At 40.6% G+C, this 60,948-nt stretch overlaps 4 protein-coding genes across 4 annotated transcripts; 2 read left to right on the forward strand and 2 right to left on the reverse strand.

The window, feature by feature from the left end:
- The first annotated feature begins 578 nt into the window (after positions 1-578).
- Positions 579-1,723, forward strand: LOC135705415 (omega-amidase NIT2-like). The gene is made up of 2 exons (XM_065227148.1): positions 579-682; positions 740-1,723. The coding sequence occupies exons 1-2, from the start codon at positions 664-666 to the stop codon at positions 1,576-1,578; spliced, it is 858 nt and encodes a 285-aa protein (XP_065083220.1). The 5' UTR covers positions 579-663; the 3' UTR covers positions 1,579-1,723.
- A 10,870-nt stretch (positions 1,724-12,593) lies between these two features.
- LOC135705416 (omega-amidase NIT2-like) lies at positions 12,594-13,687 on the reverse strand. Its single transcript, XM_065227149.1, has one exon. The coding sequence runs from the start codon at positions 13,617-13,619 to the stop codon at positions 12,780-12,782; it is 840 nt and encodes a 279-aa protein (XP_065083221.1). The 5' UTR covers positions 13,620-13,687; the 3' UTR covers positions 12,594-12,779.
- Positions 13,688-13,961: 274 nt separating this feature from the next.
- LOC135705417 (omega-amidase NIT2-like) lies at positions 13,962-15,535 on the forward strand. Its single transcript, XM_065227150.1, has 2 exons — positions 13,962-14,552; positions 14,618-15,535. Exons 1-2 carry the CDS (start codon positions 14,214-14,216, stop codon positions 15,107-15,109), a joined length of 831 nt encoding a protein of 276 aa, XP_065083222.1. The 5' UTR covers positions 13,962-14,213; the 3' UTR covers positions 15,110-15,535.
- Positions 15,536-30,217: 14,682 nt separating this feature from the next.
- Positions 30,218-58,246, reverse strand: Phyhd1 (Phytanoyl-CoA dioxygenase domain containing 1). The gene is made up of 3 exons (XM_065227071.1): positions 58,005-58,246; positions 30,672-31,225; positions 30,218-30,615 (listed from the first exon to the last, which is right to left on the reverse strand). The coding sequence occupies exons 1-3, from the start codon at positions 58,026-58,028 to the stop codon at positions 30,333-30,335; spliced, it is 861 nt and encodes a 286-aa protein (XP_065083143.1). The 5' UTR covers positions 58,029-58,246; the 3' UTR covers positions 30,218-30,332.
- Positions 58,247-60,948: the final 2,702 nt, after the last annotated feature.

The following is a 60,948-nucleotide window of genomic DNA, read 5'->3' on the forward strand; positions in this document are numbered from 1 at the left end:
AACCTTGAATGCGTTTCGAAAGCATTGGTTTCGAAAAACTCAAACTTTTAGCTAAGATATAAACCTCTGAGCGCGCATCCTTCTAGCATTTTGCTGAACTAGTAAAACTGGTTTGTTCCAAGGCGACTACATATAGGTGTTCTAATGTGTCAAATTCATGATTCAGTCGACCGAGTTTGTTAACAATTTATTCTTATTTAACTTAAACCCCCCCCCCCCCAACCGTCCTGCTCGCCATGTAGTGACAAAACTGTATCACCATGTATAAACCCACCATGGTTTGTTCGTCTAGATAAGTAAAAGCTTCCGAAGTAAGCAGAGTATGTCGTCCATAAACTACGGAATAGTAAATTTCTCGATGCACAATGACTGTGGATTATAAAATTCTTAAATATATGCATTAATTACCAAATAAAATCAATCCATCTCAAATTTTGGAGTTACGTCACTTCAGGACGCTGTTTACCTCAGAATGAGCATACCTGACTGTTATTGTCGACCCAATTCGAATAAAGAAAGCGAAAAGTTCAAAACAATCACCACAACTGATAAAACGGCCGCAAACAACTTCTTTATGATCTTCAACGAGCATTCTTTTCCAAGAGAAAAAGATTAAATAACCCTGCCAGTTCCAACTGATAAGAGATCAGTCTCGCGCAAGGAATGCTCAAAATGGCTAGAGGTTAGTATTTCGTTTGCAACCGATCCAACTAATTGACGTAAGTTTTTACATTTTCAGCCGGTTTCCGAATCGCCCTGCTTCAGTTGAAGGTTGGCTCAAACAAGTCGGAAAACGTCGCCAATGCACTAACTCGCATCCGATCGGCGGTCAAAGACAACGGAGCGCGGGTCGTCGCCCTTCCGGAGTGCTTCAATTCCCCTTATGGAACGCAACATTTTGCCGAATATGCCGAAGAAGTTCCTAGTGGAGAAACCAGTCGCAGTCTTGCGGCCATCGCCAAAGAACTGGGAATCTACCTAATTGGAGGAACGATTCCGGAGAAGAATGTACAGGAGGATAAGATTTACAACACTTGCACAGTGTGGTCCCCGGAGGGAACACTTATGGCTACCTACCGGAAAATTCATTTATTTGACATTAACATTCCCGGAGGGATAACCTTCCGTGAGTCGGATGTCCTTACAGGGGGTAGCGATTTGGCAATTGTATCGATGGATGGGGCAAAGATAGGCATTGGAATCTGCTATGACATTCGATTCGATGAACTGGCACGGTTGTATCGCAATCAGGGTTGTGACATGCTGATCTATCCGGGTGCATTTAACATGAAGACGGGACCATTGCACTGGGAGCTGCTCGCCAGGGCTAGAGCTAATGATACCCAATCGTACATTGCTACGATTTCACCGGCGAGAGATGCCGGAGCGGGTTATGTGGCGTGGGGACACTCGATGGTGGTCGATCCATGGGCCCAGGTCGTGGCCTCGGCAAAAGAGGGTCAGGAAACGGTTGTGGCCGATGTGGAGCTCAAGAAGGTGGATGAAGTGCGGGCGCAGATTCCAATTTTCAGCCAAAGAAGGACGGACCTATACGATACCAAGCCACAGAAAAGTTGAGTATTTGGTGGATGTTAGAGATCTGATCGATACAAGGAGTTGAAAGATGGCCAACATTTACAGGTAAATGCTTTTAGAATTCACACACGAATTGTGGATGATTTCTGTTGTTTTGATTTGAAATACATTCGTTTTGCATAACAAATAGCAAGTTTCATTATTTCTGTTCCCAAGCAGCCGTCTGTGCTCCATTTGGAAAATTTTCATGATGAAATATTTTCAAATAAACCTGCTATTCTAGCAAACTTATTTCTGACCGACACTAAATCTGTTTTGACAGACACCTTCTTGAAAATTAATTTATTTTTGAAGGGTCAAATTTAAGTGAAAATTCTCTAAATGGAAGGGAAGACACAAATAATACTGCTATTCTGATACACATACACTTAGGCTGTGTTCCTTTTGGTGAATTTTTACTTAAATTTTACAATTCGAAAATAAATAATAATGTTCGAAAATCCCTCGGTTGTTCATATTCCGAATTCCTTCAGAAGCTTATCCAAGGAAATTGTCTTCCATCTGGAAAGTACATTTTCCGTTCTTAGTTCAATAGATTGAATTTTCTACTTAAGGGGAGGTTTACTTGGATTTTTTCAAAAAAATTTATTTTTTGCATAAAATTAAAGCTACAAGTGTGTAGAATATGTTTCCAAAAGGATTTTACGATCCGAAACATATTTAGCGAGTTATGGCGCTTTGAGTGAACCTTTGTCATGCGCGCTGAGGGACGCAACAAAAACTTTAAACGCGTTTTTCTCGAAACCATATTTTTATAACAACTTAGAGCATAGGGCTTGAACAAATGATCCGATTTACAATCGGAAAATTGCGCTTTGAAGGATACTATTTAGGCTTATACCTAAAATGAAAAAAAAATGTTAGTTACTATTTTTTAAGCAAGGTCAAAGTGAGAAAAAAAGGGGTAAAAAAAGCACTAAATTTTCAAATGTCCATAAATTGGTCAATTTTTGTCGGATTTTGTTCTAGTTAGGTATAAGCCATAGGGAATATTATCAACTTTAACCACAATAAAAAAAAATTTCATTTCAGTTCACCACCAGAGGGTGTGCACTCGAAGTTCTGCAGCAAAACCTGACTGACACTCCTCCACGTGAGCCGCCATTTTGTTTTTTTACCTTCAAAAAATTTCCAAGTATTCAGGAATAGTGGACAAACATAATTATCGAAACCGGAAGTTCGTATGTCTTTTCATTCTCCTGAAAAAAAAATCCAAAGTTCAACTGTTTTTCAGCCAAATCCAAGTAAACCTCCCCTTAAAAAATGGTAAACATATACAATTAAGGCCCAAGCGCAATGACAGCGGAAGCGAAACGGCAGCGGCAGCGGAAAAGCCCGATCTGAGTAAGCCTACTTGTCAGATTGAAAACAAGTTAGAATAGGTTAGAATCAAATCGACTTCGGCTAGGCATCTTGATGTCATTTGTGACAACTGTCAAACTTTCCGTTTCCGTTCCGCTTCCGCCCACATTGCATTTGGGCCTTTATTGAAATTAGGGAATACCGATAAATACTAAATCGGTTACATTTGGTTCCGATAAGCTTGAAAACAATCTGGCAACGCTGACTGCAACTGAGACTAATGCCTTGTTCAGACTGGAGAGTTATAACATGTTATAACAGTTTGTCAAATAATTGCAACACAGAAACCACCATCAAGATAGCGCTATAACATGTTATAACTCTGTAGTCTGAACGTACTATAATACCCCATTTACATTACAGCGTATATCACGTGATATACGCTATCTTGCAATGAGCACTCATACATCTAGTTTTCACTGGAAATCCTATGTTTGAGTGCTCATTGCAAGACAGCCTATATTACGTGATATAGGCTGTAATGTGAACGGGGTATAAGCCTCAGTACTCAAATTATGCCCGAATTTACATGGGTCTGGTGCAGTGGTGGCACTAGTACTGGACTTACAAAACATCCTTAACATTTCTAAACAGAGGTGGAATAAGGGCGTAACAGTTTTTGTAAACAATGACTTCTCTGGCAAATCGACATCACCATCGAGTAGAGGAAGACTTCTCCTACCCGATGGATATGTTGATTTGTGCAGGCGTGCCTTGAATTCCTAGAAATCAACGAGAGAAGTCATTGTTTACAAAGGCTGTTACGCCCTTATTCCAGCTCAATCTAGATTTGATCCTTTTCGCAATGACCATTGGCGTTGACGGCGGCTCTGTAGCTCTTTACTCCTATGATAAAATCCATAAGCAAACGTCAGACTGTGCGTGAAACATGGCGGACTTCGTACTATTCTTTCACTCCACCGAAAAATCCCGTATGAAACTGTCAATCTTTTCTAGAAGAGACGATTTTTCGACGGTGCCGTCAACGCCAATAGTGAAGACAAACAAAAACAAACTAGGAAGCGCAAAAAAATGTTGTCACATTTCTGAACTGTTTTGTGCCAGCGACCTGCACAAAGAAGCAGACAACACCAGCGGCGCTCCGACATAAATTTATGTCATGTAGAATGTTGGCTAATTACAGAAGACATATCAGAATTCTTCCTGAAGTCCCTTCCAACTTTCTTAGAAATTTTCATTTCAGCGGAAGCTTTTTCCAGTAGCACTTCTAACTTCCACGTCAGTTTCTTTTGACTTCCACTGGAAGGTCCATCCAATTTTCTTAAAATTTTCATTGGAAGTTTCTATTGAATTGTTTTAAACTACCCCAGAATTCGACATCCTGGAAGTTTCTTCTGACTCATTTGATTATTTAGTCTAATTGGCTGCGCATAGAAATGTTTTCTGATTTCCCCTGAAGTTGTTCCTGGCCTGGCCTGGCCCAGAAATTTCTTCTGGTTTCCCTAAGAGAATTAGTCTGACTTCTTTTAAAACATGCTGTCGATTTACCTTAGAAGATCTTCAGATTTCCCTGGAAGTTAATCCAAACATGCTATTTAGAAGTTTCTTTTGAAACAGATTCCCGGAAGTCGGGAAACGTGGTTTTTGGTAAATTTTCCGGGGCTTGTTTCCGGGATGTTCTGGGTAGGAAACACTGCTCCTGATAATTTTCTTAAACCATTCTCCTAATCAGGGAGTCATAATATCATATTGAATCGACTAAATCGATGCGATGACGAGACTGATAGCTTTCTTTTCCAGTTGAAGTCGATCAGCTTCGCAGCATTCTAGAACCTCAGTCGGCGTCTACAAATAAATGTTCAATGGCTGTCACTCTCCTCCTCGCTTCTTGGTCTTTGTTTCAAGATTCGGTGAAGCGGACGAGTGAAAGAGTGCTTAACTTTGATAGTTTCGTCACAGACAAACAGACGTAACACTTCATTGTGTATCTTCGTTCACGCATTTAACGGTTGATTTGAATATTATCAGTTCCGCGAACTACTCGTCGTAGCGCTGGCATCGGATCACTTTGACGCGAGGGGCACGCAATAACCTTTAACTCCTACGCAAGCCTTTTTAAGTACAATAATTACAGTTAACTACATGATTAATTACTTTAATTACGAGCGTCGGAAATTTTTTGATTTAATTACTTTTAACTACAAATTTTAGCTTTAATTACAAGTCGCATAAATTAAGTACATTAACTCCATTAATGTACAGCGAGAAATGTACTTAAATTACCCCCAGCGTACCGTTAGACCCTTTCGTTATTGGCCCGTGAAACAAAGGCCCTTTTGCTACGTTAAGGATAATGTCAGCTCTGATAGATTGTATCGCTACCGCTATTATGACTTTAGCATAGACCCTATAAACATACATCTCCCGGGACATACGAGGAAATCTACGTTGATGATTGGTGCCGATTCACAAGCAACGATCGGTTCGTGATTGGAAATGTAGTCGGATTTCAATACTGCCGAGGTGTTGGCAGGGCAAAAACCTATACCCTGGATCACGCCCCTGTAAAAGCACCGGAGAATGCGACAGTGAAAGGAATGTTTGTTTGTGCTAACTGAGAACCTAAGAAATAACGAATTTGATTTGGTGGATTTGAACGAAAACAGAATTACAATAGAAAATTTTGTTAAGCACGTTTTGCCTCTTTGTATTTAACCCCAAAATGTATAGTTAAGGGGAAGTTTACCACCCCGAAAATATAGTTTTTTCGAAACGGTTTTCGTGGGAAAAATTATCAATAATTCGATTAGTTTTTTCTTAGATTGTTAACAAAATTTACATGTAAAAATATTATTTATTTCTCCACGCATACGAATTTTGTTCATTCAAATTAAAAATAAATCTGTTTATACTCTAAACATATGAATGATTCAACGTAAATTGAAAACATGTTTATTACTAAAATATGTATTTTGAATTAAATTCAAAAGCATGTTTTTTCAGCAAAATAGAAATCAATTGTATTTGAAAGCATCAGTCACCGATGTGTCTGTATTTGACTGGCGATGATCAATTTCTGTACTTGGTACCTGATCAAGCGGGAACGGTGGCAAAGGCGCAGAAGGCGGTAGTTCTTTCGCTGGCTATTTCGCAGGATCAAAAGTTTTTTTTTGAGGCCGATAGGGGGCTGTTTATAAACTACGTAGACATTTTTTTTTATTGACCCCCCCACCCCCTGCGTAGCCAATTGTCCATACAAATTTTTTTAAATTTGTATGGGCCGTGCATAATTGTCAACCCCCCCTCCTAACATGTTTACGTAGTTTATGAACAGCCCCTAAGAGAAAGAGCTGAACGGACACTGGAGCTGGTGAATACTTTGGACATTCACACGCTGCGTTACTTCCGGGAAAAAAATCGCAGCTAGTATGCAATTGCCTTCCCAGCACTTGAGTGTGTCAAGTTGATCGGTAACGATCATTTCGTGTCCTGTGCACATGGGACTCATCGTTTCCTATCGGTTTGGAGTTCTGCCCATAGTATTGTTTAGTTGACCCATGGAAAGACGAATAATGGGGAGGCGAATTTCATAAGTGCTGCTATCGTGTCAATTCTGAATACGGATGTGATCATATGATTGCGATAATACAAATAAAAGCACACAATTGGTTTGAATCATCTTAGTGTCTGCAACCAAAACCAGATTAATTAATTTTTTTGTTAATGAACTCTGCCTTAAATCTGTTCATTATTATTAGTATAATAACATTAAGTTTGAAAGAAATATTGAAATAATCGAAAAACTCACGCATAACATCAGAAAATTAATGCAAATGCAAATACATCTTCCATTGAACCTGTTAATTCAGGCACAAGCTTACATCATCATCTGTCGAACTATGCTGCGAGTATGGCTTAAAATTCGAACATTTTTTAATCGGGAGGAAATTTGCTCGAGGAATTGCTTGAATTTAAGGAAATGTAAAATTTGAAGACTTGTCGTCACAACTAAGTGATTCCCATTTCATTTGTACAGCAATCACGGCCCTCATTATGAGTATCACTTCCTTTTCACTGTATATTTTCGCTAGAGTTGTAAACCGATATAACCCACTCGTGACAATCGATTTTATTCTAGTTCTGCATTAAAGCGCATTATTCAACGAATACAGTGCACTAGATACGACATTATGTTGAACGTACAAAACGAAAGTGAAATCGATTGTCGCGAGTGGAATATTTCAGTTTCCAACTCTAGCATGGTGCTCCAAGAAATTTAGTATAAGTATTCGCAGAATTGGTCATGTTTGTAGTCTAGTAAAACATTAATGGGCGTATTTCGGGGTGTAAGAATAGTTTTTGAATAATTTGATTCATTCGAGTACGTGTTAAGGGTTTTTTTCATTTTTTTTAAATAGTTCAAGAATAAGGATTTGGGTACGTTTTTAATTACATTTGTGTAACTTTAATTACATTAATTACAGAAAATATTTTTTTAATTACAATAATTACGTAATCAAATTGAAGTACGTGTTTTAATTACAGTAATTACACTGGCACTACTTTGATTACGCGAAATTAAATTTAATTACATGAAATACTTAATTTTCATTTTTAATTACTTAATTACATAGTTGAACACCTTGTACTTTAAATCCAACGCAGTCATAAAGGCTATTGCGTGCCCCTCGCTTTGACGTTTCTATACATTCTATAGAACTTTTATGCAATATTGTTTGCGAGTTAGCGAGCAATCTTGTTTTCCGCGAGAAGTCAGAGAGATGTCGTTACTCAGGTCCTATGTTTTGAGATACTATGTTTTCAAGAAAAACTTTTTCAAAGTGTTACGTCCGTTTGTCTGTGGTTTCGTCTTTGATGAAACACATCAACAGAGGTTTCATGACGTATATGACGGTAAATGACAATATATTTAAAGCATTTCTCATGTGGAAACACTTAAAGATTACCCGTAATATGTTTAATTTATCTTCCATCCACATATTTATCTTATAGAAAGTAACGAAAAAGGGACATAACGCATATTTAACAACTGCGGTGAAATAGTGTGAAAGGGATTGAAAGCCATAATGAGGTTTCGTTTCAACTCGCTTATCGACACTACTTTCATTGACAATGAGCAGAGCAACGACGAGAAAATTCACAGCCAACCTTTTGTTCTAAGCGTGCTTCTTTTTCATTCTCGTTTCATGCTGATGGTCTAGCTAGGCATGGTAGGAATGGAACGATGCCAGGCGAGTAAGAGAGGTGCCACAGTCGGAAGAAGTGTTAGTTTGTTTACTAAAATGAATCGCCCATTTTGTTATGGCAAGTTTTGCTATAAGAAATGCTCCTCGTGTTTATTAGCGAAATTCACATCAAAGATTGATTATTTTGTAGGAAATCAGTTTGGCACGGCATTTGTAACCAGCATACACCTTCCGGTCGTATGAAACAGGTCAAAAACTGTCCAAATCCGCATTCAAAAATTTTTGTTTTGAATTTCTGTATAGACAAAATAGTGAACTTTTCGTACTTTCACCAACACTGGGAGACCGTGAGTTCCTGCCTACCTGTCATAAAACCGTCTTGGGAGCGATGAACATGTTGTATAACCGAAACGAAAACGAGAATATACACAGTTAGAAAAAAGTACCCAAAATTAAGTTCTTTTCACTCATCTCGGCACTATAGTGCAGGAACCCAAAAGTAGGTAAAGCGAGTCAAGTTAATTTTCATTTACTTGTGTGCAGTTCGTATGGAATTTTCCACTGGCTTTTTAACCAAAAGTAAGTTAGTTGTACCCAACAGTAGGTAAATATGATTATACTCAACGTTGGGTTCCCACACTTTACTACCCCTGTTGGGTGGTTTTGCTACTCCGTTTTTGACAACATTAGAAGGAGAAAATGAGACAAACTAGTCAAAAGTAGGTAAAAGTGAACTGGCCGTTGGGTACTTTTTTCTTACCGTGTAGAATCTCAAATATCACCTCACGAACACTATTATTAAAAATGTTAAAATTAACGAGCAATAGTTATATTTCTTACTTTGCTTTACTATACTTACTCATAATGGTTACCTTTTTATAGTAACAAATAAAAATTTGTAGTTAGTAAAATAATTGGCTTTTCATTTTGTTTGCCTGAGGCTACAGAGTTGAACATGAACTCGTCTAATTTTACATTCATTATCGTATGCTAAACTAGACAAGGGTCGCGGATACAACGAATATTCATAATGAGTCAGGTAACACAATAGAACAAAACATGTTTCATATAGTCTAAAATTGTATTTATTTTTAAAATGTTTTTTATGAAGTAATGAAATTGGGTTGTTAGCGAAATGCTTTAAATAAAACAGCAAAAAGGTTATCTTTTATTTAATTCCACTAAAAAAATTTTGGTATCCATGGCATATACGTATTTCGACTACAATGTTCAGTCTTCATCAGTGTTATTCTCACTAAAAAACTTATCACAAACCTAACTCATCCCCTAGGTATGTGAATATACAATGTGTAGAATCGGAACCTATCTAACTAAATTTTTTAGGTTCAGCAAAATTTATGTTTGTTAGCTGAGTTCTCGGCAAAATTCCCTTTTGTTAGCTGAATCTCGACAAGTTTTTCACTGAGATCCAGCAAAATACAATGCCGAGCTGCTCGGTGGTGCCCATCTCGGCAAAAAAAAACTAAGTGTGTAGATGCAATTTGTCCCATAGTGGGTGTGATCACGTCTGACATAATAGGGCCCTATGATTCCACCAGCCATCGGAAGTATATCAGCCTCCATCGGTTGCTCACTACGCTCTTGCCAAACCCGTAAAACTGTCGCGCTGTCTCCCGTGCTTACTTCAGATGTTGGATTGTGTATCAGACTGCACGACACAAATTTCGAACAGTCCAGATGCAGCCAATGACTTGGAATCCGGCAGCGGGATTTAACTATTGAACAAAGTTTTTTTCAATTGTGAAACTTTTCCTGGAAAGATATTGAAAGGTTATGGGGTGTAAGAACATGAAATCATAAACACTTCTCTTTTAAAATTATACAATTGCAGTATTAACACAGACAAACAGACATAACACATTGGATATTTCTCACTGTAAAACATCGTCGCTAAAAACATTACCGTCATCTGTTGAGTACACTGTGGTGGGAACTACGCTGAACAGATGGCGGTAGTGTGTAAACGTCAAACGCAAGGGAATTGACTGTGCGCGCCACAGGTGTTTCAACTACGATACTTTTTAATTGACCGTTAAATGCTTGTTCGATGAACAACTTGCGAGTGTTATGTCTGTTTGTCTGTGGTATTAAGGTTACGCTCCTCCAGGACCGAGATCTACTGCTTCAATCTTCCAATGCAGGTTTTTGTATTGGGATAGGTTTCGGAATCGATGCTGCCAGTTTCCAGATCCAATTCTGTTTTCATCACGAGCATCAAAGTGAAAATTAAAAATCAAATTAATAACAATACAATTTATATACAAAATTACAAAGTTACTTACGAATGCTGAAATAAAGTGACTCGATTCAACCGTCGCATGTTGTTATCGATTAGGTACTAAATCGGTGTACAAATGTATACATTATGAACAAATCTTTCTCCATGTCATCTCGCAATGGCCCCTTGCGCGGCTTTTCCAGCTTTTTCTGACTTAAACCTATGAAGTATTACCGCAATATCTTTAAAATTATCCACACATGAAATTATCACTTGAGCCGCAAAACTTATGGAAAAAACGGCGAAGCAAAATGTAAACAAACAACTTGGCTTGCTGCTTTTTTCGTTCGGTGATTGATTCGTTCACGAGAAGATGCAAGCGATGTGAAGAAAGATGAAAGTTGAGAGAGTCGATGGAAGTAGATATCACAGATGAAAACAGATAGCGCACAGTTATTAGATACATAAAGGCTGAGCGTGATTTATGATAAAAAGGCGATGATCTGGATGTGTCGCCCTCCTCGTCCGTGTCACCTCCCTCGGCGAGAGTCGATGGAAGTAGATATCACAGATGAAAACAGATAGCGCACAGTGATCTAAGAGGAAGAGGTGGCAATTGGCTTCTTCCTCTTTTATTTCTATCTCTATCTCTATCTTTATCTATCTCTATCTCTATCTTACGCACATGAAATTGGCCAATCGGGAGCTGGTTCGCGTTTGACAGAAAAGTGGTTCATTTTCACCCCCGTATTGTCACCTCTTCTCTTAGACAGTTATTAGATAGGGGAATTTACGTATTCTCGTCAATCTAAGCAGCTTCCGCACTTCTATTAGCATTTTCTCAGTGTCACGTACACATATGACGTATCTGTTTGTTTACATTCATCTGCTGCTAGCTATTCTATCCATTCCAATCAACAAAACTGTCCAAAACGGTTTGAAAACGTTTTTAAGACGCTCCAAACTTCTCAGGTGAGTGTGACTATTGTCGGCAGCCTCTTTTACTTCGGCAACCTTTCCGTTTAAACTGCGTGTTAACTAGCTGTTCTATTATCGGCAACTCGAAATCAGCCGTATTTTGATGTGCTTATGTTTCTTTTGAAGAAACACCTAGCATAACAGGTTTGCTCAGTCTTAAAAATGTATTAGGATTGAAGCTGAAAGACTAAGGAATCGTTTAAATACATTCAGCGAAGTGTTTTAGTGAGAAAATACATCGAAATTAACGTTTAAATTGTGGTTGCCGAAAACAGTCGATGGCTGCCGAAGCCATCATTTACCCTAAATAAAGGCTGAACGTGATTTATGGTAAAAAGACTAAAATCTGGATGTGTCGCCCCCTCGGTTTACTACCACTTGAACTTCTAAATAAAACAATATTTTGTGATTCTTTCTTCACGAGAAAATTTGCCAACATTTTTGCGTTGCATTTAAATAACTTAAATTTTATGGTGTAGCTTTGTGAAATCACTGGTAGAAATTCACGCCGAAACAGCTTCACAAAGAGGCCCATTGCATGGTTAATCTGTGGATCCCACGCTACTGTTTCTCACCGTTTCCGGATATCTTTGAAATTCCATGCTCACTGTCGAATTACTCAGCTGCAAAAACATTCGCTGCTGTATGCGACGTTTTGTGCACTAGATCATATTAGAGAGGGTCTAGTATAATAGAGGAGTGGACTGGATCATTATTAGCCAAACGAACTGTCAAGGCCAGAGACAATTGGTGTTGACGGCACCGTCGAAAAATTTGTTCTTCCAGCAAATATAGACAGTTTCTTATGGGAATTTTCGGTGGAGTGAAAGGATAGTACAAAGTCCGCCATGTTTCACGCACAGTCTGACGTTTGCTTATGGATTTTCTCATAGGAGTACAGAGCTACAGCGTCGCCGTCAACGCCAATCGACCAGTGCCTATCTTGATTGCATTGGCAGTGTTGCCAGAAATCATCTAGGCATAGGTTGCCAATGTAGTATGTTTTGAATCTGCTCCTCTCTTATACTAGACCTTCTCTAATATTATCCCAGTGGACCCAGTCGGACGGATCGTTCAGTATGTACAGAAATATCTATGGCGTATGAAATAGTTTTTTTTTATTGTCAAACATCATTTCCCTGAACTTGCAAAAGATCTCATAAATGAACTTCCCTTCTTCAAGATGATCAGTTCCAGAACTACCAAGTGTTCTAGTTGGTGCTTGTTTGAAGCGAAGACAACACCGTGTTGTCTTCGTTTAAAGTGAACCCTTCATCATACCTAGGTCTCATTTCAGACGGTGTCCAAAGCTGGGATTACCACATCGATAACCTAAGAAGCCATGATGGGGGTACCGTGACTTCCTTGTATAGTCTCGCTGGTCAAGTTCAATAATGATTAAATGCTCATCGGCAAAAATGTAATCTCTTTGTTTATTATTGCTTCTTGCACACCAACTCATAAACATCGCTTCTCTTCTGCTCCTGTACTGGAATCTGTCGACGAATTTCGTCACGCAGTCCCATGTTCAAATTAGCCACCAACGTTTCAGGACCTTCCTTTGCTCGGCACAAGACCCGTCCCCACGGATCGCAAACGGTTGAGTATCCATAGGCGACGTAATCCTTCGAAGCATCCCTCGCCGGTGCACAGAGCACCACAAACATGCCATTATCGAGGGCCCGGGCCTGTGCAATCAATTCAAAGTGCATTGGTCCGGTGTAGGTATCGAATGCCGATGGGTATATCATCAGGTCACAACCTCGCTGCCGATAGATGGCTGCAAACTCTGGGAACCGCTGGTCGTAGCAAATTCCCAATCCAACTTTCACTTGACCAACGTTGAAGGTCATGAACTCACTGCCAGCCGTTAGAACACTCGACTCCTTAAAGGTGCACCTGCCAGGGATGTCCATATCGAAGAGATGCATCTTGCGATACTTGCCGAGAAACTCTCCAGTTGGTCCCCAAACGGAGCAGGTGTTATAAAGTTTTCCAGCATCTTCTTCCGGGAACGTTCCACCAACCAGGTGGATCCCCAGTTCAGCAGCAACTTTGGACAATGCTTGAGAGGTTTCCCCAGATGGAATCCGTTCAGCTGAACGAGGAAATTCATCGGTACAGTAGGTGGAGTTCCAGCATTCGGGCAGAACCACCAGCTTAGCACCTTTGTCTTTGGCAGCAATTCGGATCTGATTAACGGCGTTTGCTATGGCTTCCTGTTTTGTTGGAAATCCAGCCAACTGTATGAGAGCGATCTTCAATGTGGGAGCCATTTGGTTCTTCTCACTGTCGTGGGTGAATACGAACTGTGGATTGTTTGGAATATCACTGGCAAATAAATAGCTGCCAATTATCACTAAACGATGTGGTGATAAAAGGCTTCACAACCAACACAAAGTTGTTTCCAACAGTTGTAACTGGATTATGTGCTCATGTTTTTCACATCAAACGACAGACTACACCACTACAAGTACAAATATATTCAAATAAACGCGCCAATAACGATCTCAGATCGAGACGATGCTCGGGCAGTATTTGCAATCTCCGCGCAGTAAATCAAAACAAATCAAGAGCCTTTCATCACCCATCACGTCCGCCATCACCATCATTGCAAAACAAAGCGAACTTGTGTGGAGGAATCCTTTATAAATAGCCTTGTCTATGCACAATCAAGAGACGCTCGCTCGAAGAAATTAGCAACCGTCGTGTCGTTATCAGTAGACGTTGATCATCCATCCGAATGCGCAGCTGATCACTCACGACTTGGCCTCTGGAGGTCATCGCTCAATCAATCCCAGTTTGATAAGTTGGACCGCTGGATTCAGCTTCTCAAGTGTCAGTAACGAAATCGAGCACGAACCGTCAGGATGGTGATCAGAATAGCGCTAATTCAGCTCAAGATCGCTGGACCAAAGGAAAAGATCTTGAAGAATGCTGTGGACCTGATTCGAATCGCCAAAAAGGAGAAGGATGCCAACGTAGTGGTGCTACCGGAAAGCTTCAACTGCCCGTACAGTGAGGAAAACTTTGAAGCGAATGCCGAGGAAATTCCGCTGGGTGAAACTAGTCAGGCGTTGAGTAAGGCAGCCCGGGACTTTGGCGTGCACGTCGTTGGTGGATCGTTCGTGGAGAAATGCTGCGGCAAACTGTACAACACTTGTACGGTTTGGGGACCAGAAGGTGAGCTGGTGGCCAGACATCGGAAGGTTAGTACATTCGATCATCGTAGTTACCCTTTAGACTGAATCAACTCCTTCTGACCTTGAAACAGATTCACCTTTGCAACACTAACATCCCGGGCAAACTGGAGGTCGAAGAATCGAAGGTGTTTACCGCAGGCGATAGTTATACGACCTTCTCGGTAGGTGAAACCAAGATCGGACTAGGAATATGCTGGGATATGCGCTTTCCGGAGTTCGCCGCTGCCTATCGTGAGATGGGATGTGACCTTCTGATCTACCCTGCGGTTTGTGATGTCTTTACCGGAGAACTGCACTGGGAGTTGCTCGCCCGCGCTCGTGCCCTGGATAACCAGGTATTCGTGGCATTCTGTGCTCCGGCGAGGGATTGCCATGCCGAGTTGATATCCTACGGGCACTCTCTGGTCGTGAACCCGTGGGGACAGGTGATCCAAAATGGAACCGAATTTCAGGAAATTGTCGTGGCTGATTTGGTACTCAAAACGCTTCCGGAAGTGAGGGGGCAAATTCCCGTGCTGCAGCAGAAGAGAGCAGACCTGTACGAGCTCGTGGTGAGAAAGTGATCGCCGAGGCAACTCCAGCAAAGGGAAATTATTTGTTTTTTTTTTTTATGTACTCGAAAGAAGATTGTGAAGTTTTAGCAGATGGAAACCGCCTGGGTTCTGAAACTGGTAGCTAGGTTAATGGATTGTGATAATAAAGCAGCACGTGATTCTGTGGAAGCTGTGTTGATAGTAGAGCGATCGTTTTGTGTTTGATGCTGCATTCAGAATGAATTTCTGCGTCTAGGAACAATAATAGAATCAGCTGGGCCATGCGTGATGGGCAAACTGCGTGATGGACAAAAAAACAGCTCATGAGTTTACCATGATTAGAAGGCATTATCAAGCATTTTGCTATAGCGGCCCTGTCGAGTTTGATGACTTCTTCGTTTAGTGAACTCTGGTTTTTATGGGTATTTAGAAATAATGGTTTCTTTTTTATTTAGTTGACTTTGTTATTTTCTTTGATTATAAATAGTTATAATAATTATTTAACTGGAAGAACAGGTTTAAAGCATAATGCCTAATATTTGATAATGTTTTGAGGCTAATACTGAACACTTAACTTAAATCAACACTAATGCTAAACGTAAATACATTCAAATTTCTTTATTAATCGTGATAGTTCTAAATTGGTAGAATTGATAAACATCAGAATGCTTGGAAAATTTAAATGTATTTTGAATTTTAAGCTATGGTTAATGAAAACTTAAAATTTTCTTTACTTAAAGTACGTTCAATATTGGTTGAAAATCACGATGATTTCGAACAGCTCCCATAGATATGCTGCCGCTACTTCTTCAGATTGGATTTACCCTTTGTATGTTTAGTATGCTTTAGTGATTTAAACTTATGTATTGGTTAAGGTGCAAGGATACCAATACATATACTAAATTCGTGTTTATCTTCTAAAAACTGGGAAGTATTGTTATCTCGCAGATTCAAATTTACCTATAAGATTATCTGAGAATGTAATGGCATGTGTTAAGTTCGATTGTGCTACATTTCCCCGAATGTCACTTCCCCGAACGCCATTTTCCCGAATCCCAGACAAACATATACCCCATTTCCCCGAATGCCATTTCCCGAATGTAATTTCCTCGAATGAAATCCAAAAATTTATAAAATACTTTGACTGTATTACATTTCTAAGGTTGGTTTTTTTTTTCATTATTGTCACTTTAACACTCTTGGGTCATTCGTGACTTGTCCGGGGGTGAGATTTGAACTCGTGACTTTGGCAACTACGCCGGGGTCACCCCCTTCTAAGGTTGGTTTCGCGAGCATTAAAAAGACATCTTTGAATATTGCAACAATTAACCTTAAAAGAACAGCTCATGATAAAAAAGGGAAAATCTCTGTTCACAGTCAATCAATCGGGCGAGAGTTTTAGTATAGAGGTAACTCTAAGACTAGTAAGTCCCGAATAAACGATCTACTTTTTGGCTCAGCTCTGGTACTATCTTCGGTCCCAAGCTAATCGATTCACCCCTCGAAACATAGGAAATTCCACTAACCCCTCATTTTATCTGTCAAATTTTCATAGCGAATCAAAACAAACATTGTGTAGTACTAGAATTTTGACAAGAATGGGTAACGTTAATCGATTTGCTTGGGACCAATAGGCTAGTCAAGTAGTGAGCCAATTTAAAATCGTTAGTTTCGTATTGATTGTTGGTTTTAGTGAGGCGGCGGCAGTACCAGAAGTGGAAGCGAAAAAATTAGTAATATATTTTTAGGACATTTTCCCTTATTTTATGCATGAGCAGTTCTTTCGAGAACTTTGTCAAAACTAATATCGATGATTTGACAGATTGGTAATAAATTTTTAGTAGATTTTCCCTTCTTTTTAAATTTATTTAGGAGACTTTCAGCCGTAAACGTATTTTATCCTTCATTTGTAAATGTTTTTTTCGAAAACTTTCTCAAAACTTGTGAGATTCACGGTTTGACAAATTGGTAATGTATTTTGAGGAAATTTTTCCCTCTTTTATAAACGAGCAGTCTTACGAGAACTTAGACAATATGTGAGGTCGATGGATTTAAAAATTGATAACATAGTTTTACGAGATTTTTTCTTTTATAAATTCAAATCGTGGAATTTGGCAAAACTTGTGAGATATATGATTTGACAAATGAATCGAGGAATGCTGTGAGTTTTACACTCACAACTACTGACAGCATAGCGCCACCTTCTATGGGCGAAAAGTTAAACCGAAAAATAATGTATGCAGATTTCAACATTTTTATTAAATTTTCGTTTGTGAAGGCGAAACGAGAAAAAATATTTGGTAGGGGTGTTGCGACATAATATAAAAAAACCTTCTGTACAAATATTTTTTTTGAAAGGCCAAGAAAAAGGCTCTTATTTAATAAAATAAACATTTTCCGGTTTTCTGCGTACAAAACAAATCACCATAACTTCTGTTTATTACTGTCACCTGTTGAATTTTGGTTGCAATAATTTCCGAAACAAGTTTTGCTAAATTTCCCGAAAGAACTGCTTATGTAAAAAAGTAGGAATAAAAATATTTTACCATTTTGTCAAACCATCGATCTCTCATGTTTTTCCAAAGTTCTCGAGAGAATTGCTCGTAAATAAAAGAAGGCAAAATCTCCTTAAAATTTATAACCAATTTGTCAAACCGACGATATTTTGCCAATTTTTTTGTTCTTTTTGGTTTTGGATTATTATTCTATGTATAAAAATGAAAATGCTTTTAACGGCTCAATACATTAATATAGGGGAGAGAGGGGCATAGTGAGCATTATGTGCTTTGGCAATGCATTTCTAGCTACTCGAAGCAAATTAATTGGTAGTTGGGTTAATTTCATAAACCTTCCATTTGCATGGCTTGAAATTTAATCTGGTTTGCAATCTGCTCACTAGCGTTAGCGTTAGCGTTGTTATGATATACTTCGTAGATTGGATACTAGCGACACTCACGTCTCTTCTGAAATTCTCAGTTAGACTACTTTCAGGAATAATGCTGAGGAGCAGGCATGGAAAATCATTTACATTCATTTCATGCATTCATTTACATTCATTTGCCTCTAACTTTTTTCATCAACAACAGTCCGCAAAATGATGTACAGAGCTTTGTAGGTTTTGTAATTAGCTACAACTTTTGCCCGTAACTTAAATCTGTATCTCTTATGCATCATGAACTAGAGCGGGCAGAACTTGATACTGTTTTTCAGTGAATGTAAAATACATTCAGTGAAAAACAGTAGTGACTTCTGTTCGCTCTGGTTCGTCATGCATACGAGATACGGATTTGAGTTGTTAACAAAAGTTGTAGCTAATAACAAAGCCTTTAATAACTCTACACATCATTTTGCGGAATTTGGTTAATAAAAAAAGTTAAGAACAAATGAATGTAAATGAATGCACGAAATGAATGCAAATGATTTTCCATGCCTGCTGGGGAGTAAACATTGGTTCCATTCTAAACAAGAGTAACAGAAGCATGACTGTCGCTATTCCCGGCGACGCCCATCTTTACCATAACTAGGGATAGGGAAGGAAATGTTGATGTAGTACTTACTTAACGAGAGGCCACCGACTTAGCGACACCCTCATAAGTGCTACGGAGTTGGAGGGTTGGGTAGGGTATTCGGTTCGGATTCACCTCAAGTTGGCGATGCAACCAAAAGTATGTATTGTTTATTTGTTGTTTATTTAATCTCTCGATAGCCGGCTATCGAAAGAACATATTCATTGTGTTTAGTGATCATGAATTTTAAGAGTGATGACGGAGAGCTTGATTTTCTGCTCAGTAAGCAAAAACGATCCCTCCAGGGTCATCGAGCAACTAAACTTTAAAACTTTTAAACGTAATTACAAAATAAATATTGATTATTTTACGCAAAAACGAGCACTTTTGTATCGTATGCTAAAAATAAAGTATTAATATAATTAAATGCAAAATTTACTAGAAAATCATTACTTTATTGGCCCTCCCAGTTCCTCTGTATACAGAACAAATCTGATACTATAATCAGAATTGCTCAGTCTGCATGAAGCAGCCGATTGCATCAAGGAAGTTCTATTAACAACCAAGAATTAATCGTTTGAGGTATACTGAAGCATTAAGAAGGTGATATGTGTCATTATAGAAAATCATCATCGTTGCAAATATAAAGAAATTAAACATAACCCTTTGCTTCAGTGCCGTCTACCTCCATGACCATGGGGAGGGATCTGGTTTGCAATCTATGCTCAAAATATAGTAAGAAAATTGCCAGCAATAACGGTTGGAAATTTCCTAACTTTTTTTTCTCGGGGATATGGCATTCGGGGAAATGGCACATTCGGGGAAACGGCATTCGTGGAAATGGGTATTCGGGGAAACGACATTCGGGGAAATGTAGCACAACAGTTAAGTTCAGATTAAAAAAAACTGATAAATGTACACACTTAAATTTTTTCGCCGAGATTCCAACAGCCGAATAATTCTGCAATTTATTTTGCTGACATTCAGTCAAACAATTGCCGAGACTCAGCTAACAAATAACATTTTGCTGAGATATCAGCTAACAAACATATATTTTGCAGAGATATCAGCAAAAGTAAATGCCGAAGTAATCGGCTGTTGGAGATTTTGCCGAGCTAGATTAAGTGTGTAATAGGTCTCACGTTTTATTGATAGTTGGGCCATACACGCTTATTCTGGTCAACTCAAAATTGAGTCGAATGTACTCATCTCAGCGGCAAGTAGGGCTACTCAACATTGAGTAGCATTATGTTGACTCAACGACGTTCTCACGTAGACTGAGGCAAATTCACTCGCCGGTATTTTCAGTTGCGGGAGGGTTTTTGTTTTGATTTATATTCAAGGAAATAGAAATTGCCTGCTCCGGATTCATTTTACCGGAGCAGAAAATGGTTCAACACCGTTTCCCTAAGCAATTCGTACTTACCTGAAGGCATTTCAGCCGGTTTTGAGTAACATTTTCTATGAGATTTCCTCCGATATGACTGGCCTTTTTTCCAAGTCCAGGATTTTGGCTTTTACTCAGTTTGACATTTCTCGTTTACTCAATTTTTGACAACTCGATACATCGGACGAAAGTGAGTACGATCGACTCACCTGGTGAGTAAGCAGAAGTTAGCGTGTAGACTCAGCTCATAAAGCAGTGTATACACACTTAGAAATTATTACCGTATTCGGTAATTTTTCACCGAACTTTATTAACTGTCAAAATTACCGAACAATTCGGTAATTATTTACCGAACTATTCAGTAATTTGTTGCTGAACTGTTCCGTTAATGGATATTTGTTGATCTTTTGCATTTTTTGTTTTTTTTTTGTTTCGATTAATTATAATTTATAGCTTTTTTTTGTATTATAATTTGTAGATTTTATTTAATTGTAAAAATATATTATAAAATAACATATATTGCTCGCTGAAGTATTTTTTTTTCGCAGGTGGCTACTTTCATGGAGATGCCAGTCCTTAAACATTGACTGGAACCTGATCCCGAAAGCACAGAATTCCTGGCTGTGAAGAGCAATCATAAAAATTAAATAAATAAATGTAATAATCAATTTCATTAGGAATATTTAAGAGATGCATTATTCATCTGTATTTGCGAACATACCTACATTGTTTTCACTGGATTTTCCGGTCACTTTCCACAGTTACTATTTACTTTAACACTTGATATAAATATGACCGTCTTTCTATTTGACAGTCTGGAATTATTTACAGAACCTTGGTCGGGTTCAGAGTGATATCTGTCGTTTCTGTAATTTGGAACGTGAAACCTCGGAACATGTGCTCTGCAGTTGTGGTGCATTACACAAGCGTTGGTTTAAATTTCTTGGAAGTATTAGCTTACAACCTAGTGAAATTTGGTTTGCAAATACTGGAAAGGTAGTTGGTATTATAAACTATATTATACCGGACTTGGAAAATATGTATCCAGGCAATTAGCCGTCCACTCGTTAAATAGTGGTCGGTTTGCATGATACAAACAGTGGATTTACTCCCCTCCACAACAAAAAAAGGTCTGATTGAGACTACCCTGGCATCGGTGGCATCCTTACCGTAGAGAGCTTCGTACTAGAGCAGGAGCTTCTTTAGTATGTCATGGAACCATATTGTGGCAACACTCCACAGGTAGATGTAGATCGATGATTAGATCGTCTGCTTCGTTGAACAACTGCTCCAGCGCGTGCAAGAATTTAACTTTGGTGATGATCTTTTTCTCGAACATTTCTCTGATGACCAAGACGATCATTTCGCGAGACTTGTCATTCCGCTCGATGTTTTCCATTGACAATTGACTAATGGCAGCGTGGTAGCACTCGGGATTGATGTGAAGATCCTTGAGTATCGTAGTACTGGCCTTGACTAAAGCCCTACAGTAAAAGTATGGACGTCTGTCAAAAGTTGTTCCAATCGAACCGTCAAAACGCACCGCTTTGCTCGATTGGAACAGCTTTTTTCAGTTTTGTGGTGACAGTCGTCCATACTTTTACTGTAGGGCTTTAGCCTTGACCTGGGACCTGACCGATTTCGATCCAATTTTCTGTCAAATCCGAGCCAGTTTCTGATTGGTCGATTTGACAGTATCAATCTTGGAACAAAAAGGAGAGAGGGATCGCATCAATCTGGCTGGCAGTGATGCCGGAACGAATGTTAACGTCACTGGCGTTTTTAATTGTTTATATTTGCGAAAGGAAAGTTGAATAATTGAGTGCACTGCGTGCTTAAGAGATCGATATTGTTGTTTGTTTATGGTTGTTTTTATTATGTTGAGCAAAAATGATGTACAAATTGTTAAACTGTAGTAGAAACTCCAAATAAAATCCAAATTAAAATAGAAAAAAAAATATTTTACATTCCTGGCATCAATAATTTGTTCCTCCCATACCAGCGTGAATTTGATCCTGAACGACACATGCATGGTTTTGTCTGATGACAATTTAAGGTGATTCGCTGTAACATCCTTATTCTCGTGACCACTTCGAAACTTCAAGTGCACAAATATCAGCTTCTACGACAGGTGCAACATTCAAATTGTTACTACATGTTTGTTGCACTGCATTATGCATAAAATTGTCCTTCATTACTTTAAATACACTCTAAATTTCATTAATTACTTTAACTACTAACAAAATTCGACATTTTAAATATTTTCAATACATATGTTTCACTGCATTATTTATCGTTAATTATTTGTGAATTGTCTCTTAAAGTATTCTAATTTCAATTATTACTGTCTTCAAAATATTTAAATAATAACGATGTATTTTAATTATCACGTACTCATATCTGGAAGCAAGGTTTCAAAGACTCATTTCAGCTAAAATAATGTTTTTCGGAATAATAAAACCAAAAGATGCTATGATGGCATGTTTTACTTGTAACTTACAAGAAGAGGTTACAAAGTATGCGTTGGAAACATAAAACCTGTAAATTTTGCTTTCTATGAGTTACAATCAGCGATTTGCTGATCGCTGAGTGAGTGAGTGAGTTTGTGAAAAATCGCTGATTGTGACTCTCATGAAGTGAAATAAACAGGTTTAATATGTCAAACACATTCTTTGCAACCTCTTCTTGTATCCTACCAATTCAAAATTTGATCATGGCATCTAATTATTTCATAATTTAGAAAAACATTGTTTTAGCTGAAATGAGTCTTTGCAACCTTGTCTGGAAGTGCGTGCCCCTCGTAAATTTGGGTACTTCAACAGGCATCATCAACGCGTAACGTTTCTACACTGAAGGAAAAAAAAACATGTTTATGGGACGTTTGCATGTATAATTCCTGCTAAACTTCAACAGAAATGCTTATGGAACTTTACATGAACGTTTGTGTGATAAAGTTTTAACCTTATGTATTAAGGTTTTTTGGAAGTGAACCTTACAAATAATGGGTTGTTAAGAACAATCACCATTCCAAATTCTTGTTTTCTCCATACATTTTTGGGAAGGAATTATGGCCCCAATTATGTAAGTCGAGTCAAGCGTCACTCGACTCGACAGACACTCGACAGGACTATTTTGGTATTATGCAGCAGTCGACTCGACGCGACGCTGTCGAGTCGACGCGATGCTGTCAAGTAGCTCGACTGAATCAGTCACTTGTCAGGTAGTGACTCATCTCTCACTCACATTCTGTCGAGTTGAGTTTGTTGTTATTTTCCCGCGTTAGCTTGCTTGGTGTGAGACATTGTAGTGTTTTTTCTACAAATTTTCTTAACGAGGTAAGAGTTTTAATTAAAACCCATTAAAACTACCAATTACATTACTGAAAAATATCAATTGTATAAAAAAAACACTACTTCCAGAAGTACGGTGAAAGATGACAACTGTTAAAAAAAACCACCTCCCGTCAGTTCGAACGGCTCGTAGAGCTGATGAAGGAGAATTCGGACATTGCTAAAGGGTTTTGTAAAGTAGGAGTGAGCAAAGCCGACGTAAAACAAAAGTGGATTGAAATCGGTGTGGAACTGGATGCATTAGGGCCACCATATCTCACAGGATCAGATTGGCAAAAAGTAAGTAACATATCCCACTTTGCATGAGTAGATAAAATATCACTCAATACCACACTCGTATATTTGAGATTCATGACCCAGTCTCTGCTTGGTTTGTGTATACCCGAGCCCAATACTCGCTTCCCACCATATCGCCAATCAATGTCATTCTTGTTCTCTACTTCCGCTTCCATTTGACTCTTCCAGTTCCATCAGCATTAGCATTTATTAAATAGCAATCGATTTACTATACATTTTTTTTTTCAATCCAATTTCTGATAGGTTGGGATTGACATGAAGGGAAAGGTGAAAAAAATCCTGGCAGATAACAAGCGAGAATTCAGAGCAACAGGTGGGGGTCCTAACTAAATCAGATAACTCACCGCGCTGCAACAAGAAATTGATATACTTCTTAGTATATCTGCCAATATGAACCCGGCAGGCAATTCATTTGGGTGCGATCAACGTTCTGATTTGAACGACAATGAAAATACTCCTCCCACTGTTGAGCATAATGATGACCCTGGAAGCCTCTCCGCCGCTGCAGCATCTGTTTCTTCCGCAATCAACAACGGCACGACAGATGAGATTTGTCAAGACCAACTACCGGCAGTCCATTCTAATGGTCATTCCAGTCGTAGGCCGAGTCGTCGGAAAACAGCTATAGAAGAACAGGGTGCCTTGCTGATTAAACAAACTGACATGCAGGAGGAAACGCTGAAAAAAATAAAAAAATGAACTCGACGAAAATACTTACAAAATCGCTAAAAGCTTACAACAACTTGTGGGTGCACAAAACGAACAAAATAAAATTTTGAAAGATAACGCAAGGCAGAAAGCTTTAGATAACCTAGAAAAAAGGAAGCTGAAAGTTAGAGAACTAGAACTTAAACAGAAAGAAATCGAATTGTAAAAACGGAAGTTAGATTTGAAGCAGTTGAGGAATAAATCGACAGAATAAAATAAAATACAATGTACAAGTAAACCTTTACAAACGTAGCAGGGAATGTGATTCTAGGAATATTTTCTTTTCGAACGATTAATGTTAAAGAAACAATCAAAATATGTACATATCAGAATAATGTATTGTCAGAACGAATATATCGGTATATAAATATACTTCATCATGATTGAGCCATATCTACCACTTTGCAAGAACATCACAAACAATCTCTTATATTATCCCTGATTCTAGTTGCACTATCTTCCTCGCTACCGTTGTAAAGGTTATCTATTTCGTTAACGATACTTTGAATAGCTTCATTTGGTGGGTCTTCTACTCTGTATATTGTGAAGAGCAACGCAAACGTTTATGATCGACGTTGCCTTCGTTGGACTGTAATGTCTCCTACCAAGCAACGAAATCGAGACTTCAGTATGCCAATAACCCTCTCTATAATGCTTCTAGCTTGACTATGCTTGTGGTTGAAATGTTGTTCACGACTGCCAACTTGAGCATTCCTGTATGGCGTTAGCAACACATGCTCTAGTGGAAAGCCAGCATCACCTGTAAATATAAAAGTCAATTAGAAAGATTGTTACAAGTCCTGCAATATTACTACGGTTAATTCATCGAACACCCGAGACGATAATCGCATAACTGTCCTATATGAATAGGAAACCAAGCAAAGATGGGACAGTTATACGATTATGGGCAGTTTATAGAATGTCTATTTTATGCCGCTTACATCAAATTCGGTTAGTTCAATAAAAAAAGAGGGGGTTAGAAGCAAGGGGTGTACCGTAAAGTACCCATATTCCGTTCACCTAAGCCCCTTATTCCAATAATTTTTGAAAAATTCAAGAATAATGTAAAATGTAAAAATCTCAAATTAAGGTAAATGTGCTAGAAGATATTAACAAATGTTATATTGGAAAAATATTTAATACAGAAAACTTTCCAATGTATTGCAAATAAAGCCAAAAATGACCGGAATTAGGCGCTGAACGGAATTAGGGCACTTCACGGTAAGTGATTTTGAGAAATTCTCTTCATTGATTTTCTCTTTCGTTAATAATTCGGTTCAACGGCACCGGTGGTGTAGTGGTAAGCGTGATTAACTCTCACCCCAGCAGGCCTGGGTTCAATCCCAGTCGGCGCCGCCGGGATGTTCTGAGGCATAACATCTCTGATCACGCCTCCTTTCGGATGGGAAGTAAAGCCGTTGGTCCCCGGTTCATGAGTTGATGGGTCGATAGGTAGGGTCCAGGTGTGGGAGCTGCCTTCCTGGCACGTCGGTTGCACGGTTGGTGTTCAGCACGGAAAACAAGATCGACGGAAAAAACAAACCAAAGGAAAAAAAAAAATAATTCGGTTGCAAACATATTTCTTGATGCGCTTACCATTCTGAATGCTGAATGAGAATCTATTTTAGCCAGCTATGTAGCCGAAATAGCGAGAAACTAGTTTGTTTAGGCGTGGTTATAAAAAAAAAGTCGATGAAAAGAATCGCTCAAAATCACTTGCACCCCTTTGCTTCCAACCTCAATCAGGGTTCCTTCCATTCATTTTGGCTAAAAAAATGTTTTATTGAATTATGGAGTAATAAGATATTATAATGATATTTTGTATGTGTAAGTAACAAGACAAGATTGTAAAGTTTGTGTTTGAACCATAAAACTTACAAATTTAGCTTTGACAGAGTCACAATGAGTGGTTTTCTGATCGCCTTTTCGCGAAGAATGAAGAGCGAAGAGTGGGTGAGATGAATGACAAAATCGCTTATTGCGACTCTCATGTAGCAAAATTGGCAGCTATTATGTGTCAAACACAAACTTTACAATATTTTCTTGTTGCTTACGCCAACTAAATATTATCATAATACTTTATCATTCCATAATCTAATAAAGCATTTTTTTAGCTGAAATGAATGGAAGGAACTCTGCCCTCAATTAAGATTTTTGATTGAACCCCAAAATTCTGACAACTTCAAGGTACATCTTATTGTATACTTCTCACTAAACTAGACTATTTGACTGATTTTGAAAAGTAAAAGTGCTATTTTATGTCGAATAGTCTCGTATACCTTCATAGCACTTATTGCCTGCTCCGTGAGGAATAACTGCCCTGAATCAAGACGATTGGTTGCAGAAGCGCAGTTTTATTACCGTTTCAGCACTTTGCAAAGTCAGAAAAACAGACGAGTTTGGTGCGATGTAAGCAATACTGTTTTTTGAAAGTGAACAAGAATGTTATTTACTGAATTACTAATGCTAAAAAGAGTCTTACCGAGAAGCCAAGTATGTCGCTCGCCGCCTTCATATGCCTCGTACATTTTTTGCCTTAATGCGGAAATGTTCCAGATGAAGGCGTCATGATAAGATCCTGGATATCTGGCTTCTATGAATCGTATCATAGAATTATGATCACAAGCCTGAAAACAATTTCCAAACATTGTAAAGGATTATGAAATTTTCTTCCTGGCACATCAATAGAACTTACAATCAAACCATTCAAGCTGTAGAAACCCTTCCTATTGTAATATACATGGCGTGTATTCTTGCTAGGTGCAATAATTTTAATATGCGTACCATCTATTACTTGTGTGATACCGGGGATGCCACTTTTTAGATAAAAGGTTCTTTTAGCGTTCCGTTTCTCTTGCTCTGTCATTTCGGTTTTTATCCATAGTGGGCAGATCTTGCGTTCCATCACCTCCAGAAATTCTGCCAAGATATTTGACACCGTTGGTTGACTTAAACCAAGATGCATGTCGTTACCGACACATTGTTGATAGCTTCCAGTCGCCAAAAATCTAAGCGATGCACATATTTTCAAGACTGGTGAAATAGCCGTATTCCTATACGTCAACTTGAAACTGTTTTTGGTTAAATCTACCAGATACAAAATCGCCTCTTTATTCAACCTGTAAAATTTCACGCAACTGAAAGGAAAAAAAGGTTGTTCACTTGAAATGTAGCATTTCCACACCAAAACAAAAAAAAAATCTGATTTACAGTAAAACGTTGCGCAGATGTTCGTTATCACCCAATGCTGCATTTTTCATTGAGATCTTTTTACCCTTCTTCCAAAGAAGGTTAACCCTTTCCTTCCCACGGTAGCACAGGTGATCCACAACTTTTTTGAGTAAGTAAGCAGCGGAGTACCTGTTCCTATAGAAAATTAAATTTAAGTTTACCTAGTTTCTAAGTGAAAATGTACCTGTGTTAATATATATTCGGTAAATGCGATGTTTTTCTTCAGTCGAGTATTAGTACAAGACACTGAAGAAGTCTGCACATTGTAGACGAAATACGCGTATCTGTCAAGGATAAGCAAATAAAGTAGTGGAATTAAATGGAAAATACTAATCCTTCTCTCTCTCATTAAACTTTTTTGACTTCCTCATGTTTGTCAGCGTGCCATTAAATAGGCAATACTTATCTAACCCTATTCGTATGGCCATTATATTCGACCATACATGGTTTTTGGAATCCAACTGGTCAACTATTGAAAAACAATTAAAATACTATTGATTTTAACCAAAAACTTTTTTTTATGGATTTGATATTTAAAGGTTATATGCAACAGTTTTTGTTCCAGCACTTTTCTTAGGAACGCATAACGTATGTCAAAACTATCAAAAACCGTGTGGGAAGGAAAATCAAGACTAGGACCAAAGATCCGAGAACTTACGATAACAGTTGAACCACAAGCTAAATGCCATTTAATACTTGAAATCCACCATGAAACCTCAACTTCGTTAATAACAAAAATTACACGAACTTCAATATTGTTGCAAAAAAATTTTCAACAAAAACAAACTTGAATATTATTAATCATTAAAAATATTGATCGTTATTTGTCAAAAATGACATGACGCTAGCGTTTTATGGCCAATTCAATCTGATTCAGTCGACTTCCATAATGCCTATTTTTGCTACACTCGACAGCCACTCGACGGCGTCGAGTGTCGAGTTACTCGACGAGAGTGTCGAGTTACTCGACACTCGACGCTCGACTCGACTTACATAATTGGGGCCTATATTGAAACCATTTTATATATGAATTCAGAGCTTTAATGGTAACGGTTATGGTAGTCGGTAAGGTTCATAGAAGGTTTTGTAACATCGATTAACTTTATGTGGAATACATCGCCAATTGGTTACCTGTAAATTACTGATTACCAATTCGCGATATATTCCACGTAAAGTTGACCGATAATACAAAACCATTGATGAACATAACTGGCTTCCATAACCATTACCATTAATGTTCTCAAACCATAAGTAAAAAGGCTCTAATATAGTCCTCTCTCCAAAAATGTATGTAAAAAACAATTATTTTGAATGGTAATGGTTCTTAACAACCCATTATTTGTAAGGTGTAACGTTCATGTAAAGTTCCATAACCATTTCAGTTACAGTTTAGCAGGGATTATAAGCAATTTTTAACCATTTTCGGTAAGGAATGTGCACTAATGTGCACATAGAGGTGATGCATTCTCTTATGGCGGTAAGCTCCCATCGGTATTATCCTCGGATTAAATCCCGATCTAGAATGTCCGGCTGCTTTGATATCGACATCAGAGTTATTCAACACGATGCTATGCAAACACATCGCAGATCATCCAAACACGGAACGGTATTAATCTATGGCTGAAACGATAAAACATTAACAAACCATTGAGGTAAAATTAAAATGCCAGAGATCAAAAAGTCCCTCAGCTCAGTAGATAAAGGTGATGCTATAAAGCAAGACTATGCTGGAGGCGGCTTGGTTCGATTCACGGTCCGGTCTAGACTTCCCTGAGCATAGTATGTGATTGTACTTGCCACACAATTGTACTAATGCAAAAATTGTACAACCTTGGAAAAATCTCAATTGACAACTGTTAGAGTACATCAAGAACAATTTATTGAAAGTTGACATAAATTCCCAGTGGGGACGTAATAAATCCAAAGAAGAAGATTGAAAAATAAGTAAGGTGACGAAAAGAAAGTAGTTTTGAATTCATTCTCTTGTCTATTATGACGGAAGTTTGTGTAATCTGGAATCTGGGACGTAGAATATTGAGATTGACAAGAGTTTTTCGAAATGCGTACACACACAAGAGCAATCCACCACTTTTCAAAATTTGGCCTAATGACCCATTCAGCATATTCGTATTCGGTCTTGCGTTCTTCGACTTAATGTCCATGTAATTAATAGTCTTCTTCTTAGCAACTTATGTTTTACAATTAAATGGGAGGTAGGATTTTTTCATAAATTTGCATTCTAAATTGAAATCAACATTGTACTTTAATTACATATCACCGCTCGGCCAACCAACCATACTTTGAACAAGCTCCATCGCCTCCGGCCACCATCCATTACAATCAGTTTCCGATCAAAACAACTCAATCGTCAAAACATTATTGCCTTCAGAGGGGAAAAGAATGCACATTTTTCATTTCGCTGGTGCATACAATTTTCTCGCTTCGCTAACGCTATCAAACAGTTTTAAACCTAACTGCAACGATAAAAAAAAAAAAACAGTTCCATCTTCACACTCATGATGCCAATCCAACTCAAGCTCGTCAGGTGTGAATAGCTTTTATAGGGCGTCACGCAACGTAATTTAACTTCAACTGATGAATCATCAAACTGGTGCAAAGGGCCACATAGTGAAATGATTCCATTAAATTTCCCCTTCGGTTTAAAGCTTAATCAGAAAACATATATTTCCACATTGAAATAAAGGAATGAAAACAAACAAAAAAAATAAACATCATCTATGGCACATGCTTCTCGAGTGAAGAACAACTCGCGATCAATCCCTCTCGAACAGCACCGGAAAGGGTTGATCCGCCGGCGGTTGCAGCCAGTTTTCACCGGAATATTCACTGTTCTCCGTTTCAATCACGTGGAAGGTGTACGCATGCCGGCTACGGTCCGATCGGTTCGCGTCGCTCCGGTGCACCACCTGGCTGTGGATGAGGACCAGCGAGCCAGCTTTCACCGGCGTGGCACAGAAGTTTGACTGCGGGTACAGCGGAGCTGGGCGGTCGTAGATCAGAAGCTCTGGGGAGGATTTGTCCGGGTTGCGGATGTATCTACGGGATATGAGAGATTAGTAATGGCTGATCAACGCTCGGAAGAACTGACAAACCTTCTGTGAACTCCACTCTGGTGCGATCCTTTGATAAAGTGTAGGCATCCGTTCTGTAGGGTAGCATCTTCCAGGGGGATCCAGAAACCGATAGTCGAACTAGGTTCCGTATACAGGTAGGTTGAATCCTGATGTGGCTTGACTTCTCCTCCGATTCCGGGGTTTTTGAAGATGTACATACTCTGAGCAACGGCCGGCTTTTGGAAGCCCAACTGCCAGCACACTTCCTTCACTCGGTTGGAGAACGTGACCTTGTTGAATACGGCATGATCTGTATGCAGGGCGTGACCAACTTTGTTCAGTGCCACCGAGGGATCCACCAGCAGTTCTCCATTTTCAGCTACGGCACCTTCTTCGAAGAAGTACCGAATCTTATCACCACTTTCGATAAAATACCGATCTCTGCTTTGGGTAGCACTGGAGTTGATAGTGCTGAATACCTTTCGCTCCTCCTTCGGGGCATCCTTGTGAAGATTCTGGCCGGCTTCCAGCAGCTCTTTGGTTTCTTCTGCAGACAGGAAATTGTCAATCACGGCGTAGCCGTCTTCCAATATCTGTAAGAGGGATATGAAGAAAAAAAAAGAGACTTGTTAGTACACTTGCACGCATACAGCTGTTGACAGTACGTCACTCATTGTCAGGTTCAAGGGGGGCAATGACGTGTGCAAAAATTCCTAGAATTCCTCTTCCCTTTCTCGTGCGTGACTGGGTGATCTCACGAGACAACACATCACCACCGCAAGAAAGAAGCGCATTATTTTTGAATCCTGCACCGAGATTACTCAGGCGAATTTCCGTCCGCTCTTTCGAGACACGAGACGTTTCGGAGAGAAAGACTCACCCATCTGCAACCGATCGTTGCCTCTATAAGGTGTATGGATTCTTGTGCGAGATGTGTGGTTATTTTAAGAAAATTATGAGCACGCTGTTTCCTACCTATAAGAAGAACCGGTGACGATGCGCACATTTTCGGCATTGCATCATTGACCGTGTAGGAAAAAAAGTCATCGTCGCGTAAAGTGCGCGCAAAGTGCAATTTCGAAGTGGTGTGGCGGCATCCCTGTTACTGTTCTGTAGAGGTGTGACTTTCAAGTGTGATGAAAAATCGTCGAAACGGACGACGACGATGACGGCGGGAAATGCACTTGGCCCTTGTTCGTGCAGGTGAGAGAGTGGTACAGTTTTGCGCAGTACGATCAAGTGCACACAGTCGGTGGACTTAAATGGGATCGTACCGGGTGACCGAGTAGATTGTTGTGGTTTGCGATGAATCACATGATTGCTAGTAGGGTAGCGAATGTTTGAACTTGAGCTCATTTGATTGCGACAGAGATTTGCAGTTGAATAGTTTTCGAGCGCATTTGAAGTCAGGTTGGACTTGCCTTTTCAAGTCTGTGAAGATTTTTTGGATAAACTTTTGTAATTTATAGGAATTACCGTAGAATCTTGTTATTGATGGCTTGATAGCCATTTAACATGTCTTAAATGGCCTTATCTGGAAAATCCTATTAAGTTTTTTTTTTAAAGAAGCTGCCTTTGGAATCAGATTTATCATGAGTTTAAGAATATTCTAATGAAATCAAATGGATGCGTTTGTATGAGTGACAAACTTTTAAATTGCCTCAGTTTGGATTAATTTGTTCCCTTGAAACCTTTTGAAAACCTTTGAAAGCTGATCGTAACTTGCAAAATAAGTTCCCCGGAGCGCTTTGTCTTCTTTCCTTTATTTAACGTCGGTCTCTGTTCCGCAATCTAGTGTCAATCACCGACGGACATCGATTGCCATCCATTGACGGCGACCGAATGTGCAGGAAGGCAGCTTCCACACCTGCTTAGGATATCGCACCCATTCAACACACATGGGCCGGGACCAACGGCTTTACTTCCCTTCCGAAGAAAGACGTGACCAGAGATTTTTATGCCTCAGAAAAATCTCACCGACCTCGGCTGGGATTGAACCCAGACCCATCGGGGTGTTAGAAAGCAGTCACGCGTACCATTACACCACCGGCGCTGGCTGGAGAGCTTTGGGAGTAATTTCCTTTGAATTCCATTCAATTTTCTTTTGACATCTACGCGTATTTCGTCACCGTAGACTTCCTCAGTGCAAAGTATTCAAGTACCACCAATTCCATGATATATTTTCACTAGTATTTTTGGCTTATTGCACAAGTCTTGACAATTTGCAAATCATGAAGGGCCCAACTAAGTCACTTTCAATCGAAAATCGTCAAGCGACAACGTCAATTGAAATTCATTCTGTCTTCTCTTCGAGCTGATCCCCTTCAACATCAACAGAACCCCTTTTCGATCAGTTGTCATGTTGTTTATTTTGGCTTGACTCGTGTTCATTTCGTCTTACATTGCCAAACGAACTTACGTTCGCATTGAAGCAAAGCTGTTCGTTCCAAATTCGCGCAGTTTTTCTGGCTTTTGTAGAGTGTTCACTCAGTTCATTTAAGCACATGCGCATAAATCTGTGAAGGCACTCGATTTCAGAAAAAGTGGGAAATACTGACGCCGACCCATCAATATGGGTATTTTTGGATTCAGGGGGCCCTAGCAGTACACTTGTCACTTAGTAGTTGTGGTAGCTTGTATGTAACTTGTTTTAGTTACAATCAAGGTTCAGCAACTTAATATGATGGAAGTGTGCTGCTTGGGTGACGTCCAGATCGAAAATCGATATGCGACGCCATTTTAAAATCCAAGATGGCGGCTTCCAGTTTAAAGAAATATATGGGAAATACTGTCAAATACCCATTAATATAGGTATTTTTTAAATCGGGATGACGTCCAGAGGCTGGATATTCGACGTATTTTTAAATCCAAGGTGGTGGCTTCCAGTTTAAGAAAAAGTGGAAAATGCTGCCATCAATATTGGGATGATTTCTAGAGGATGGAAATCGATCACCGACGCCATGTTGAAATCGAAGATGGCGGCTTCTGGTTTAAGAAAATTGGGAAACAGTGTCAATTTTAGCATAGGGATGACGTCTTTTTGACCTTTTTGACCAAACCTTGGTTTGTTTTCCGTCGATATTGTTTTCCGTGCTGAGCACCAATGCTACCGACGCCAGGGAGGCTGCTCCCATTCCTGGACCTACCTACCGACCCATCAACTCATGGACCGAGGACCAACGGCTTAACTTCCCTTCGGAAGAAAGGCGTGATCAGAGATGTTATGCCTCAGAACATCCCCACTGCACCAGGGATGACGTCTAGAGAAATGAAATCGACGTTCGACGCCATTTTGTAATTTGACATGGCGGCTTCCGGCTTAAGAAAAGTGGTAAATACTGTCAAATACCCATTAATATGGGTATTTTCGGAAGTGGGATAACGTCTAGAGAATGAAAATTGATATTTGACGCCATTTTGAAGTCCAAGATGGTGGCTTCTGATTTCAGAAAAAGTGGGAAATACTGTCGAATACCCATCAATATGGGTATTTTTGAAATCGGGTGACGTCTAGAGAAAAAACAGTGATGGCCTTTAAATAAGTAAAATAGGCCGATTTTCATACATACTGAAATTTTGACACAGACTACAAATATGCATGTACGTAGCATTAAATTATTAGAAGCAATTGCCGGAAATTGACGGGCTGGTTGAAAATGACCAACTAATTAGCAGATTTATTATTAGAAATTTCAGCTCAATTGATCATAACAAAACATAGTTGCAACATGCCAAAGTTGGCTTGTTTGTATGAAAATCTGCCTATTGTGCTAATTTAAAGGCCACCACTGTATATATGCGTTGCCATTTTGAAATCCATATGGACGGCTTCCGGTCAAAAAATTGTAAATTCTATCAAATACCAATTCATACGTTTTTTTTAGAGTCGGGGTAACGTCTAGAAGCCGGAAATCGATATCCGATGCCATTTTGAAATTCAAGCCGGCGGCTTCCGATTTGAGGAAAGTGTCAACCCTAACATATGACTATTTTCGGAATGTGGATGACATGTAGATGCCGAAAATCGATGTCGAACGCCATCTTGAACTTCAAGATGGCGGCTTCAGGTTTCAGTAAATGTGGGAAATACTGTCAAAAACCCAAAAATATGGGTATTTTCAAAATCCCAGAAATGTCTTGAGGCCAAAAACCGATGTTTGATGAAATTTCAAATCTAATATGGAGGCTTTGGTTCAGAAAAAAAAGTGTGAAATACTGTCAAATACCGATCAATGTGGGTATTTTTGGAATCGGGGTGACATCTAAAGGCCGAAAATCGATGTCTGACGCCATTTTGAAATTAAAGATGGTGGCTTCCGATTTTAGAAGAAGTGTTAAATACCCTACAAATGGTGTCGAATATCAATTTTCAACATCTGGCGTCGGCCCCGTTTCATATTGTAGAGTATTTGATGTTTTTTTGAAACCCAATAGCATGATGTTTTTTTGAAACCCAATGACACTTTTTCAGAATCCCGATGGCCACCATCTTGGATTTCAAAAAGGCATTCAATCTAGATTTTCGGCATTTACGCGTCGTCCCCATTCTAAAATAGATATATTTGAGGGTATTGACACGTTTTCTTTAAATCGACGGCCGTCATCTTGGATTCCAAAATGGCGTGGGACATCGATTTTCGGCACCTTCCCGTTGCCGTTGCAAAAATACCCATATTATAGGGTATTTAAGACTTTGTTTTGAGCCCGATGGCAGCCATCTTGGACTTAACAATTACCTCGTTAATTTAATTTTTGTTTAATATAAAATGACAATTTATTACTACATATAATCCGGATGCCATCCCTATCGGCAAACGATAATGTGCGGATACTATCCGGAGCCCCGAATTGATGTGGAAAATTAAGCCATTTTTCGTCCGGGAGAAATACCCTGCGGAACTGAGCGTCTACGTGCACACTGGTATAAAGGGTGATACGGTCAAAATTTGGTCAAGGGAAAACGCGTGTAAATCGGTGAAATCGTTTATTTAAAAAATCAAATTAAATTTCTTTTTCAAGTTCAATTAGTATAAAATTCAGGAAAAATATTCAGTTAGGCTTCCCGGAAGCTGCTTGTAGTCGGCTTTGACGTAGGTTTCGTCGTACATTACCACGCAGTCAAACTTCGTCAGCATCGTCGTGTACGCTGCTCTTCTTGCTTGGACGGCATTTTGACAACTGAAGAGTGAATTCCAAAATCAAAATAGGAGCAACATTCTACACACACACACACCTTCAAAATGAGGGGTGTTCAGGTTTTTTAAATGCAAAATTGAAAGAAATACGTCAAGATGATATTGACCAAATTTTGACCGTATCACCCTTTAATTCCCATAAAAGCAAATCAGTCTAATCTGAAAAAAAAACAGCAAGCCGAGAAAAACGCTATTCACAATTCAAGACCAACAATTGAAAAGGCCTGAACTCAATTTTGTAAACAAACCTTGTTCACGACAAAATGACCTTACAAGGTTTGTTTACAACATGGAGTTGAGGCATTTTCAATTGTTGCTCTTGAATTTATTTACCTGTCGACTCTTATGGATAGGACAATCAAGTTTTGGTATTTCACCATATTTATTTTTTTAAATTTATGTGACTTTTAGTGCACAGTGTAAAATATAGGTAATTTAAATCGATTCTAATGGATAAAGGATATACACACCTATGGACGTAAAAGAAGAGATTCCGTCATCGCATCATTTTGTGTTTTGTATGCAAGTTGAAGGGGCATCAAATGAATTTTTACCCCAAACGGGACGCTCAACGGAGAGGCAAGAAATGAAAAAAAAAAAAATAAATAACAGTACGTAGAACAACAACAGCAGGCAGTGCTGAAAGCTGTGCCTACCGGTGTGCCGATCGTTCCGAAGTAGACCGAAGTGTATCAATCAAGGTGTCATTCCATGAGTTTTGTAAATCTCTGAAGTTATGTCGTTTTCGTTTTTACGGTGTAGTTACACCGGTGCTACACCGCCAAACACCGAAAAAATCAGGGTGTAGCTATCGGTTGCACCTTTGTTAACAAACAAATGATGATGAGCTGTCAATGACTCGCGCTTATTGCTGCTTACACTACACCGGTGTAGTGTAGCAAAAACGAAAACGACATTAGACTTTTGTGATTGTGTTTACATTTTCAATTTCACTAATTCATGGCCATGGTTCATGGCAAACATTAAGCTTCATTCTCATTAGAACGAGAGGCGGTGGAAGAGGAACTGGAAGCAATCCAGCCTATACAATCCGTTCACAAGGAACGTGTGCAGAAACGAGGTGAAACCTGATCGGTGATGCACGAAATTTTCACCAGTAAAATTCTCCCCGACAAAATCAAACCCTGAACTCGTCCGGGCGACAGTTCAATCCCACCCTAGAAACAACATCCTCGAAACAGTTCTGATCGACTCAGAAGTACGTGGCGTGGAAGAAATCACCCAAACCTACCGTATAGCTGATTATGATGTCTTCTTCCATCTACCACCACACACGTTCAAGCCTTCCAAGTATACGATCCTTACCAGTTGTACCACCAGTGAAAACCATCAAATGTCCCTTACTTCAAATCTGTCATACTTCGGAAATGGTGCACGATCCAGATAAGCTTCACATCTGCAGTTCAACTGCAGGTAGTACCCTGTGGTTGTTGTTGTTCATCTGCATGCCCAGATCTTGCCGAACAGCAAATCACTTAGGGGGTTATTCCGAGAGTCGAAATGACTATTGTCACTAGTGAAGCGAGAAAAGTCACGTCTGTGCAAATCAAATGGAGAGTCACGTTGTGTAACTACCATTTGTGGAAAAGTTCGACAATTTGGGTTATTATTTGTTTATTAGGAGGGGCTAGAAACCCACATTGACGAAGTAAAGCTTCTCCTAGATAAGTCGAAATACCACTTCTTTGCTGCTACGGAAACGAAACTGAAGGCATCCACTCCAGTAGGTCCGATTCGAGTTCCAGCGTATAATTTCATCAGACGCTCGGTACCGTCCGGCAGAGGGCGTGTTTCAGCAAGTCATGCGGTGGAATTGGGCTATATGTGCTGAAAAGATTGAAGGCCATTCCTGTTGTCAAATCAACGTTCAATCCGGATTTCCATATTTCACAAAGGTTCGAGTTTATTGTAGTTCAGGTCAAGATCAATGAACTCAACGTAGGCATCGTCATCGTCAACAATCCCGTCGTATCAAATCCTATTTGATATTCAGGAATTTGCCTTCGACAGACTATTTGTGCTAGGAGATTTCAACATCAATGTCAGAGCCTCAACTGCCCTCAATCCATTCTTGCAGCCAAAACTAGTACGAATAGCATCTCGTGCTACGAGACTATATACCTAATATCGGATGTCCGAAAACGCAGAAGTCTGCCTCATCGCATCAGGATAAAATACTTCCGCAATGTTGATGTTGTAGGCCTTCAAGCAGACTTCCAAGGTCAAGATCTTCGTCATATAATGGGTACTGCTGAAGTCAACTTAAAAGCGCGAATGATAACGACGGAACTGCATGGTCTCATGCAACGGCCGTTCCCGGAAGGACCATCGAAGTTAAGGATAAGCGAACGCTTTGGATAACTTCTGAAATCGAGCAAGCAATATCAGTACGTGATCTCGCTCACCACCAGTTGGCGACTACCATGACAACGGTTTAGCTCGATGAGGAGCATCGCTCAGCAACGGATCGAGGTGTAAGGTTATCGATTATCGACGCAAAAATGTTTCCAGATTCACTCCTATTCCGAATGTTCCGAATCATGTCCACCCCAAAGATTTTCGGCCGATAAGGGTACTCCCAGAAATTAGCAAAGTACTAGAGGAGATCCTGCTCGACCAAATAGTCAAACACATAGATGGCGTTGGTGATCAAGCATTCCTTGCCACAAACCAATCGGGTTACAGGAAAGGCTATAGCACATCCACAGCCTTAGCGAAAGTCACACACGACATCTACAACAACCTCCCCAGGGATCGTTCCTAAGTGCGTTATTGTTCTGGCTTTACATTAACAGACTCCCTACTAGACGAAAATGCAGATATCAGCTTTATGCCGATGATCTCCAAATTTACATCTCTGGCGCTGTACAGGATTGCAAAGATTGATGAGGACCTGAATACCATCGAGCGATGGGCGACGTCGAACCACCTTTTCCCAAATCCAAAGAAGACGCAAGCGATCGTCTTCTGCAAAGGAAAAACAATAATACCGAATCGGTTTTTGCGGAGAGACAATTGTGCTTTTTGATTTTGTTGTGAACCTTGGACTACGGATGAATAGGTGCCTCAGGAGATTGATGTAGCAGCCAAAGTATTCAGATTGTACCGTTCTTCACCTATTGCGATGCTGTTTACTATCCGGGACTGTCTACGGCGTTGAAGGATCAGCTGGAACGCCGTTTCAAAGCAACAGTTCAATGTGTCTATAACATCGGGCGCAGGGAGTCAACAGCCGCTGTAGTGAATACAATACTAGGACACGACCTGAAAACGAACTATCACCAGAGTATATCCTGCTTCGTGCGGTAAGGATTTGTTCGGAATCTGCCCGACTATCTACAGCAACATCTCCAGACCGCCAGGTACGAGCACGTTTATTCTAATGGGATTTCGGATGGACCAGGAGAAAGAAACGCGAACTACTTTTTAGGTTACAAATAACAACGTGTGTATTCTGCGAGAAAAGTGTTTGGAATGAGAAAAGCAAAAGTAAACAAAGTGACGTTTTTCCTCTACGCAGTGCCGTAGTTTGGTGGGGGCAAACCGAGCAGTGGTTGCCATCCCAACACCCCTGCTCAACCACAGCAAGGTCCAATACCTAGCTCCGATCGCAGCTTCTTGAAGGATGCCGAAGGTAGGGCCTTCGTCATAATGTCCGCCTGCTGGTCCGATGAGCAAACGAACTCCACTGTAATCACCGCTTGTTGAATGAGCTCTCTCAAGAAGTGATACTTGGTATCCACATGTTTCAGGCGTCCATGGTCTCTTGCATCCTCAGCAATTCTGATGGTTGATTGGTTATCTTCCAGAATCGTTATAGGACCCTTGGGCTCGTACCCGAGATCCAGAAGAAGTCGTTTCATCCACAGCGTATGACATGCAGCCGTCACCAGCGCCGCGAGTTCCGCCTCGGTAGATGACAACGACACCGTGTGCTGTTTTCTTGTCGTCCAACTGACTGTGCATCCCGAAACCTTGAAAATACAGCCTGTGACTGATCGCCGATCGATGAAGTCATTTGCCCAGTCCGCATCCGAGAAAACCTGCAACAGCTCCTCTTCCGTCTCCGCTTTGTACAACAGTCCGTAGTCCAGCGTCCCCTTCACATATCTGAGAACCCGTTTGAGGTGCACCCAGTGTTCCTCATTCGGGCAGGCCTGGAACTGGCTATAGTAGTTCACGGCAGCAGACAAGTCAGGCCGAGCCGTGAGCGAAGCATACTTCAAACACCCTACCAGCTCTCGATAGGGTTTATCTGTCCTCCGCTCCTCTACCCCTTTCTCCAACCGCAGGCGATTCTCCATGGGAGTCGAAATCGATTTGCACTCCATCATGTCGAAGCGGCGAAGCAAGCTCTCAAGATACCCTGTCTGGCTGATCTTCATGGTTCCAGCTTCAACGTTCCTCTTGATCGTCATCCCGAGAAACTGCCTCACCTCACCAGCATCAGTCATCTCAAATTCTTCGCTGAACTTCCGTTTAATTGCCTTCACGGTCTGCAACGACGCTCCGACGATCAAAACATCATCGACGTACACTATGACGATGATCCTTTCTCGTCCCTCGCCCATGGTGTACAGGCACTGATCATTGGCGCTCTGCTTCAATCCCAGCTTCTCGGTGAACTCGTGAAACCTCTGATTCCAGGCACGGGACGCTTGCTTGAGCCCGTAAATGGAACGATTTAAACGGCAGACCAGATTCTTCCCCTGCTGAAATCCATCCGGCTGGGTCATGAAGATCTCCTCACTAAGCGTGCCATTCAAAAACGCCGTCCGCACATCCATCTGGTGAACATGCAAACGGTCACGATTCGCCAACGCCAGAACCGTCCGAAGGGTGTCCAATTTCGCCACCGGAGAGTAGGTTTCCGTATAGTCGAAGCCTTGCCTTTGACTGAAGCCACGGGCCACCAGTCTCGCCTTAAACCGGTCAGGTACATCGCCATCCCCGCGGTTAATACGAAACACCCACTTACAGGACACAGCCTTCCTACCAGCGGGAAGCTCTGTCAATGTCCACGTGTTGTTCCGCCGCAGCGAATCCATTTCCTCTTCTATGGCTAATCTCCAGTTGTCCCAATCGTCACACCGTTTCAGCTCAGCAATCGAACCCGGAATGTTGTCGACGTAACTCATTGCGTTTAAGGTGAATCCAGCGTACTCAAACTCAAAGTCTCTATGCCATGCCGGTGGAGCACGATCTCGTTGCGGTCTACCATCCTCCAGGTTAACATCCGCTGTTTCATCCCCGGATTCACTGGATTCACCGGAAGATTCTTCAGACAAGCTTTCATACTCTTCCTCAGACGACTCAGCATCACCACCACCGTCAGCTTCTTCTTCTTCGCTCTCCGGAACTGGACTCGACGAAATCTCGACGAACTGATCACCAGCAACAGGCTTGGGCTGCTCCTCTTGCCCGATATCCGTCTCCACAAAAACCACATCTCGAGCGGTCACAATCCGGCGCTTTACCGGATCCCAAACTCTGTAACCATTGGGAGAATAACCGAGTAAAATGCCGCGCCACGATTTAGAGTCCAACTTCTTCCTAAGCTGCGACGGTACGTGCACGAACACGGAACACCCAAACACTCTCAGTTTCGAAACGTCCGGTTTCTTATCTTCCCACAACTCGAACGGCGTCTTCTTCGTCTGCACCGCACAGGTGGGACTCCTGTTCAGCAAGTAGGCAGCTGTCTGCACGGCCTGGCCCCAGAACTCCTTGCTTACGCCCGAATCCACTAACATTGCCCTGGCTTTCTCAACGAGCGTACGGTTCATCCGCTCGCTGACACCGTTCTGCTCAGGGGTGTAGGCCACCGTCAGTTCCATCTGGATACCTTTATTTGCACAGAATTTTTTTAAAATGTTTGCCGGTGTACTCACCTCCGTTGTCACACCGTAGCCGAGAAATTTGCTTGCCGAATTTGGCCGTCACCATGGCCTCATACTGTTCGAAACAGCGCAGCACCTCTCTCTTCGACTCCATCAGAAACACGACTGTGAAGTGCGTCCAGTCGTCGATGAAGGTGACGAAGAACCTTGAACCGTACAATCCAACGGGCATCACGGGGCCACACACGTCCGAGTGAATCAGTTCGAGCACCCGCGACGAACGTCTCTCTTCACTCCGCGAAAACGGCTTCCGAGCCAACTTCCCGGCGATACACGGCTCACACGTAATCGATCCACTCTGTTTCTTGTCATTGTCAACTTTCAGTCCCGACACCATGTCGTTCCGCATGAGCACTTCGAGATTCTTCGCGGATATATGGCCGAACCGACGATGCCATAGCTCGAAATCTTTCGGAACCCGACCGCACGACAGCGCTTTTTCGTTTTCACTTTTCCCGATCGGTTCAAAATCCAGCTCGTACAGCGAATCACAACGTTTTCCACTGGCCACAATTTCGGAATCGCGATAGATCAGCGCTTTTCCCCGCTCGAACACGACACTCATGCCAGCTTTCTCAACACGCGAAACCGAAAACAAATTGTATCGAAGTTGCGGTATAAACAGTACGTTTTTCACGGTGCACTCAATGTTTCTGCCATCGGCAATCGACATCACTTTCACTGTTCCACTGTGCTCTGCGACGATGGACTCGCCGTCCTTAGCAACAGCAATTTCGACCGGTTTTTCCAGTCGATGAAGTTCCGTGAAGAGCTCTTTGTCCCGAACCAGATGATCTGACGCGCCGGAATCAATGAACCATTTCGATCGTCGTGCCTGCTGCGATGCACCACAGCCACTGACACCGACGAAACATACACCATCCCGATCCCGGTCAGCTGACTCGGCAACGTTCGCTTTCGAACTGCGATGTCCTTTCTGTTCAGACGGCTTCTTCTTCTCCGGGCAGTCAGCTAGCTTATGCCCTTCCTTTTTGCACCGGAAACACCGAATCTTCTTCTGCTGCTTCGTCCCGGAAAATGCAGCGGTATCACTGTTGGAGGGAAACTTCTCCGAATCAACACTCTTTTGCTTCGTTTCCTCGTCGAGTAAACGACACTTGACAAATTCCATTGTCAGGTTTTCCTCCGGCATCGTCTCGAGGGCGGTGACGACTGTGGAGTACGCCGGACCTAGAGTCAGCAGCAAATGGCACACTGCATCCAGATCTTCCATGGCCGCGCCGGTTCCCCGGTATTCACGCAGCAGCTTGTCGAACCGAAGGAAGTGGTCCTGCAGTCGCCCACCGTCGAATCGCATGCTCAGCATTTGACGTTTGAGGTGCATCCGACTGGCGATGCTCTTCCTTTCGAAGACGCGCTTGAGTGCATCCCAGACCTGCTTCGGAGTGGCCTTGTCCTGGACGTACTCCAGCTGGGAGTCATGAATTCGGGAAACCAGCATTGATTTGCACTTCCGCTCTCTTTTCTTCCTCTTCTCGCGCAACGCATTCTTCTCCGTTCGCTGTGCAGCAGTATCGTTGTCTCGCTCTGCCAACTCGACCAAATTGTCAAGCTCCGTCTGCACACAGTCCCACAGCTCGTGCTCCTCCAAAAGCACTTGGACGCGGAACTTCCACGTGGCGTAATTTGTCCCATCGAACAAGGCAACGAGAAAACGATCACTCTTCACTTCCTCCATCTTCGCGACGACGATTAAACTTTTTCCGCGGCACCGAAATGTCCTGGGCCCATAACCTAATGGGATTTCGGATGGACCAGGAGAAAGAAACGCGAACTACTTTTTAGGTTACAAATAACAACGTGTGTATTCTGCGAGAAAAGTGTTTGGAATGAGAAAAGCAAAAGTAAACAAAGTGACGTTTTTCCTCTACGCAGTGCCGTAGTTTGGTGGGGGCAAACCGAGCAGTGGTTGCCATCCCAACATATTCAACATACCTCGACATACACTCTCCCCCCGAAGAACGCGAACTCGGTCTACAATTCCATTCACGTTGGTTTCGAATGATTCCGTTTACGCGAGGGAATCGCGTAAATGGAGTACACGTAGCATATGGAATTTGACCTAATAGGGACCAATCTGGAATATCTCGCGATCCTGGACATTTAGAAGGTTACTGTTTTCGGAAAACTTGTTCAGTAGATCAAGACATAAAGGTTGATGAACAGAAGTTTGGAATTTTCTCTTTTTCTTCGCCGAAGACAGCAACTTCCTCGATCGAAAGAATATCAAGATGATATAAACAAGGGAATCAAAATTCAAGTACACTAGCACCACGTAGTGGGAATATTCTGTCCAGCAACGATAAGGTCTTGATCTACTGAACAACTTTGCAGAAGAAAGCCTCTTCCTAGATGGCAAGGATTTCAAGATATCACACAAACAACTATATCACAAATGCATGCACACTAGCGCCGCGTAGTAAGAAAATTTCCAAACTTCTGTCCACCAACGATAAGGTCTTGATCCACTAAACAACTTCGCCGAAAAAAGCAACTACCTAGATGACAAGGATTTCACAGAAACAATGGCATCATTAATTCATGCGCACTAGCGCCGTTCAGTGAGAAAATTCCGAACAATATTGCATACACGTTCTATAGAATGTATAGAAACGTCAAAGTGATCCGATGCCAGCGCTGCGGCGAGTAGTTTGCGGAACTGATAATATTCAAATCAACCGTTAAATGCGTGAACGAAGACACACAATGAAGAGTTACGTCTGTTTGTCTGTGCCCATATGCTACGTGTACTCCATCTACGCGAACTCGATTTACGCGGTACGTATTATTCGCGCTCTTCGGGGGAGAGTTTACTACCTCAGAAAAAGCATACTAATAGCAAGGCCCATGAGCTGGAACCAATATGCAACAACATCTGAAACGTCACAATTCAAGTGTGAACTGCCAAAATGGCGTGACTGGATTGTCTTATTTATATCAAATGGAATTAGTTTCCCTTTTATGCCATATAAATGGTTGACTTCGTGGTAGAAAATCAGAAAATTATGCTCTATGAGTTCTAAGTTTATGTTTCGCAAAATGTAAGCAAAAAGGACAAACAAGATAGGGCTGCCACCTAGCTGGGTTCTTCACATTTCCGTGACAATGCGAAGCGCAAACAGATCGTGCACAAGTGGTGTACTATCCCCAGCATTTCTTTGAGTTAATTAGCGGAATTGGAAGGTGTAAGCATCGGAGCTGTCCGAAACACGATTCGGAAGTATGGTGATGAAGCAACTTTCCAGAACAAGCAAACATTTTGACGTCAACCGAACCCTGTTGACCGAAATGTGGACCGGAAAAGCTTTCACTCGCAAGAAAAGTGCTTCGGTTCGAGACGTGGCTAAAAAAGTGGGATCCTCGAAGAGTAACGTCCAGTGATTATGGACGATAAATCCTACGTTAAATTTGATTACAAAGCTCTTCCTGGTGATCAGAATTACACCGTTTGTGATGGCCGAAGTGTTGACGACGTGGATATGTCGATTCTTACCGAAAAATTCGGTTAAAAGGCTATGGTTTGGCAAGCCATTTGTGAGTGCGGTATGCTTTCCAAACCGTATGTGATAACGGAGACAATGACAACCGATGTTTACGTGGGTAAGTGTTTAAACAAGCGTCTGTAACCCATGATCCGCAAACACGACGCCTCAGTACTGTTGTGGCCGGATTTGACGTCGATAGCCTGGTATAAAGCCAACAAGGTCCAATTCGTACCCAAGGAGATGAATCCGCCAAACTGACCCCAGGCCAGGCCTATCGAAACTTTTTGGGCCCTGACCAAAGCATATTTGCGGAAACATGTAATGGCAGCGGATTCCGTTACAAAGTTTGCGAAAGACTGGGAAAAAGTATCCAAAAATGTTGGAAAGGCATCTGTGCTGAAGCTAATGAGCAGCGTCAGATCAAAAATCCGCTCCTTAGCTTATGACTGATCGGATCTCGGATTTTCTACGTTTAACTGTAAGAGATGACTTTAAAGATCATGAATACGAAATCAGAATCGAATATGCTGTAAACAGAGTTAAGTAAACGTTTTTTTAAATCGTGTTATAATATTTTGGGACATACTATACCATGGTGAATCCTGATCAGTTACCTTTTATTCTTACTAGTTTTTCCTAACGGGAACCAATTTGCCAAAACTCACAATTCCCGATTTCCCGGGAAACAATTTTAGAAGTTTTCTTGCGTCCAAAATATAAGTGCTTTCCCAGAAGAGTCATAAGAAACATCAGAAACATCACGCATATTTTCCAGATTGAAACAACTTAAAGTGCAAACTATGTTTCACAGTGCGAGCTAATTCCCTGAGGATTCCACTCATCGCATCTGTCGCTGTCCGGAAATCAAATTCTTCTCTCCATTTACTACATTTACACCCACACTCAGCTGCTCGGGAACGTGCAAATGACCAGTTACTCATTTGCAGCTACGATGCTAAATATGAATTCATTTCATCTCCGAGTTGCAGAAAACCTCTTACACACGACTCACCCGAAAATCCCACCAGACTCCGTGGAATACTTTCCCATTTCGTGGAAATCAAAACCCTCAGTGTTATTTCTATACAGTGTGGGGTAAAGAACTCCTACTTTGGTCTTAGCACGCATTTCCGTTATATGGAGCAGAAACATCAAATATATCAATGATTTCAACGTGAACAAATCAATAATATGTTTCAATACGTTTGTATGGAATTGGAATCAAGAAGTAGTGTTATATTTTTAACGATATTTCATCAATTTGCAACTGTTTAGCAAATCAAGCGGCACTTATGGAAAGGTAAATCCATTTAGAAGTCATCTTTGCTTGAAAAATTCAATTTTCGTGTTCAACCCGGTTCGAAAAGTCGAGGTAAAGTGCAGTTTGCGCTCAGTATGACGGAAATGAGATCTCAACCCTACTACTGCTACACACGCATAAAACACCGGCCGACCCAAAACATACAATAGTCTCAGACAAACAGACCTGTTCCAGTTTCCCTCGCACACCATTCGCTGCCCAAAATGCTGTGTAGGTAGCGGCGATACCAACCTCCTCCAGTGGGTCACTTTGGTAGTCTTAAGGCGATTGCTAATTGCTGAAGCTACATTTTGACCTTCAACTACCGGAGCGCGTCCAAGCAAAGAGAGCACTCCATTCAGCTTTATTCAAAATGCTGGAAATTGGCTTTGCGGGCGATGGTGAAGCTCCATGCGCTAAGTTATTTATTACGGTATGTTTCCACAACAATTAAACCTCTCACCAGCCGAACCGGCGACTGGTCAGCAGCATAGGCTAGGAAGGTCTGCTAATTTGAAATTACAATCAGGTGACTAAATGGAAGGTGGCGTCAAAGATTCGGTTGGCTGGTTCGTCAGTCAAGTCATGATCGCATATCAGACCCATCTTTGCTTGATTTCCAATTCATATGAGACAGTTATGCGATTATGGGTTGTATATGACCGTATAAGCATGCGCTCAGGCGATCACCCTCCTACGGAGCGGTTTCCTTTTAGGGAAACTTGCGCCGGTACAGGCGTACCGGCTGAACGGAGAGCCGATCGCTGAGTGGCACGAGTTTCATGTGATTTGGTATGCTTGTTAGGGATGTTGTGTCTCTGTTGGCTGGTGCTGCTACCCGGCAGAACACAGATTGATGGTTGAATGCAATCGGCCGGACAGACGCAATTAAACAGCTGGAGGAAAATGTTGCAGAATTTCATATTTTAGCGCATTTGAACTGGGTTTAGATCTAATTTTGAACCTGCTAAGCGCAAACAGCAGTTTCCTCTAAATATGTGTTTAAATTTATTTGCATTTCCATATGTACCGTTGTCAGTGTTCACTCGGCTGTCGACAAAAGCAGGCCACTCTCGATGTGTGCTACGCGATCGTCTGTTTTCTCGGCAGCAACCATTGTGTGGTCCTCCTCATTGTTCTTCATCAGCAGTTCTTTCGGTCGATGCGTCGTCGACTTTGGAAAGCAACCGTTTCGTGATGAGTGTGTGAGTGCCGACCACGTTTTGCGTCCATTGCTGCAATGGACGCGCTCTGACCCTCGTTGGCGTACAACAATTCGCCATACAATGAAACCACTGGAAGCGGCTCCAGTTCTGATGGAGGAGGCTTTTTGGATAGCGGAAGATAAAGTGTTTATTGTGTTGTACCTTTTGACTATAGCTTTAAGATGTATTGTATAGTGACCAAGAATCCTCGGCTCTGTAAAGTTAATTCGGTTGAGCCTTATCAAATAAATTAATAAACAAAAAAAAAAATATGTACCGTTGGATGTGATAAAGAGTCGCAAATTGTTAATGTATTGTTAAAAAATACAACACTGCTTCTTGATTCTAAACTCGACCTACGGGTTTCAATTTCGTACAAAGATAAAGGACCATCATTTGATTAACTTCGTCATACGGATGAAGGCACAAAAGGGATTGGAACAATGAATCCGCTTGGAGTTCTTCTGTTACTTTGGAGAACAAAAGGTGTAAAGACTAGAAGACTTTGTGTTGTAGCTTTTGAACGAAAGTATCATATGATGGGGTAATATGACCAACAGCACTTATTTAGGTGTTTTTCAAAACTAATTTAATGGGTTTTCACCCAGAATCGCTAGAAGAGCTGCTGAACTATCATCGGGGAAACTGTTCATATTAATTAGTCTTTTAAAAAACGGCGATGATCATCCCGTGGCGCGTATTGCCCCACCTTACCCTACCAATCGTATAATTGACTCGTTAACGCAGCAATCATAAAATGTTTACCCTATGAGCTCAGATTTTGTTGCCGTTGTGCAGAATGTTAAAAACTGGTTCAAGGGTTCGCTTATTTAGGTTGCATTTTTGTCTTTATCGTACAGAGACAAATGTCATATACCAATCGACTCAGCTTGAAGTGATATTAAAATGGTAACGACTTGATGGATCGGCTTTCTCGGTCATAGGAGACTCTAGCAACTTAAATTTAAACTGTCCGGCATTTCGGCTGACATTGAAGCCGTTACCAGCACCGTACTCGCAGGTGGCGAATGTGAGATTTGCCACCAAAAAAATCCTGAGGGGCGGAAAAATTGCTTGGTTTTTACAAAACTATATGGAGATTTTTTACTTAACGGCGAGACCAAAATTAAATTCTGACAACCATGACAATTTTCTGTTCGAAAATCGTGCGGCCGATAATGTTCGAGGTTGATTTGCGCACTGTAATTGAAAAGCTGAACAACCACCGACAAATTGACATGATACCAGAGCACAGACTTAATGAAACATGAGGTAAGCTGCTCTTGCCCAACGAGTGTAGGTAGCCCTCATCTTGAGTGACTACAGAGATGCCAGAGCTTCACAGCAATTCCCATACGTTTCTAAGGAACGTTCTGTGACTATGAGAAATTCTGAAAACTATAGAGGAGATGCGCGAAGTTCAGTTAAATGCAGTGAACTTTAGTAAAGTTTTGTGAACTTAAGTGACAATTTTTGAACATTCGGAAAATTTGTGAACTTCAGGAAAAATATGCGAGTTTCAGGATAGTTCTGAAAACACTCGTAAAGTTTTACGGGATTTAGGAAAACTCTATGAACTTCAATGAAGTTCTGTGAACTCTAGGGAAGTTATGCTTCAAAGAGATTCTGAGAGTCTTAGAGAATTGCTTCAATATTTAGGGACGTGCTGTATTTTTTTCGGCAAGTTCTTTATACTTAAGCGAAATTCTAAACATCAGTAATCTGCAAACATTAGGGGCGTTCTGGTAACTTCAGGATATTTCTGCAAACTTCACAAAAAATTCTGCGAACGTAAAAGAACTTTTTCGAACACATGTAAGTCCTACAAACTCCAGGAAAGAGTCCGGTCTCAAGGAAAATTTTATGAGCTTCAATAAGGTTCTGGGAATCCCAGGAATCTCTTGCAAACTCCAGAGAAACCGAGAAGTTCTTCAACCTTCAGAGAAGCACATTGTACTGCAGGAACGTTCTACAAGTTTCGGATAAATACTGCAAATTTTAAAGGCGTTCAAACTTCAGAGAAACTTTTCAAACTTTAAACATAGAACTGTAACCTTCAGGAAAATACTTCGATCTTCAGAGAATTTCTATAAACTTCAGGGACATTCTGTGACCTTCAGGGAAATTCAATGCCCTCATGGTAAGTTCTACAAACTTCAAGAGAGTTCTGTGAACTCTAGCAAAATTATATGAAGTTAAATGCAGCTCTGCAATCTCCAGGAAAGATCAACAAAAATAAGTTAAGTTCTTCAAACATCAGGAAAGCTCAGTAAACTTTAAAGACATTCTGTGTAATATCTGCAAAATTTTGAAAACTGCCAAATTCAGAGACGTTCTGCAAACTCTAAGAAAACCTGAAAAGTTTGGAGAACTTCATCGAAGTTCTACAAAACCAGGAAAAAATATGAATCGATTTGAATTTGAATGTAGTTCTATGAGCTGTCTTGTCGGGTCAACGGTAAAACAACTCCCACTCTATGTTAGAGAAAACTGATATGATAGTGAGAATTTGTTGCGATATCTTTTTCTCTTTTTGGTACCCTTATAGACTGTCTTAGTGGCATCCTAAAAATTAAAAAAAAAAATTGGCGTAGGGGCAAAATGAGAGACCGCCACCGGACAAAATGTCCTGAGAAAGCCGTTATAACAGGTATCCTCAATAACATAATGTTTGCCAACCAAATTGGATGAATTCGAAGCCAAATAAAGTCAAGTAACGGACTACCAGAATTTCAGCGATTCTGGATGAGTTTTCACAAGAAATTCAATCAATCAAAGTGTCACGATTGCACAGTGAGCCATATAAGAAATCTAGTGGAACAAAATTGATAATTTCTTGGGATGACGTCGTAGCAACAGGGATGGGTATCCAGCTAGGTTCTCCTGTTTGTTCGTGCCATGATTTCTATTCACTTCTGGATGAAAAATCACAAACTTTGAACCATCGGACGGTACTAGATTTTGGAAGTGTCCTGCTTAAGGTCCTGTCGGTACCGGTTTCGGGTAAACATATGAGGCCAGATTCACCTGCTGGTTCATGGCATGATGTATATTTGCTTTTGGATGAAATATTATAATTTTTAAGCCGTCATACGGTACTAGCATAGAGGTAACTCTAAGACCAGAAGGTCAGAGAAGATTATTTGACGATTTTTAAGTAAGACAACAAAAGACCAAGGTTCAATGGCAAACTATTACCCACTGTTCAATTAGGGAATCCAAAAGCTGTCTTTAATCATTGTACAGTTGCTAAAAAGTCCATCCTCAGAATTCCTTGAGGTTCTTTTCGAAATGTTTAGAACTCTATGAGTTTTTTTTTAAATTCTTCTCAGAAGTACTCGGGAATTATTTTTAGAACTCTTCTTAACTTTTACTCAGAACACCTTGGAACTAAAATTCCCTTAGAATTTCAGAAGTATTTCCGCAAAAAAAATATTCCCGAAATGAGCTAGAAATTATCGGTAGTCCCTTGAAATTTTCCTCAAAATCCCTTTGGAATTTAACTCAAAATTTAATTTTCTCGGTATTCTTTTCGGAATTATCTTGGAGCTATCTGCAGGGTTCACTAGAAAATATACGCAGAATTTTCTTGGAATACTCCCCAGAAATCCTTTGGAACTGTCTTCAGATTTCAATATCCTTGAGGTTCTTTTCGGATTTTTTAGAACTCTCCTAAGAGCTCTTCTGAAATTCTTCTCAGAAGTTCACTGGAATTATATTTAGAACTCTTCGTGATTTTTTTCTCAGAACACCTTGGAACTGAATGAGCTAGAAATTATCCTCGGAATTCGTTTAAAATTTTGCTTAAAATCCCTTTCACACTTGCAGGTTTTCCATCAAATATAACTTGCCCCTATTTTCAGATTTTTCATCATAGATTTTCAGTTAAGCAGCTTCCCTTAAATCAACAGAATAGTGCAAATTTTACACTAGACATTACTTTAAAGGTTTGTTTCTCTATTCAGCAGAAGGATGTAAATTTATTCCAAAAAAAAATCCAAAAAGCTTACGTTCACCAGAACGGTGCAGATTTTCCACCAGAAATTTTCAATATAGCTTTATTTTAAATAAAGCTTGTGCCTCCGGGGGGGGGGGCGACCCCGGCGTAGTGGTTAACATCCAAACCTCTCACGCCAAAGTCACGAGTTCAAATCTCACCCCTGGACAAGTCACGAATGACCCAAGAGTGTTAAAGTGACTATAGTAAAAATAAAAAAAGCTTGTGCCTCCATTTACCAGACCAGTGCAAGTTTTCCACCAGAAATTTTCCGTTAATTTATTTTATCAGAGTGATGAAAATTTTGCACCAGAAATTTTCAATAAAGCATGCTCCTCCATTCGCCAGAACGGTGCACCAAAAATTGTCAGTGAAGTTTGTTTCACCATGCACCTTTGTGGTGCAGTTTTCAGGCTTTACCTCCCCATGCACCAGAATGCTGCAAATTTTCCACCATAAATTTTCAATGAAGCTTGCATTCATCAGAAATGATGCAAATTATGCACCAGAAAAAATGAATAAACCTTGCTTCTACATTCACCACAGTGCACTGGATATGGCCACTATATTCCAAAATATGTATTCCAAGTTAAATACGCTTTGATCTATTGATTCTGCACAATATAAATGAACCGCAAGGTTAAAGGACAATTTTTATAATATGGCCACTTTATTGGTCAATCATATTTAATACGCTTTGATCTCTTAATTCTGAGCAACGTAGAAGAAATCACAAGGTTCTAGGACATTTTTTATAATGTGGCCACTTTATCGGTCGTTCCGGATCCTCTTTTAGGCCAGTAGAGTTTCCCTGAGGGTGAATATGGTGTTTTTACACCATATATACTTGGTACTATCAATTTCCAGTAATATACGTTAAGTAAAGTGTAAAATTATGTCGATAGATAGTGGCATTTCCTACTTTACCGGGAACTCGGGTTGATCCCGGCCCTCTATCTCGGTACGCAAAAGTTTCCAACGAGACCACCACCAATCGATTCAGCAGAGTTTTTACTTTGAGAATATGTATACATGTTAACCGTTTGGCAGCCGAGATATTCAATTTAGTCGCGGTTTTGTTAATTTTTGCCCAGTGTGCAGCGTTACGAATTTTCCACCAGAAATTTTCAGTTAAATGTGCACCTCCAAATTTTCAGCGTTATTCATTTTTTTCTAACAGAGTTATTAATTTTGATTGGTCCCTCCATGGTGACCTTGATGATATTTTTACACCAGAAATATTCAATAAAGATTTTTCTTCGATTTACCACACGAAGATGATTTTTTTTTCAAATTTAAAATTACCCTCTGTTTTTACATCGAAAAAAAAATTACACCATGACTCCATGACATGATGCCTATTTACTTCTGGATAAAAAATCATAAATTTTGAGCCGTCCGACGCTACCACTAAATGAAAAGTGGCCAGATCCACATGTTGATATGGTATGATGTCTATTTACTTCTGGTTGAAAAATCCTATGGTTTGAGCCGTCGGAAGGTATCAGTTACATGAGATTTTGGAAGTGTTCTTTTGTGCCTTATCGGAACCGGTGCCGGTAACCTAAATGGCCAAATTGTGGAAATCCTGGTCAGAGAGCCATTTTAGAAACCATCATTCTTCATTTGATACGGACAAGCACGAACAGACAAAACTCGGTTTTCCGAAGGAAGAAGCGTCAGCAGGAAGATCGAGATCGCGAGGCGATGGAAAATCTGTACCGGGTAAACGACACACGGAAGTTCTACGAGAAGCTAAATAGTTCGCACAAAGGCTACTTGCCGCAAGCCGGAATGTGCAAGGACTTGGACGGTAACCTTCTCACGAACGACTGTGAGGTGGTTGAGAGGTGGAAACAGTACTATGACGAGCACCTCAACGGTGAAGCAGCAGAAAACGCATGTGGCACGGCAACAGACCTTGGAGCACGCGCAGAAGACGACAGGCTACCGGCCCCTGATGTTCAAGAAGTTGAGGAGGAGATCGGTCGGCTGAAGAACAATAAAGCAACTGGTGTAGATCAACTACCAAGTGAGCTATTAAAATACGGTGGTGACGCACTGGCTAGAGCGCTGCACTGGGTAATTGCCTAGATTTGGGAGGAGTGAATGGAAGGTGTCGTAAGCCCAATCTACAAAAAGGGTGACGAGTTGGATTGCTGCAACTCACGCGCGATCACACTGCACCACCTACAAGGTACTCTCCCAAACTCTATGCCGCCGCCTGTCACCATTTGCAAGAGAGTTCGTGGGGCAATACCAGGCGGGATTTATGGGAGCCCGCGCTACCACGGACCAAATTTTCGCGATTCGGTAGGTTCTGCAGAAATTCCGCTAAAACAACGTGCCCACACATCATTTGTTCATCGATTTCAAATCCGCGTACGACACAATCGATCGAGATCAGCTATGGTAGATTATGCACGAGTACGGATTTCCAGATAAACTGACGCGATTGGTCAAGGCGACGATGGATCGAGAGATGTGCGTTGTTCGAGTATCGGGGACACTCTCGAGTCCCTTTGAATCTCAAAGCGGGCTACGGCAAGGTGATGGACTTTCATGCCTGCTATTCAACATCGCGTTAGAAGGTGTGATCAGATGAGCTGGGATAGAGACGAGTGGCACGATCTTCAGGAAGTCCATACAGCTTCTTGGCTTCGCCGATGACATCGACATCATGGCACGGAACTTTAAGACGATGGCGGAAACGTACATCAGACTGAAGGCTGAAGCTAGGCGGATTGGACTTGCCATCAACGCATCAAAGACAAAATACATGATAGGAAGAGATTCTAGGGAAGCCAATGTTAGCCTCCCACCCCGAGTTCAGATTGACGGTGACGAAATCGAGGTGGTCGATGAGTTCGTGTATTTTGGGCTCACTGGTGACCGCCGAAACTGATACCAGCAGAGAAATTCAAAGACGCGTTATGGCAGGTAATCGTGTCTACTTTGGACTCCGGGGGACGCTCCGACCGAATAAAATTCGCCGTCGCACGAAGTTGACTGTCTGATTAGACCGGTGATCCTCTACGGCCACGAGACCTGGAATATCGTGGAGAACCAACGCGAAGGTGTTGCGTACCATCTACGTCTGTTGTAAATGGATTATGATAAAACATCTTTCAATCGACCAGGAATTGGTTCTAGTACTTCAGTTCTGTGGTAAAATCAACAATCAATACGAAACTAACGATTTTAAATTGGCTCACCACTTTAGTAGCCTATTGGTCCCAAGCAAACGATTAACGTACCCTATTCTAGTTGAAATTCTATTACTACACTATGTTTGTTTTGATTCGCTATGAAAGTTTGACAGATAGCATCAGGGGTGTGTGGATTCATGCAGAACATGCAGGGGTGAGTGAAATAGCTTGGGACTGCTTGGGACCGTTGTTCTGGTACTGAGTGAGCCAAAAATAATAATGATTTTCTTCGGGACCCAGTGGTCTTAGAGTTACCTCTATGGTAAAATCATCGAAATGGTCCTCCCAGCATCGTACTCAGCTTTTGGTGAAGGCATAAATTCCTGCAAGAAAATTGTTTGATGATGCAGATTTAATTCTAGACCAATATTTCAAAAGGTTAGAACCTTCTGCTTTGCTCGATTCCCTTAATTGATTTTGTTTCTTTCGTCAATAACTCAGCTGCAAAAGCATTCCGTGTTGTATTTGACGTTCTGGATGCTATCAAACTACAAGGCAAAAATAGGGTGAAATCTGTTGGTATAGCTGTAGCTATCAAAAGAGAAAGTCGATGAATAGAATCGATCAAAGCAGATAGGACCTTTTGAAACATTCGACATGGTCAATTTCTGTGCGAAAATCGTTTGGTCGATCGTACCTACTTAGGTAGATACAGCACTAGTCACTGGATGATATCTACTTCAACATCAAAACAGTTCTTTCTGCGGATTGTTGTAGCATTGCCAGTAACGATCGTCACTTGTGAGCGGTGCTTTTGATTGATAACAACTACCCGCGTTGGTTAATGAACCAGAAATGGTTGACAAATTTTGTGCAATATTTCAAATGGACCAATCTACATTGATCAATTATCTTAATTGACTTTCTCTTTGTATCGCCAAGGCATGTAAAGACATTAACGAACATTTTCGAAGCACAATGAGATGAAAGAAGGCACGGTCTAGCATCAATTACGACAAATGTGCCGGAATACGGAAACGGTTTTGTTGCCGAGTTATTAACGAAAGAGATAGCCGATGAAGAGAATAAAAGACTAATTGATCCTTATATATTGGTCTATTTGAAAATTTGCACGGGGAATCTCGCTTTACTATAAATTAAGCATCAAAAGGAGAGCGATATTGACAGATTTTTTCATTCTTTTGTTGCAGCTAAACATAAAATACATTTAGGTTAGATGAGTAGCAATTTGAAGCAGCGTGGAGAAGATAAAAAAGTTAAAGATTGTATCCAAGACACGACCGTAGATTTGATGTCGAATTACGTGCTCGGTATCAGTATTCAGCGACTGAGTTACGGAAACCACTTTTTCCCATCACGGAAAAGCCTCGTTTACTGATGACAAAACCAGGCATTTTCTTGCACAAAACGCATGGATTTTTTAGTTCATTCAATAGATAATAAAAATAGTGAAAATTAATTGAAGGAATTTCTTGCTAAAATTTTCCAGTTGCGAGATATTCGCGATCAATAATATCTATTCGAGATTTTTCCAGATTTCCAGATGGTTTCAATATCCCCGTGACTTAAGAGACAGAACTCAATCTTAAAATTACAGTTTGAGCTTTCTTAAGAAACCTTGAGGTATTTAGGACTGTTCCATAAATTAAATTATCTTGACGCACTGAGTTTACCCTTCTTCACCTTGTATACTCAAAGTGTTGTAAACTTCCTTCATTACGTTGAAAGCTTAAATTTAGCTAGGGGAAATGTCTCTAATGTTGGCCTATGGCTCTAAGATTGGGCCTATCGCTAAAAATCTGCTATTTATCAATTTTATCTAGATGAACGCGTTATTGGGACGTTACTAATGGATATTTTTGGTTGCTGTTGAAAATTTAGTCGATTGCTGAATTTATGCATGGGCCCAAATTAGGGACACTTAGGCCGACATTACCTGCATTTCCCCTATATGACTTATTCTTTAAATGGTGAGAAATTTCCTTGAGAGAGTGAAATCACATAACAAACTGTGATACCATTGTCTGTTGGCTTGTCTGAAGCAATTGAAATCCTCATATCTCTTACTGATTCTGCTCTTCGCGTATAGTCAGACTTGATGATAAGATTAGGCTCAATTGAAATCAACCAATTGACAGACAGATGCGTTAAACATATGCGAAAAACACTGCGACTGGAAGAATAGTACGACCTATTCAATCAAATTCAGCAAAGTACTTTAAGTAAGAAACTATATTGATTCAAGTGCAATCAATTTTATAATCTTATTGATAATTCCGGACTGATTCGTGATTACATACATTTGTATACAAACAGATCAGTCGCCGGTTAAAAACTCAATTTCGCAAACAAACTATACCAAATGGTAGTGGAATGAATTCTATATTGATTAGTAAGGTATGTTTGAGAGATTGCGTTATTATCCGCGATTGATTTGTTTGCTTACAAAAGCACGTATGCCCTAATCACGAATCAGTCCGGAATTTAAATCCCGGGTTTGTTTATGTTCGATGAGACATTCACAAACAATATGAACAATTCCGCTGTATCCAAAGTCTGTCGCTCAGGTAAAACAAGGAGTGCAAATTTTCCATAGTGCACAGTCCGATGCGCACCTCATCGTATGAAAATAAAACTCTAAAAATAAACACCATACTGTCCGGTGTTTTTTTTTTAAATAGGCGTTATAGCATCACCTCTCAACCACGGGAGCAAAACGATCTCACACACATCCAATAAGATCAACAGCGGCAGCAGAGTATCGAAGTTTGTGGAAAATGAGGAAATGTGTTCTCACCCACTAACAGCAAATTTCAGCAAGTGTTTTCCTTCTTCAACCATCTATCCATTTCGGACGAGGCAATAGTTTCCTACGTCATCCCACTTCACCGCAAGCGAACGGACCCGCTTGCGGAAAAGTCTCGGGAAACGATCCAATGACTCACAACTAACAGGATTGTATGGAACTCAGTGAGAATTTTCAAAATTGCATATGAGTCAAACACTGGCTAAAAATACGAGGATGAATGATATCCGTCAAACTTGAAAAAAAAAAAAACAAACGCCAAATGATCTCACCTGACTGATCAACTGGTTCCTCATGGTGATTTGACGTTTCGAGAAATTTTCCTAGTTTTCTATCACAGCTCACACAGCACCGAAACTTATCCACGACACGGCACACGCTTATCAGCTGAAGTTGAGCTCACTCTTCACGAGTCTTATCAGCACAATTGTTTTCGATTTTGGAAACCGCAATCCCGGTGCCACACGTCCCTATATGAATTACCCGTAAACGAACGACCGAATCTCTCGAAGCACACTGCACTCGATTCAAACGGTACGATCGTTAATATATGGTCAAAGGGAGAGTAGCGCGGTCAGTTTTGGCGAGAGCGCGGATTGTGACGCGAGAGAGAGAGAAAACAAGAGAACGGCCTTTTCTTGTAATGTATTGCAAGAATGGAACACTAAATTTTATATTCTACTAAATTATGTGCATTTAAGGTTTGAAGACCAACTAAATCTGTGAAGATTTGTTAGAAAATAGTTTTAATGTAAGTAAAATGATGAATCCAAATTTTACAGGCTGTTTCGGCAGCACTGGCGATCGTGGCCGTGAGTCACTTACCTCTTCTCGCAGATTCTCTCCATTGGCGTTCCCTGATCATCACTCACTCTCAGTGTGCATGATCGCTGAGCGGTGAGTGACTGTTTGTTTACGATAGTTGATGTTTTTTCCTTCGTTGCGCAGCAAACAACGAGTTAGAACAGTCAGTTGAGCTCCGAAGCCGGGTCCCCGTCTATTACGATGTGGAACGCATTATCGATCTGAAGGTATTAAAATTACGCTCAATCAGATATAAAGATGTATGCTCACACACACTGTTCAACCGGTAATTAAGTTTACTTTGTACTTCAATCATACCGTAAGTAACACACGCACCGCTCAAACACCTTGAGGAGCTGATGCTGATTAGCATATTTGAGTTATTAAAATTGCACGCTGAGCTGGCCGAGTGAGGAAAAGCTGTCGGCTTTGTTAATTGCGGTGCAGTTGGATGATTGTTTTGTGAAATTGCGAGCCTAATGTATCTCACCTAACGATGCTCGGTGAGAGGATTCACTGATCAAACGCTGTGTAATTAATTTACGGCTACGATGGACGGCAATCTACGCATTTCCTTGTGAGTAGATATGGATCAACCACAGACAAACAGACATAACACTGACAATTTGTTCATCGAACACGCATTTAACGGTCAATTTAAATGTTTTTAGTTGGTAGTACCGCCGCCTGTGGCGCACATAGTCAATAACCCTTGCGTTTGACGTTTACACACTACCGCCATCTGTTCAGCCTACTACCCATCACAGTATACTCAACATTTGGCGGTAGTGTTTTACTGACGATGTTTTATGTTAAACAACATTCAATGTGTTATGTCTGTTTGTCTGTGGATCAACCATTAATAACGAGGCATTTTAGGGGATGGATGCTTGCAAAAGTTGTGACCAACCAATGTGATACATACGTCATTTAACACTTCAAAAACACTGCCTCCGGTAAAATGTGTTACGGGAAACTTGCAATGTTTGAAAAATCATAGCTCAGTCATTTATAGACAAATTTCAAAGCTATTGGCGCCGTTTGAAGCTACATACTTGATATATTTATTCGGTATGAAAATATTTGAAATCTATTGATAAAATGTTGAGCAATGATTTTTCAAACATTGCCAGTTTTCCGTTACACATTTTACCGGAGGCATCGTGTTCGGAGAATTGGCCTATTACCGTACACGGCGAATGAGAACGACTCAAATTTGAGTTTAGTTCACTCATAATCGCCAAAAGTGCAGGAACTCAGCGATGAGTTAATTTGCCTCATGTTTTCCCAGGTTTTTCCAGGATTTTCCAGGGAAAAATTCCCGAATTTGAGAAAAGTAAAGATTGGATTCACTCAGTCTATTGGTACTACTCCGAGACTGAATAAAATTTTCGTCAATTTCCTCATTATCCGCCAGATTTTTTAGGTTTTCCACAGGAAACCATGAGACAAATTTTACTCATCGCTGAGTTCCTGCACTTTTGGCGATTATGAGTGAACTAAACTCAAATTTGAGTCGTTCTCATTCGCCGTGTACCTTTGTGAATGGTGTTGAAAAAAAAACGATCATATAAAAACTCTCATATAAAAAAATATAAAAAACGGAATCAGAGAGGCTCTCGTGAGTTACCGATATAGGGTAACCAACATAAGCTGCACTGAGAGTGGAAATTTTTGCTCTAACGATTTATTTTGTATTTACGGGAAATGGATGTAATGTCGGCCTAAATGTCCCCAATTTGGGCCCATACATAAATTCAGCAATCGACTAAATTTTTAATAGCAATCAAAAATATCCATTAGTACCGTTCCAATGACGCGTTCATCTAGATAAAATTGATAAATAGCAGATATTTTTGCGACGGACCCAATCTAGAGCCATTTCCCCTAAGTTATCAGTGTCAATCGGTACTCCATCCGATCAAAATATTTCTTGATGTTACTCAAGTACCCCGATTTGGAGATTCCATTTGTCTTAAGTAATAGAGTAGAGGGACCCGTGAAAAGTGCACATTGGTCGTTTTGCTCTCTCCTTATTAAAGTGAATAATTACAACTGTTTGTTGCTAAATTTATCTAGGCGGTCCTGATGAATGGACTGCACGTAAGAATATGTGCTTAATAATGCTTCCGAATATCCTGGTACATTCACACTGACTTAACACATAGGCGTGAGATGTCTGGTTTATATGGATGATATTATCATCTACTCCACCAGCCTACAAGAGCACTTGGTAAACCTTAAAAACCTAGAAACACTTCGCAAATACAACCTCAAAATACAACTCTATAAATGCGAGTTCCTTCTGAAAGAGGTTGCCTTTCTTGGACATGTGGTCACTCCGGAAGGAGTAAAACCCAATCCAGAGAAAAATAGTGCAATAAAAAATTGGCCTTTACCCAAAACCGAAAC

Source organism: Ochlerotatus camptorhynchus, unplaced genomic scaffold (assembly GCF_037179485.1).
Source record: "Ochlerotatus camptorhynchus isolate MF236.1 unplaced genomic scaffold, CSIRO-AGI_Acam_v1.1 ptg000266l, whole genome shotgun sequence".
Taxonomy (NCBI): domain Eukaryota; kingdom Metazoa; phylum Arthropoda; class Insecta; order Diptera; family Culicidae; genus Ochlerotatus; species Ochlerotatus camptorhynchus.

Coding starts and splice junctions, on each gene's coding strand:
- LOC135705416 (XM_065227149.1), bottom strand. CDS start 13,619: ATGGCTCCCACATTGAAGATCGCTCTCATACAGTTGGCTGGATTTCCA.
- LOC135705417 (XM_065227150.1), top strand. CDS start 14,214: ATGGTGATCAGAATAGCGCTAATTCAGCTCAAGATCGCTGGACCAAAG. Junction 14,553..14,617: donor TGGTGGCCAGACATCGGAAG/GTTAGTACATTC, acceptor ACCTTGAAACAG/ATTCACCTTTGCAACACTAA.
- Phyhd1 (XM_065227071.1), bottom strand. CDS start 58,028: ATGAGGAACCAGTTGATCAGTCAG. Junction 31,226..58,004: donor GGAACCAGTTGATCAGTCAG/GTGAGATCATTT, acceptor TCCCTCTTACAG/ATATTGGAAGACGGCTACGC. Junction 30,616..30,671: donor CAGAGTGGAGTTCACAGAAG/GTTTGTCAGTTC, acceptor CATATCCCGTAG/ATACATCCGCAACCCGGACA.